Raw genomic sequence first — 72,089 nt, forward strand, 5'->3', positions numbered from 1 at the left:
CATTACAGCTTCGGCGGCAGCAAACTAAGTCGGTCTGAAATAAGCACAGGTAAGGCGGGAAATAAGAGGTCCTCTCGGTCCACTCCTAACAGATAGCATCTCTCGATCTCGCTATAGGTCCCTAATGTCACTAATACTGACTCTCGTCCTGAAAAGCGACTAATGGTCTAAACTATACCTATCTTTCGATCTTAGCACAGTTTAGTCGAATTAATTGACGGTCACATAACCTACCCTACCTTTCGGCCTAATGGGTCAGTCACAAAAGAGGTATCTAACTGGTCGCATGCATTCGATTCGTTAAATACAAGTTTAAAAACAATTAAAACGAAGGTAACCTTACAAGGTCAGTCGATCGACCAACTATGTCAGTCGATCGACTGACACGCGGGTTCAGTCCGTATCCAATCTAATGCCGCCTAGCCATAAATCGCCTACATCCTAGCACAAGCTATTTAGCTACTCATGGTGAATGTAAAAACAACAATAAAATTAATGACTATTACGGAATTCATATTTAAGATAAATAACAACAATGATGAAGCGATAATTGGCTTGGGAATGCTAACTATCAATTCTATACTAACAGTAGAAGCGAAGCAATAAAAATGGAATTAGGGCAGAACAATTACCAAGATTCAAAGGAAAGATTAAGAGCAAAGGCAGAAATCCAATGTTTGAATCGATAACCCAAAACCCTAACTCGTAATAAACTAGAACTAAAAGCACTGTATTGTGATCGAAACTTAGATAAAAACTTGATATAAAATCTCTCCTCCCAAGCTAGATATGTTTATGTCACGTTATATAGGAATATCAACGCAACAACTTATTCCAAAACCTAAAACTTCACGGGCTTTCTAAATCTCGTCTGGAATCGAAGTCTGGTCGATCGACTACTCAGACTGGTCGATCGACTGCTCCTCAGCAACAGTAGCTTCTGGGATCCGATAGGTGGTCGATCGACTGATGATACTAGTCGATCGACCGGATTAGCTGCTACTTGACTTCTCTAAACTCGTGGATTCGTCTTTCGGGCCTTGGATTGCGCACCAAGCTTTTTCCTTAAGCGGTTCCTTTACGTCATTTGCAATGCAGCTTACTCGGGGACGGATTCGGCTTGATTTCCCGCTAAATTCTCCACATTTCTGCAATAAAGTACAAAAGCACGAAAGTAGAGGAAAATAGAGAAATATGGGCATATATAGCACAGTTGAGCTCTGAAATGCGTGTAAAAAGGGATGCAAAACATCATATAAATGACACGCATCAAATCTCCCCAAACCAAACCTTGCTTGTCCCCAAGCAAGAACTAGACTCGATCTATTGACCTAATGGAACGAGTTCAAACTCAGAGCGAAATGCAAACTGTAAGGCCTAAACCAATTTAATGCAACAACCAACAATCAATTAGCGTATGAATCATGCAAACGAATTATAAAGTCGCCAAAAACTGCTGAACCGTCAACTGTACAGACTCATCAAACTGGACTCTCACGGGTCGCTCAAATCACTCAATTAAGCACAGGTGATATATTTGTAAGATAGAAAGAATTAATATTGTAGTGACTCTCACCTAACTACGACCTATGAAAACATGCCAGCAATAAATTATGAAGACGACCTCTATGACCGTACATACGCATTCCCACCAAACAGATGACCATTGACACATGCCGAGGTATAATTATGGAAATGTGAGGTATGGGTAAGAAGAGGCAAAACATTTTATGGTAAAGTGGAGGTACAGGTGATCAAGCTAGTACCAAAACGGAACCAAAGGACAACATCCAACTTCTTTCTCATAATCAAACGAAACGGTGCTATAGCAAGCACAAAACTCACAATCTCCAAATTATAAATCAATAAACTCCCCATAAGAAAAAAATGAATCATGGGAGCAAAAATCGCCAAAAGATAAGGATTAAATCATGCGAATTGATTTCTTTTCTTTCACGAATCTCAGTCGATCGACTAAAAGTGGCAGTCGATCGACCCATTTGAACAGTACAGGACCTCTTTTTTTTCATTTTCGAATCTTTTTTCATTTTTTTCTTTCTTTTTTTCTTTTTCTTTCTCCCTTTATTTCATTCTCCCAACGATATCTCAAACATGAGCATGTACCACCAAAAATGAGTAACAATCCCAAGGACACAGGCTACTAGCTTGACAAAGGACAGGCTAAATGTAGGATGTAGTAAAAAGGACAAAAAGGATATTTTTGGCAGATGTGGAGCTTATGGGTAAAATGAGAAAAGGAAACCTCTACCACATGTGTCAACTAACCACAACCCGAATGCATACAGGTATTAAGTAGATCAAATTCATAATTATGCAAATTAAGGAAACATGCCTCATAAGGAGTACTACTCACATTCCTAGATGAACTGGTCATGAATGACACCAGTTATAAGCTCTAAAAACTCAGAATATATGATGTAGCTTGCCAATTATTAAAGTCAAGTCTCAGGCTCAGCAAATAAATTAACGAAAACTCGTAGATATGCACTTATGATTCTACTAATAACATGTAAGTCAAGCAAGGCTCAGGCAAAACAGATGCAAATGCAAAATCATCATAGAAATACTACCGTTCCGACTCGACCTATATGCTAAAATAAACATGCATTTTATGGAAATTTTTGAAATTTTTCAATGTTTTTTGATTTTTCTGTATATATATGAATAAATAAACAACAATGCAAAACAAAATTTAAACGTGAATGCAAACAAATGAATGAAGTGCGACGCAAAACCCTTCCCCAAACCAAATCGCACAATGTCCCCATTGTGCAAAATCATGTAATGAAGAGAAATGGAAAACGGGAATTTGCGAGAAAAAGGGAAATAAAAACAAAGACGTAAAGTAAAGACTTGGGAACTCACAGGACTTTAAGCGCAGCAAAGGAAACCTCCCCAAACCAGCGTGGGCTAGGAGGTTTCAGTAGCCAGCAGTGCTACCGACAAGAGTGCCTGAAAAACAATCAAAACCACGCATAAGACGGAAGAAAGCAATTTTGGAACGTAAAAATTGTGCATAAATGAGACAAAAGAAGAAATAGACAATTCGATGGAAAATAAAGTGGAGTAGAAAACTCCCTTGAATCCGCATATCGACCAAACACAGCAGGGGAGAGGTCGTGAAAGAATGTAGCAGCAGCAGCAGTCGATCGACCAAAAGGGACAGTCGATCGACCAGGTGGTCGTGAACAGTAGCTCCTGTAACCCGCAACTCAGTCGTTCGACCACTGATACCAGTCGATCGACTGAAAACACTGCTGCAGTGTCTTATTTCTTCGTAATTGCTCAATGATTCGAGCTAATAAGCTCTAAATACCTGCAAATGCACAATAGTACGCGCCCAAAATTGCGCAAAACCCAGAACGAAGTCTAAAGTACTTAAAAATCCTAAGCAAACAAAATAAAAGCGAAGTTTTCGCGCGCACAAAAGCAAAAGAAAATAGTTCGAAAGCAATAAAATGAAGTTTATAACGAAATTGATCAACTAATAGTTGATCAAAAAGGACCAAGGGATGGCCCACTTCGTCGGCTTCTGGCTACTAGAGGTAGCCTCGATGGTGCTCATCTTCCCAGCTGCACCTTTCTCAGCTTCAACAGTTGGAGAGCTCAATGGATCAGCTTCGTCATCTCCCCAATCAAGGACTTCCTCGGAATCGTCGGACTCCAAATCTGCCCATCTCACTTTGACGGGCTCATCTTCCACTTCCTCGTCAGTCCCATAACTTAGGCATCCAAGACCTCCTCTCGAAACGATAGGCTCTGTCGCAGCTGGAGCATCCAGCGGCTCTTCCTTCCCCAAACCAGCTCCTGCATAGTCTAAAACAACAAATTCTTCCTCCTTTTTGCTCCCATTCTGGGGCGGAGGGGTTAATACAGCAGTAGTAATAGGGACGGTCGGTTCAGGAAGCACAAAGTACGATTTCTTTTCAGAAACCGTGTTACAGGTGACAGGCCACATGGGATCCTTTTTCTTAGCCGGCTGGGCAAAAACAATGGAGTGCTTTCCCACTTTGAAAGTCAAGGTACCTTTACCGACGTCGATGATCGCACCAAAGAGCGTGTGTGCGAAATGGCCTACCCAAAATGATGGGAATATGGTCATCCTCAGGCATGTCAAGGACAACAAAGTCAACAGGGAAGAAAAACTTCCCTATTTGGACGGGTACGTCCTCTAGGACTCCTATGGGCTCGACCGCAGATCGGTCAGCCATCTGAACTGTCATCTCAGTAATCGCAAACCTGGTCAGTTTAAGCTTTCTAGCTAGGCTTAAGGGCATGACACTTATGCTAGCTCCTAAATCACATAAAGCCTTTTCGATAGAAAAGGTACCTATGCTACAAGGGACGGAAAAACTGCCCGGGTCTTCTAACTTATGGGGCGCAGTGTGAGACAAGTAAGAGCAAGACTCTTTAGTTAATGCAACAGTATGAACATGTTCAAGTGATTTTTTCTTTGACAACAACTGTTTCATAAACTTAGTATATGCTGGCACTTGGTTAACTAACTCAAGGAAGGGTACCTGAACATTTAAGCTACGAATGACCTTCTCAAATTTACTGAAAGATACCTGTTCCTTGGTTGGCACGAGCCTCTCCGGATATGGGGCTGTAAGGAGCACCTTAGCCCTCTCCTCTAATTCGCGCGCGCCGGCGTCCTTGGACTTAGGTTGAAAGTCCGTCGCCTTCTCTTTGTTGAAGCTAGACCCTTCCTCAGACCGTCTCAAATGAGACCCATTGACCGTCATTGGATCGAACTTCGGAGCCGGGACTGACCCATCAGCACTCGGGTCTGCCCCTAAAATCTTCGGGATCGTGGTATCCCGAAACAAGTGGTCTCGTAAATTATTTGGCATTAAAGGACGAGACTCTTCAATATCAGCAGTGATAGTGGTCGATCGACCACCCCCTCGATCGATCGATGGAATGCACGATTCGAAGCTCCACGGAACCCGTGTTTGATCGATCGACTAGGTACTTCGTCGATCGATGAAATTCTGTGACGCCTTTTTCTTTGAATTGTTCGTTGAAGCTTTCTCTTTGCTTGTTTTTCGGCTTATCTTTCCCAACAAAGCATCCTCAACCATGGCAGGACCGTCAAGGGTGGACCCGCTCCTCAATGTGATGGCATTTAGGGTCTCCTTTTGTTCGGGTTGAGTAGGTAAGTGCCCGGGAGCTCGAGTGTTATTTTTACTAGCCAATTGAGCAATTTGGCTTTCTAATAGCTTCATCCCGGCCTCTCTTGCTTGGGACTCCTTCAAAGAACAGATTCTTAAGCTCGCAAACTCGAGAATTTTGTGATTGTTGTTGTTGCGGCACATAAGGAGGCTTTTGATATCTGCTTTGTTGCTTTTGATGAGGAGGCACATATGGCTGCTCTTTGTGGTGGAGGTTGAGTTGGGTTTTGAACATTCGGCTTCTCCAACTCGGGTTCGGATGTGGTGGCTCGTAATAGGTGTTTGTCCGCCTATAGTGTTGAAAGGCAAAGCACATGATTCAAAAGGACTAGGGCGTTTTTCGAGACATGGCCCTCAACTCCACACCTTTCACGAGACGAAGGGACCGTCCCGCACAAAGCATTGACTTGGTACATCCCACCTTTAGATGCTCCCCTAGCTCATATTTGTCGAATCTCGCGGTAAGAGCCTCAAGTGCAAAGCAACGAGAGGAGGATTCAGCAGACTCTCCTCGGTTCCCTCTCGAATTCCCATACTCGGCCTTGTGGGTAGCTAGATCGTCAATGATCTTCCACCCCTTGGTTGCTCCTAAATTTTCAGCAAATCTCCCATTGGCTGCAAAGATCCAAAATGGCCCTCGATCGTCGTACAACCCATTGTAGAAATGATTGCACAAACTCCACTTAGCAAACCCATGGTGCGGTATGGTTCGCACCAACTTCTTGAATCGGACCCATGCCTCATGGAAATTTTCATCTGGCCCTTGTTTAAAGCCCGTGATCTGAGCTCTAATGGCGATCGTCCTTGAAGCAGAAAAGTACTTCTTGTAGAACGCCAATGCCAATGTATTCCGGTCGGTGATCTCCAAAGCGGCTCGGTCCGGATCTCTATACCATTCCCTTGCAAAGATCGCGAAGGAGAAGATAAACATAGTCTCCTTGATCCGGTCTGGGTCACGCCGGTGGTGGGGGAATGGAGCAGCAGAGTCAATGAAGGTCTCCATATGTTTAGCCGCATCTTCGTTGCGCTCCCCGAACCGGTTTCTCTCTACCATAGTGATGTAGGCAGGCTTTGGTTCGAACTTTCGGCTTCTCCGGTAGTTCGAACCCCTTATATAAATTCGCGGCCGTCGGCTCAGAAAAACTAGCTATACTCGCTTCCTCGGCCATGACCGAAAATTCGGAGAAGTAACTGCTTTTGGTGAAGATGTAGAAACGGGTGAAGATGGTGGATTCTCCTCGAACAGCTCGTTCTCGTAAAAGCTAGAATGAGAACTCGGCCCTTCCATTTGTTGTTCTTGAAATAACCTCCTCTTAACGTGCAAAGATCTCTCAATCTCTGGATCAAACGGCAGTAATGGACCACCCCGAGACTCGCGCATAAGAGGAAACTACAACAAAATATAAGAACAGTTTAAGGAACGGATGTTCCTTAAACTAAGAAAGACTAAAAATAAAGACAACTAAAATTAGGACTATTGCCTCCCAAGAAGCAACGGCGCCAAAATTTGATACCCGTCGTCATTTGTGAGTACCAAAGATAATATTTATAAACTCCTATTAAGACTAACCTAGGCTAGTGGTAATGTGGTCGATCCACAAGGAGGCGAGTTGTAAATTCTAGTTGTTCTATGATCAGTCTAAGGTAACTATTATGGGGGTTGAATTGAATTGGTCGACGGCTAAAAACAATAAAAGAAATTAAAGTAAAAATACGAATTAAACAGATAAAAGAAGAGGTACTAGGATGATCGGGTCATTACGGCCTTCCAAGGGCAAAGCAAACTAAGTCGATCCGAAATAAGCACAGGTAAGGCGGGAAATAAGAGGTCCTCTCGGTCCACTCCTAACAGATAGCATCTCTCGATCTCGCTATAGGTCCCTAATGTCACTAATACTGACTCTCGTCCTGAAAAGCGACTAATGGTCTAAACTATACCTATCTTTCGATCTTAGCACAGTTTAGTCGAATTAATTGACGGTCACATAACCTACCCTACCTTTCGGCCTAATGGGTCAGTCACAAAAGAGGTATCTAACTGGTCGCATGCATTCGATTCGTTAAATACAAGTTTAAAAACAATTAAAACGAAGGTAACCTTACAAGGTCAGTCGATCGACCAACTATGTCAGTCGATCGACTGACACGCGGGTTCAGTCCGTATCCAATCTAATGCCGCCTAGCCATAAATCGCCTACATCCTAGCACAAGCTATTTAGCTACTCATGGTGAATGTAAAAACAACAATAAAATTAATGACTATTACGGAATTCATATTTAAGATAAATAACAACAATGATGAAGCGATAATTGGCTTGGGAATGCTAACTATCAATTCTATACTAACAGTAGAAGCGAAGCAATAAAAATGGAATTAGGGCAGAACAATTACCAAGATTCAAAGGAAAGATTAAGAGCAAAGGCAGAAATCCAATGTTTGAATCGATAACCCAAAACCCTAACTCGTAATAAACTAGAACTAAAAGCACTGTATTGTGATCGAAACTTAGATAAAAACTTGATATAAAATCTCTCCTCCCAAGCTAGATATGTTTATGTCACGTTATATAGGAATATCAACGCAACAACTTATTCCAAAACCTAAAACTTCACGGGCTTTCTAAATCTCAAATCGGAATCGAAGTCCTGGTCGATCGACTACTCAGATCGGTCGATCGATCGCTCCTCAAAGAATGTAGCTTCGGGATCCGATAGGTGGTCGATCGACTGATGATACTAGTCGATCGACCGGATTAGCTGCTACTTGACTTCTCTAAACTCGTGGATTCGTCTTTCGGGCCTTGGATTGCGCACCAAGCTTTTTCCTTAAGCGGTTCCTTTACGTCATTTGCAATGCAGCTTACTCGGGGACGGATTCGGCTTGATTTCCCGCTAAATTCTCCACATTTCTGCAATAAAGTACAAAAGCACGAAAGTAGAGGAAAATAGAGAAATATGGGCATATATAGCACAGTTGAGCTCTGAAATGCGTGTAAAAAGGGATGCAAAACATCATATAAATGACACGCATCAATCATGAAATGCGGCGATCGCTAACAAAATCCGTATGGATCTTAGCATGGCTACGGGTGCGAAGGTCTCATCATAATGGAGACCTTGGACTTGGGTAAATCCTTTTGCCACTAGCCTAGCTTTGTAGACATCATCATGTCCTTCTATGCCATTTTTGATTTTGAATATCCATTTGCATTGAAGAGGTCTTGCCTCTTTAGGCAAATCTACCAAGTCCCAAACTTGGTTTTCATGCATAGAATCCATTTCGGACTTCATGGCTTCAAGCCATAAGGAGGAATTTGGACTAGAGATTGCGGCCTTGTAGGTGGCGGGCTCGTCACTTTCTATAAGCAACACATCGAGTGTTCCATCTTCCTCGATAAGTCCCACATATCGATCGGGATGGCGAATTACTCGACCCGTCCTTCTTAGTGGAGGAGGTACAACTGCGTTAGACGACGAAGGAATATCTTCTTGCGTCTCTATCTCGGTTAGTGGCTCTTGAACTTCACAAATTCAAAATTTCTCCCACTCTGTCTCTTAGAAATAAAGTCTCTTTCTAAGAAGACAGCCTCGCAAGACACAAACACTTTGTTATCTTGAGGTTTGTAGAAGTAGTATCCTCGAGAATTCGAGGGGTAACCTACAAAGGTGCATTTTTCGGATCTTGGGGCAAGCTTATTGTCATTCTTAGTCTTGACGTAAGCATCACATCCCCAAATTTTCATGTAGGATAGATTAGGAACTCTTCCTCTCCACATCTCAAATGGAGTTTTTCCGGTGGCCTTAGTGGGACTATTATTCAAAGATATAATTGCAGTTTGGATTGCAAATCCCCAAAACGAGTTTGGTAACTCGGTTTGACTCATCATTGATCGAACCATATCAAGTAGGGTTCGATTTCTCCTTTCGGCAACACCATTGAGTTGTGGTGTTCCGGGTGGAGAAAGTTGTGATATAATACCACAACCTTTCAAGTGTGAATCGAATTCAAGGCTAAGATATTCTCCACCACGATCGGAACGTAGTGCTTTTATCTTTTTGTCCAATTGGTTCTCTACTTTGTTTTGAAATTCCTTGAATTTCTCAAACGCTTCACTCTTATGTTTCATTAAATAGACATACCCATGTCTACTCAAGTCATCGGTGAAGGTTATAAAGTAGTCATAGTTTCCACGAGCGGTGATACTCATTGGTCCACATACATCGGTGTGTATGAGTCCCAATAGTTCACTAGCTCGTGTCCTTTTACCACTAAAAGGATTACGAGTCATTTTGCCAAGTAGGCAATATTCGCATGTACCATATGACTGATAATCAAATGGTGTAATCACATTAGTCGAAATTAATCTTTTGATGCGATTCTCGTTTATGTGACCTAATCGACAATGCCAAATGAACGCTTCACTTGGGTCACTTGATTTGATTTTCTTTGATTGAATGTTATAGATATCATTAGTCGGATTTGAGGTCTCTAAAATGTAAATGCCATTTATGGAAGAAGCTTGGCCTATAACCAATTCATTCCTAGAAATAGTACAACGATTGTTCTTAAAGACAAAACAAAAACCGTCCATGTCTAGCATGGCGATTGAAATAATGTTTTTAGAGAGTGTAGGCACATAAAAACAATTATGTAAATACAACTCAAATCCGTTAGGCAAAGCTAAAACATAAGTTCCTTTGGATTCGGCCGCTACTCGAGCTCCATTTCCAAGGCGTAGATCCACATCTCCCTTGCTAAGCCTCTTCACATCTCTTAAACCCTGTAAATGATTACAAAGGTGAGAACCACAACCGGTATCTAGTACCCATGTCGTAGTGGAAGTGTAATTTATATCAATAACATAAATTTCTTTAGGAATTTTACCTTTTGGAGTGATAATTCCTTCCCTTATATTTCGCAAATATACGGGACAATTCCTAAGCCAATGTCCCATGCCATAGCAATAATGGCACTCATCATTAACTTGCTTGAAGTTTTTGATTTTCTTTCCCTTCTTCTTGAACTTTTTGCCCTTGGAAGCAAGAACTTGATTGCTTGAGCTCCCACTAGTTTTGGCATCTTTATCTTCCAGAGACAAAGACCCTATAGATTGTATGAGGTAGTCTTCCTGAGACGGGCTCACACGAGATCTAGTAGTAGTAGGTGGTTTAGAAGAAGTGATGAAGTTAAGGTTTCCATCCGAACCTATCCCAAAATGAAGTTCCCTAGTAGTGTCGAAATCATTGTTGGAGCAAACGTCGTCAAAAACATTGTGGTAAGACTCAATAGTTATCGGTGCGGTAACATTTGATGGATTCATTGTAATGAACTACAAGTATGGTGGAAAAGGAAATATTAACATTTGTCTTTTTAAATCATACTTGTAAAAAGATTAACAAGATATGAACATTTATATAGTGACCTCTACCCAACTATTATAAATGATTCCAAGACCCAAATTCATATCAACTTAGGCACGGGATAGCCGATGGAACCCTTATTAATATAACTCGGTGGATTAACGTTTAATCGATTCTACTTTTAGAACTCTTGGTCGATAAAATTACTCTAATGTTTATCTATAGCCCGGAACACATGCGACTACGGTCACGAATACTTCCGTTGAGGTCAATCCAAATTTCGAATAAATGTGTCCATGATCTAAATTCATATTAACTTGGACACGGGATGGCCGATGAAACCCTCATCAACACGAATTCGGTGGATAGACATTTATCACCCACTTCCCCTACGTAACAAGGTTTGTACCCCGGGATGGCCGAGTGCACTCCCTCGCGAAATAGGTTTTCATGGTTTCTACTATTTGGTAAGGCTATGTCTCAATTAATTGATTTAGCGAGAGGTCATGTCAATTTATTATCTATCACGTTTTAAGTGAACTAAAGCGGTGAACTACGATAATTGTAATTGACACGGTCGATAAACTCGATGAAATGATAATGCATGTTTTAGTTATGGCGATTTAGCGATGCATGCAACATATAAATAAAATGCAAAGCATAAAAATAAATCCTAGTATGGCCTTCCTAAAATAGAAAAACTATTTAACTATTACAAATTCGGAAACCAACTCCATTGGTCCCTTGAACTTTGGTTGTGGCACGCATCTCGAGGTAACACCGTCTTTATGTATCGCCATCTTGAAGAAATCCGTCTTTGGGAACTCCGAAATAAATAAAATTACATAACAAATTACATAATTTCCTATTATACATTTGTAACTAAAATAAAATAAATCTATTAAATTACAAAACGGTGATACGAGATCACAATAAATTACAACCGAATCGATATTCCCATACATTTCGGGTAATACAAATTAAAAACTAAGGCCATACTAAGTAAAAATTACATAATTAAAAAATTACATAAAATAAAATTATGACAATCATAAAGAAAATGCATCATTATAATATGTATGAACATGCCCAATTTTATGCTAAATCGCCTTTAAGTAGCCAATATCGTATATTACTCGGTTTTTACGGATTTGCGTGATTTCAACATTTTATAATCACAAAAATTACATAAATTCATATTTATGCATAAGTTAATTACCCTAACCTCTTAGGACTCAAAATTTAGTCTTCACTAATTATTTGACCATAATTAACTTATATTTCTAAAATTTGTTCATTAATGGACTTAAAATTATAATAAAAACTATAAACTTCAAATAAATCACAAAATTTCAAATAAATTCAAAATTTGAAATTTAAACTCATGAACATTTTGGATAAATACCATGACACTCATAATGTTCAAAAACTTAGGTTAAAATTTTCGAATTTTATCCGGAAAAACAATGTTGCGGTTTATCGGTTTTAACAAAATAATCATAAAAATATGAGAAAAATTATATTCATCAACTTTTCAATTTTAGATCTGAGAAAAATAATAAAATGCAACATGTGATGTTTTTCCTTAATCATAGAGTATGTTTTATTAATATTTCACTAATTAAGTCACTATTTATGCTATTTTTCTTCAAAAAATCATAAATCATGCATAAAGACTTCAATATAGCTTATTATTTTACACATATCTTGTAAAATTGCTTGTGACAACATACTAAATTTTTATGACCAGATTCGAAATTTATCTCATATTAACCTATTTTTCTTCTAAATCCGATTTTAATAATGAAAAATCCATTTTTCGAGCATAAGAAGTCCAAAAATTATGAAAATTTACAGGTCATCTCAAAATAATATATGTGACAACATATCCAAAAATCACTGGAAAATTCGAAGTTTAGCTTATTTTAGTCCGAAAATGACATTTTATTCATAAAATCATATTTTAATGTCATTATTATATAATATGAACAATAAAAATCCATAAATTAACCAAAATATCCTAAAAATATTTTAGGACCAGAAATTTTAACATGCATATGTGGGGTAATATCCGTATAAAACCCATAAATTGAAGGATTATAACGCAAATTTAATACGTGATTTATAGTCATAAACGAAAACAACAATGAAACGATAAAGATAAGAATTAACCTTCGGTCCTAGTGCAAATTGGCAATGAGAGATCAAAGTAGATCTCCTCCTAAATGATGCACCCAAGATCGTCCGAGAAATGCCCTTGTGCTAGAATGAATCCTCTAATTGCCTTGCAATATTGAGAGGATTATTTTTGTGAGTTTTTGCTTAGATGAGAGATCTAGGTTTCAGAGAAAAATAATCTCCAAAACCCTAGTTTTTTTTACAAATGAAATGCTTAGGTTAACAAAAGAGAGAGAGCCTCTCTTTTGTTCTTATGATTCGGCCAAACCGAGTCCAAGGGGAGGAAATGGGCTTTCATTTCCTCTTCATCTTAACTCGTAGTCCGACATGTAATTCGCTAAGTGTATATGACGCGGTTTCATTATAAACTGTCATCGGTTATCGGTAATTAAAGCATCAACTAATAATACGGGTTAGTTGAATTATTAATACATGTCCGACAAAGACAATATTGTATAATTATATTCAATATACATTTAATTAAATATAAAACGCTTATATTCAATTTATGAATTAACTGCTTAATTCACCTTAGCCATTATTATTTAATCCGTATTAAATAAAATATCTCAACATCACATTTTGACTAATTATTAGTCAAATGACTCGTTTAACCGGTTAGTCAATTTTTGGCATCTACATGACTGTATTTCCATACCGTCACATCTCTCAAACGTATCCTATAGGTGTGACTTTTAGGGACCAGTTGATCACCGCCATCTGTATTACAATAACGTCAAACTTATCTAGCAAGCCAACCGTTATTGATAAACGTGGACCAACTGATTATGATACAAAAGTATACCCTTTGATCCTTTTAGAGATTTATAAGTCCTTGCACTAACTGTAAAGGACACCAGCCCCAACAAGCTCCCACTTGTCCGTACAAGTGTATGTGCAATGACGTTATCCGCACTAACTGGAGGACACAGCTCCAACAGCATAATGATTTTCGTGATATATCATAATAACACAAAATAAACAAGTTTTATATGTTAATCGTATAACTCGGAAAAACTTTTAACCGATTTGCATGCGAACAACCAAGGCTCTTGATACCGATTGAAGGAAAAGTAGATCTATATACTGACATATTCATATATGTTCTATGTTAATTTAATCATAAAATTAATTGGTGAACTTATGCATGCAAACTATAATCAAAATAAAGAAGAAATCTTTGTCTTACATTGGTATTTTCGGATCTTAAGGGCACAAGAGAGTTCTCCTACTCTCTTGTTCTTGAGCTCTCCTTAAATGGATGAACAAAGGACTCAAATGTAGAATCCCTCCCAAGGAATAATACCCAAGATATACTCTTAATAAAATTAATATTATCAATACTAGAATAACATTAATTTTAATAAAAAGACCCAAAAGATTTTTGGTCCTCTTGGATTTCGGTCAAGAGGAGGATGAAGAAGGAAGAAAATATTTTTATCTCTCTAAAAATATTATTGTGATGTTAGAATGAATTGTTATTACACTAGATATTGCATGTAGTGTATATTGGATAAAATAAGAGAAAACCCTTGGCTCCTCTTTTGTCCAAAACCGGGTAGGGTGGGGAAGAGTGGCCAATGCATGCACAATGTGGTCTTTACAAGATTGTGTAGGTATGCATGGCTAGTATTAGGCTAGCATCATTATGCATTCCATTAACTTAATCAACATAATATATATGTTAATTCCTCCCAATATTTCGGTCCAAATTGAGATAAAATGGATTTCATTTTATCTTTGTCAATTTGTCACATGTTACTTGTCATGTAAAAATGTTATGTATTTTTAACATATTAAAAATCAACGTATTAATAAAAATACGTCATATACAAAATTGACTTAGTAATTCACAATTACTTGTACCAAGATAATTTACCAATTTATAAATCACAACATCTTGTATTTATAATAATTCATTCAATTTCAATTGTTTTCTTAAACAATAATTTCATCCAAGTAATAAAATAATTCGATCACTTAGACCGCATCTTATTTAATCAGATTATAATAAGATACGTAAATTTTACTTCCAAAATCGTCCGTCAATTTTCAAGTAATTTAAATAATTCGTAACGTTATACGATCAATTAAATGATCAATTAAGAGTAATATCCTTTAGGTATGACCTAGGGGATCAACTGATCACCACCGTCGCACGACAGTAATGTCAAACTCTAGTCAGCCAATCATTACCGATATGTGTGGACCAGTTGACAGTAAAATATACTTCCCAATTGTATTCTTTTAAAATGAGACTTAAACATGTGATCATCATGATCAACAGTTGTGATCGCATTATTGTCGGAGGACACATATTCCAACAGTTATATGCTAAGCTGTCCAAGTGTGAGTTCTGGTTAGAGAAAGTTGCTTTTCTGGGGCATGTGATCTCTAAGGAGGGAGTAGCTGTGGATCCGGCGAAGATTGAGGCAGTGACAAAGTGGGAAGCACCAAAGAACGTTCTTTGAGATTAGGAGTTTCTTGGGTTTATTTGGATATTACTGACGGTTCGTGAAAGATTTCTCCAAGATAGCTAGACCTATGACACATTTGATGAGGAAAGAGAACAGGTTTCGTTGGGATGAGAGTTGTGAGAAGGCGTTCCAAACATTAAAGGAGCGTTTGACCACGGCTCCTATCCTAGCATTACTGAGGGGATCGAGAACTTTGAGGTTTATACAGATGCCTCAAAGAATGGGTTAGGATGTGTGTTGATGCAGAACGGTAAGGTGATTGCCTATGCTTCTAGGCAATTGAAGCCGTATGAGGAGAATTACCCTACACATGATCTAGAGTTAGGTGCAGTGGTGTTTGCTCTCAAGATTTGGCGACATTACCTTTATGGGGCGACCTTTAAGGTATTTTCGGATCACAAGAGTCTCAAGTACATCTTCACTCAAAAGGAGTCGAACATGAGATAGAGGAGGTGGATGAAGCTGATTGGCGATTATGACATGGATATTATCTACCATGAAGGGAAAGCCAATGTTGTTGCAGATGCTTTGAGTAGGAAGAGTGTACATTCCTTGTGTACAACTCTATCTTTGATGAGGTTGAGAGATGAGGTGGGGAAGTTTGGGATACATATGATGCAGAGAGGGGATGCTGTGGGAGATTTGACAGTGCAGCCTGATCTTTATGATGATATTCGAGGTAAGTAGGCTTTGGATCCTAAGATGGCTGAGTGGAGAGCTGGAGTAGAGAAAGGGACAATGTCTCGATTCTCTATTCATACAGATGGTAGTTTGAGGTTCGATGGTAGGTGGTGTGTCCCTAATGATGAGGAGCTGAAAAAGACAATCATGACAAAGGCACATTGTACACCGTATTCAGTACATCCAGGTGGTGACAAGCTATACAAGGATTTGAAGAACACGTTTTGGTGGCCTTGGATGAAGAAAGAAACAGCTGAGTTTGTGGCCCGTTGTTTGACATGCCAGAGAGTTAAAGGGGAACAGCGACGACCACAAGGTAAGATTCAGTCTTTAGAGGTACCTGAGTGGAAGTGGGAATCCATTTCTATGGATTTTATCGTGGGTTTGCCAAAGAGTCAACAGGGTAACAACATGATATGGGCAATAGTGGATCGACTGACCAAGTCAGCTCACTTTGTGCCAATGAAAGATACGTGGACTAAAGCACAATTGGCTATGGCTTATCGGAAGAATGTGCTTAAGTTACATGGAGTCCCTAAGGACATAGTGTCTAACAGAGATGCGAGATTTATCTCAAGGTTTTCGAAAGAGTTGCAGGAATCTTTGGGCACAACATTGAAGATGAGTATAGCTTTTCATCCTGCGACAGACGGTCAGACTGAGAGAACAATCAAAACTCTTGAGGATATGTTACGGGCTTGTGTGATGGACTTTGGTGGTAGCTGGGAACAGAGGTTGGATTTGATAGAGTTTTCTTACAACAACAGCTATCACACTAGTATTGGCATGGCACCGTTTGAGGCTTTATATGGGAGGAGATGCAGGAGTCCGATATGTTGGGACGACAGTGCTGAGGCGGTGGTTCTAGGACCAGAGATGGTACATGAGATGGTTGAGCAGATTAAGATGATCAGGGAACGGATGAGAGCAGCTCAGGATAGGCAAAAGAGTTATGCAGATCTACATCGTCGGGATATAGAGTTTCAGGTTGGGGATAAGGTTCTTCTGAAAGTGTCTCCTATGCGTGGGGTTATGAGATTTGGGAAGAAGGGCAAGCTGAGTCATAAGTTCATCGGGCCTTATGAGATCTTAGAGCGAGTTGGGGAGGTTGCTTATCGTCTGGCTTTACCGGCTGCGTTAGAGAGAGTGCATAATGTGTTTCATGTATCGCAGCTGCGGAAGTATGTGAGTGACCCATTGATGTGACCATAATTAGCGCATATTTAGCCCCCGAATTAGCCTTGTTCCCATGCTTTTAGGGCATATTTGGGTCATTTATTATCTTTTGTTCTTTGTTTTGCATATTCTTTGAGATTTTGATCCCTTGGTAGGAAAGGAGTAAGAATCTTGCATTTTCATGGCAAAACGAGACTAAATTGATCGAATCCAATGACCAAGCACCAAGGAGAGACAAGATTAGAAGGCCTTTGTACATATTATAGTAGATGAGCAATGTTGAGAAAGGATCCTTGAGTCCCCGAGGAAATCCCCAAGGAATTTATGAAGAAAAGGGAAGAAAAGAAGAAGAAATGTTGCTGAGGTACAATCCGTGCGGTTTCTCCACAATCCGCCCGTCCTCCACAAGCACAATCCGTGCGTTTTCCTCCCAAGACGCCCGGGTTAGCAGCCACCAGAATCCGCCCGGATTCTCTTGAATCCGCCCGTCTTCCCCCGCCAGAATCCGCCCGTCCCGACTCCAAAACGCACGGATTCTAGTACAGCGCAATTTCGTCTTCTCCAAGCTACAAAGAAAGAAGCCCTTCCTTCGAAAAATACCGGCTCCTCCCTGCTCAATCTAAAAAGTGTAATTACTAGTTTAGCCCTTAGTTAACCCTAATGCATCCCCTTAATTTCCACTATAAATACCCCATTAGTCTAATTAGAAGAGCATGTTCTTCTTATCAGTTCTTAGAGTAGTTAATATCAATCAAATGTCTCTTTAGTTTTGTAATCAACAATTAATCAAGTTTTAATACAAGTTTTATTCCTTAATCTCTCTTTTGTTCATCCTTTATTTTGGGTAATTGAAGATTATTTGGGTTATTATTGGGAGATTGACAACCTCTAAATCAAGCATCAAGTACTTCTTTTATCTTTGCTTTATTATTGGAATCATTAGTAGGTATAATCCTCTTAATCCCTTTTTAATTATTGTTAATTACTTTCATTTGTTCATCATGTTTCATTTTGTTGGTATGATTGACAACTTTGCTAGCATGATCAACATGATAATGAGTGAGTAGTCACTTAGCTAGGGTTAATGGGTAATTAGGGGAAACCAACATGGGGAATGATTCATGCTTAAATTAATATGCTTTCATGATTTATTTGCTTGCTTGTTTTGATCTCAACTCATGCACATGTTATGTTTGATGAAATGCGAGCCTATGAATCCTTGCATTTTTTACCCATCACCTATCTTTTCAATGAGACTTGTAAGACATAAACCAACTCGAGTCTCATTAGACCATGCATGTTTTTGAGTAGGGAAGACTAAGTCGACTTGTAGGTGTTGTACAATCAAATCGATTCGGCTCCGGGACCGAAACTTTCCTAGGATTGTAAGATATAACCCAACTCAATCCATCACAACAATAATTGCTTGCTTATAATTTGAGAACATGTTTGTATGATCAATTCCCATGATTCCCCTATGACCCCATGACACCCTAGTGCTTTTTTATCAATTGTTTACAACCCTTTTAATTCATCTTGCTTGTTTATTTCCATTGCTATTTAGTTTAGTGACCTTCTACATCAACCCAAATTGTGACACCCCTAAGACACCACTAGTTTCAATAGAAATCTCATCTCAATTCCCGTCCCTTGAGATCCGACCTTTACTTGCCTCTTTACTAATTGTAGAGTTGTTTGTGAAGTTATAAATTGTGTTTTGATTCAGACGTGACCCAACGACAACATCTATTCAATTGTGAACACGAAACGGACCGATCACCCATCACATGTGTTAGAGGCAGAGAGCTTAGAGCTGGATGCGTCTTTATCATATCTTGAGGTACCTAAGCAGATTCTTGACCGGAAGGTTAGGAAGACTAGGAGCGGTGAGACAGTGTTGCTTAAGATCCTTTGGTCTAACCACGAGACTGAGGAAGCTACATGGGAGGCAGAGGATGCCATGAGAGAGCGTTACCTTTTCCTTTTTTATCAGGTATGTGTGGTTACGGGGACGTAACCTTGTTTCTTTTAGGGGGGTAGGAGATGATCGCAAAGAGTTTTTATGAGTTTTTATACCCTTCTTATGTTGTGTCGGTATGGTTGTTGTCGTTAAGTTTGGGTTAGTAACTTGTTTTATGTTGAGTTTTGTTTTGGTTGTTGAGTCGGGAGTGCGTAGTGTGAGTCTTTGTTTTGTTGTGGTTTGAACTTCGGGGACGAAGTTCTTTTTAAGGAGGGAAGACTGTAATACTACGTATTTATGAGTCTTGGGGTACTCTATCGAGTAGGCCTTACTCTGTCGAGTAAGGGCGAGTTGCGGATTAAAATAGTTTCTGACCTGTTGGGTACTCGATCGAGTAACGTGGGTACTCGATCGAGTAAGGGGGCACTCGATCGAGTACCTTAGCTTCTCGATCGAGTAGCCGGTTTACGGGGGCTGTTTTCTCGGATTTTGTTAATAATGCGATTAGAGTATATAATACTTCCGTCATTGTTCTTAAATCACTTTTCAAAACCTAATTACTGTGAGAAGAGAAATCAAACTACGTCATTCGCTTTAATCGCATTGTTGGCAAATCCCGGAGCTTGGAAGGTCGGATTTCACTCTTCTTTATACCGTTGTGATCCTTGCGTCGAGGGTAAGACCTATATACCTTTTTTATGATGTTTCTTTAAAGTTGGTTAAACCCTAGTTTGGGGATTTGGGGGTTTTGTTGTTTGTATGATTGGTAGTGATTATGTGTTTGTATATTAGGAGGAGGATTCGTAGAGGAAGCTTTTGATATCAATTTGTGAGATCGTCGATTGTTGTGCTTTCCGGTAGGGTTTCCCTACTCGTATTATTTACATGATGTGTGGTGATTGTCTTTGTAGTTAGTGATTGTTGATTGATTCGGACGGTTGTTCTTTGTTGTATTGTGATTGTGATTGTTTGTCTCTGGTTCTCGAGATGCGTTCTCGGCTGAGTGGAGTCACTTGCAGGAGTGGCTTCACGCCCTAGTTTCGCCCTTCGTGGAACCCGCCACGGAAGGGGATGTGCACATTAATGGGACAGGGTTATAGCTCGGTATGATGAGCGGGGATTTGGTGGGTACGGCTGCGGTCCCCCACTGGCCGGGCTGGTCCAGTGGACAGTCGGTGACGGAGATGGAGTGGAGTGGATGATTGTGTATGATTGTTTGAGCTGTATTGGTTACTGTATTGTTGGTTATATAAATTATGTAAATAGTACTGACCCCGTTTATTGTTTTAAACCCTGCGGTGATCCATTCGGGGATGGTGAGCAGAGATATTGAGCAGTATGAGTTGAGTCTTTGGGGACATTTGGGATGTGCCACGGTCGATGATAGAAGTCTTCATTTGTAGCTTAGTAGTTTTCATAAACATTTCACTTGAATCAGTAGACAGTCAGTTTGAGAACATGTATTCGTACTTTTGGTTTTGGTTTTGAGATTGTAACCTTTCACTAAAGTATTTCTATTTAAACGTTGTTTCATTATTATTATTTGATTATCATTGCCTCGGGTAACCGAGATGGTAATATCCTTATACCTGGGTGGTCCTGGTAAGGCACTTGGAGTATGGGGGTGTTACAACTGCACCCATCTCTAAGTTATGAGTAGGATAGTTCTCGTCATAAGACTTCAGTTGCCTCGAAGCATAGCTAATGACTTTCCCTTTCTGTATCAAAACGCACCCAAAACCATTCTTCAAAGAATTTGTATACACCTCGAAGTTCTCACTCCCCTCTGGCAAAGCAAAGATGGGATTTGTAGTCAAACGTTCCTTTAAGGTTTGGAACGCCGTCCCACAACTCTCATCCCAGCTAAATTTGGTCTCTTTCCTCATCAATGCCATCATCGGCCTATAAATCTTGGAAAATTCCTTAACTAACCGTCTGTAATACCCAACCAAACCCAAGAAACCCCGAATTTCAGCCACATTCTTTGGCGCATCCCAGTTTGACACCGCGTCAATCTTACTCGGATCCAAATATACACCATCTTTAGAGATCACATGGCCCAGAATAGCCACATTCTCAAGCCTGAACTCACTATGACACCCCCACATACCAAGGTGCCTTACCAGGACCACCCTAACATAAGAGACCGTCATTATCTCGGTTGCCTGAGGTTAGTATATCAAAGTTACTATTCCAAAACAACATTTATTGAAGTATAAATAGTTAATGATTACATGTTCCAAAACCAAATCCAAAACCAAAATAAAGAGTACTAATGTTCGACAACTGAAACTGAAAGATAAATCTCATGACAGCGGAAGCTAGACTCGAGTGATGACTCCCTATCTCGTTCCCGAAGCTAAGACCATCACCACGTGTCACAATCTGCTCACCATCCCTGAATGGATCACCACAGATTTTACAAAACAACAACGAGGTCAGTTTACTGCATAATCAAAATAAGACAAGTACGATAAGATAAACAGCTGATCATCATCCACCTCTAACTCCCGATCACATCAAATAACCGACTACAACTAAAGTGTGTAGCCCTGCCAGTGGGGGACCGCAGCCGTACCCACATAAGCCCCACTCATCAACGATCGATAACCCTGTCCATTAATGTGCACATCCCCTCCTGTGGCGGGTTTCACAGAGGGCGAAACTAGGAAGTGAACCCACTCCCGCAAGTGACTCTACTCAGCCGAGGACGCACCTCGCGAACATCACCATCAACCATCATAACTCCAACACCCAACTCCAATCCAAAAACACCAGATAATCATAATATTTATCGTACAACAATCACAATACAATCTTAAATCAATTAACAGTTAACCGAGCAGGGAAACCCTACCTTTTCGCAATCCCAGCACACACAAACAATCAATAGCAATTATTCATGACACCGTCACCTACACACAATAATCACATAATCCCAACGACCACATGCTAAAACCCCTTTCCCCAAATCACAAATTAGAGAAAAACCCTAAAAGACAAATTAATGAAACTTATGAAATCAGAGGCTTACCGACACAATCGACGCAAGGAAAGATGAACTAGACTCACGAACTATCTGTTGGAGTATGTGTCCTCAACAATAGTGCGATCACATTATTGAAACTGATGATAAGATTACGTAAAGGGATGATTCATTTATATATGTCAACTGATCAACATTAATCGGTAATGATTGGCTGACTAGAGTTTGACATTATTGTCGTTTGACGGTGGTGATCGGTTGATCCCTTAAGGTCACACCTAAAGGACGATTCCCTTAATAGATAAATTAATTAATTGTATATTAATACAGATTTATTAAGTCCTTAAAATTGAAAAATTTACGTCTATGAGTGAGAATATATATCTTATTGTAATTCGATTAAATAAAATTCGTTTTAGTAATTAAAATGTTATATTACTAAAATTTGTTTATGAAACAATTAAGAGAGAATGGTTAATCTTAATTACAAAGTGTTGTAGATTATATTAACATGATCCATTTTATAATATGTAATTGTGAATTACCTTTTAATTAGTTAAAATTTATTTGTTCATTTTGTAAATAACATTTAATTTGTTAAATGTAAGTTAGTGAGACTAGTAACATGTGAATTGTCATATGTCACACAACATTACAAAATCACAATTGACAAAAATAAAATGGGTGTTCACATTGTGATATGGACCGAAATTATGGGTGGTTTATGGTTATCGTACCGTAAAATGTTTTTAAATTGTTTAAAAGACATAATCATAACCTAACCTTCTATAGCCCATACCCTACATATTTTAATAAGAGAAAAAGCAAAAGTTAAGGCCATGCATTGGCCTTGTGTGAGACACCCCATCCGGCCCTCTCCCTTAAGAGGGACTTTTGTTTTTCCAATTATACACTTAACAACTCTCTTAATTCACATGCATTCTTACACTTCTCTCTAAAATAATTTTTGACTTGTTTTTGTTCATATATCTAATACCCTAATTAGATTACTAAAGTAGTAATATTTTAGTAATATTAGATTAATTTTAAGGTGTCTAATAATCATATCTAGTCAATATATTATTAGATTTAAGGGATAGTTTTGGTGCAATCAAGAGGAGAATCTCTACTTTGGGATTTTGGAAGATCATCCATATACATTGTAGCTCAAGAACAAGTGGAGGAAGGAGTCCTCACTTGTGCCCTCTTTGTGCCATACCTACAATGTAAGGAACCTTATTCTGCTTCTTCCTGATTTCATTTTAAGTTATGCATGCAACTAGATCTAGCCTAATCTAAATCAATGAGTAATTTAGATCTATAACTAAATGATTTTAATTAGAGGGTTTGGAATCCTTTCAATTTATTAGTGATTTTGATCACATTACATTTAAGTGTATTCGGGTTTGTTATGTCAAATTGGTTTGAGCTCGTAATGGATATAATGTGAGTTGGGAATACCAAGTGTATGCTCATATATTCTAAGTGTATACGATGTATATTATGTCCCCTATCAGGGTTAGATACTCGGGGATATGTTATAAGGTACTTAGAATAATTTGTATGCATTAGCAACAAAAATAGCTACGTCCCCGAACGGAGTTGGCGCCCCCGATCGGGGTTGTCATCCTCTTCATACGTGTTTGCTTTCATACGTACATATGGGTGGCATGTGATATATATGATTGGCAGTTATTTGTTTGATACGTAACAAACAATGCCTTTGTTATCCATTTTGTAACAATCTTATATTATATAAATTCTATATATATAAGGGGTTGTCGGTTAATTCAAAGACACATTTTTTGCATTTTGTTTTTGACAAATACAAAGTAAAACCAAACTCTTTTATTGTTCTTTGTTCTTTGTTCTTTGCTCTTTGCCTTAAGACAAAGGAATCGTTTTATCGTACATAGATTTCATGATACCCAAAGGCTATAGGGTCGAAATACTCTAAGGAAAGTGTGTTCAACACGATTCGATTAGGTGTAATAAACTGTCTTATATTGTTTTCATTTCTGTTTTAGTCCCCTTGTTTGTATAAGTTACTTATTTGTAATCTTTGTAATATAAAAACTACAACATTCTTAGAGTATTTTCTGCATTTGGAAATGGATTCAATCAAGGACATGATTACGAAGTTTGGAAAGTTGGAGAAATTCGAGGGTGTCATTTCCGTCGTCGGCAAACGAAGATGCACTTCCTTCTCACCGCTTTGAAGGTTGTGTATGTGTTGAGTACTCCTATGCTGGAGATTTTGGGGGATGAAACTCTTGCGGAAATTCAACGAAAGAGAAGCAAGTGGGAGAATGATGAATATATTTGTCGTGGTCACATCTTGAATGGTATGTCTGACTCTCTTTTTGACATTTATCAAAATGTTGAGTCCGCTAAAGATTCATGGGATCAACTTGGGTCTAAATATATGGATGAGGCTGCTTCTAGTTAGAAGTTCCTTGTTGGAAATTTCATGAATTATAAAATGGTTGATTCTAGACCGGTAATGGAATAATATAATGAATTGCTTCGTATTTTGGGATAATTTGCACAACATAAAATGGAGATGAATGAATCTATCTCGGTGTCTAGTATCATAAACAAGTTGCCTCCTTTATGGAAGGATTTTAAACATATGCTTAAACATAAAAAGGAAGAGTTGACTCTTGTTCAACTCGGTAGCCATTTACGCATAGAGGAATCTTTAAGGGTGCAAGATAGTGGCAAGGGTAAAGGTTAAGATGTTATGGGATCCTCTTCCGTCAATATGATGGAAAAGGGAGAGGATTTCAAGAACAAATTTAAGGGGAAGAAACGCCCTTTTAACAACACCAATGACGAGTCTAACAACCGAAAGGTGCTTGTTGGATTTGTGGAAAGACCGGGCATTTGAAAGCAAATTGCAAGGTTGGAAAGTACAAAAAGAAAATGGGTGCAAGTACTAGCCACGGAGGACAAGGGTCTAATGACCAAGGTCCACCCACTAATCAAGGTCAGATTTTAGACATTGGTTCTAATTCGGTTGTGAATTATGTACCATTAATTTCTAAGGCATTTTATGTGTAGGATGATGTAGTGGCATGGTGGATTGACTCGGGTGCAACCAATCGTGTTTTCAAGGATCGACATTGGTTCAAGGATTATGAACTAGTGAATGATGGATCCGTTCTATTTATGGGCAACGAGTCTACCGCTCCTATCGTTGGTCGTGGCATGGTGGTGTTGGAATTTAGTTCTGGAAATGTTGTAAAATTAAATAATGTATTACATGTACCCGGAATTAGAAAGAACCTTGTCTCCGGTAGTTGTTTAAGTAAACTTGGTTATAAACAAGGGTATGAATCTAATAAGTATGTTTTATCTAAACATGGTGTATTTATTGGATTTGGTTATTACTGTAATGGCATGTTTATGTTGAATGTTGTTCCAAATGAAACTTCCATATTTATTGCTTCCTCTATGAATGATACTTCATATCTTTGGCATGTGAGATTAGGACACGTACATTATAAAAGATTGGAAACTATGTCTAAAGATGGTTTAATTCCATCATTTAACTTGGACATTAATAAGTGTAATACTTGTATGTTGACAAAAATCACAAGGCAATCATTTGGTAATGTGTCTAGGATCTCACATGTGCTTGAACTTATTCATAGTGATTTATATGATTTTCGCAATTATCCATCTTTAAATGGTAAAAAAATATGTAGTGACTTTTATTGATGATTTTAGTCGGTTTTGTTACATATATTTACTTCACACTAAAGATGAGGCAATTGATAAGTTTAAGGTCTTTAAAAATGAAGTGGAATTTCAAAAATCGGTTTTGATTAAAAGGTTGCGTTCCGATAGAGGTGGTGAATATTAAGATCCATTGTATTTTGAGTCAAGTGGTATCGTTCATGAAGAATCTCCTCCCTTTACACCACAACTAAATGGTGTAGCGGAAAAGAAAATTAGAGTCCTAAAAGAAATGGTTAATTCCATGTTATCTTACTCGGGTTTGAGTGACGGATTTTGGGGTAAACCCATGTTGACGGCTTGCTATTTATTAAATAGGATTCCTAACAAAAGGAATAAAGACACTCCATATGAACTGATGTGACTCATATTTGAGCATATTTAGTCCCCGAATTAGCCTCGTTCCTATGCTTTTTAGTACATAATTGGGTCATTTACTATCTTTAGTTTCCCGTTTTGCATATTCTTTGAGGTTTTGTTCCCTTGGTAGGAAAAGAGTGCAAACCTTGCAATTTCATGACAAAATGGAGCTAAATTGATCGAATTCAATGACCAAGCATCAAAGGGAAGACGATACTAGAAGGTCTATATAGATAATAAAGTAGATTGGTGATGTGACCATAATTAGCGCATATTTAGCCCCCGAATTAGCCTTGTTCCCATGCTTTTTAGTGCATATTTGGGTCATTTCTTATCTTTAGTTCTTTGTTTTGCATATTCTTTGAGATTTTGATCCCTTGGTAGGAAAGGAGTAAGAATCTTGCATTTTCATGGCAAAACGAGACTACATTGATCGAATTCAATGACCAAGCATCAAGGAGAGACAAGATTAAAAGGCCTTTTTACATATTATAGTAGAAGAGCAATGTTGAGAAAGGATCCTTGAGTCCCCAAGGAAATCCCCAAGGAATTTATGAAGAAAAGGGAAGAAAAGAAGAAGATGTGTTGTTGAGTGACAATCCGTGCGGATTGTCACCAATCCGTCCGTCCCGCAGCTGCAGAATCCGTGCGGCTTTGCACCAATCCGCTCGGATTCCACCTCCACAATCCGACCGGATTCCCTTGAATCCGCTCGGATTCCAACGCCAGATTCCGCCCGTCCCGACCTTATTCCGCCCGGATTCCAGCACAGCACGATTTCCTCTTCTCCAAGCTACAAAGAAAGAAGCCCTTCTCTCGAAAAATACTGGCTCCTCCTTGCTCAATCTAAAAAGTGTAATTACTAGTTTAGCCCTTAGTTAACCCTAATGCATCCTCCCTAATTTCCACTATAAATACCCCATTAGTCTAATTAGAGGAGCATGTTCTTCTTATCAATAATTAGAGTAGTTAATATCAATCAAATCTCTCTTTAGTTTTGTAATCAACAATTAATCAAGTTCTAATACAAGTTTTATTTCCTTAATCTCTCTTTTGTTCATCCTTTATTTTGGGTAATTGAAGATTATTTGGGTTATTATTGGGAGATTGACAACCTCTCAATCAAGCATTCAAGTACTTCTTTTATCTTTGCTTTATTATTGGAATCATTAGTAGGTATAATCTCTTAATCCTTTTTTAATTATTGTTAATTACTTTCATTTATTCATCATGTTTCATATTGTTGGTATGATTGACAACCTTGCTAGCATGATCAACATGATAATGAGTGAGTAGTCTCTTAGCTAGGGTTAAATGGGTGATTAGGGGAAACCAACATGGGGAATGATTCATGCTTAAATTAATATGCTTTCATGTTTTATTTGCTTGCTTGTTTTGATCTCAACTTATGCACATGTTATATTTGATGAAATGCTAAGCCTAGGAATCCTTGCATTTACTATCATCTTCTATCTTTTCAATGAGACTTGTAAGACATAACCCAACTCGAGTCTCATTAGACCATGCATGTTGTTGAGTAGAGAAGATTAAGTCGACTTGTAGGTGTTGTACAATCTAATCGATTCGGCTCCGGGACCCAAACTTTCCTAGGATTGTAAGATATAACCCAACTCAATCCATCACAACAATAATTGCTTGCTTATAATTTGAGAACATGTTTGTATGATCATGTCCCATGATTCCCCTATGATCCCATGACACCCTAGTGCTTTTAATCATTTGTTTACACCCCTTTTTAATTCATCTTGCTAGTTTATTTTCATTGCTATTTTAGTTTAGTGACCTTCTACATCAACCCAATTTGTGACACCCCTTAGACACCACTAGTTGCAATAGAAATCTCATTTCAACTCCCGTCCCTTGGGATCCGACCTTTACTTGCCTCTTTACTAATTGTAGAGTTGTTTGTGAAGTTATAAATTGTGTTTTGATTCGACCGTGACCCAACGACCACATCTTTAATTGTGAACACGAAACGGACCCGCATCAAAAATGGCGCCGTTGCCGGGGACGGTGTTTGTTTGATTTAGATTTCCTTTTTATTGTTATTAGTTGTGTCTTTCTTCGCCTTGGGGAAGTAAAACTCCTCAAGGTTTGCTCTAATCGTTTTCAAGTTGTTTGATATTTTGCGAGATGGATTTCATAGATTGTTTTGTAGAGGACCACTTGAGTATCCCTTACTTCAAGGATCCCATGCAAGCATTGGAAGCCTTGGAAGCAAGTGAGGGTAAGAGCATGTATTGGGAGTTGGAGGTGGATCTCTTTGAGGCCGCTCTAGCTAACAAGGAACTTACTCGTGCACAATCCGAATTAGTGCATAATATTCTAGTGGAAGCATGTCAACCCATAGAGGATGAGCAATCCATCCTAGAGGATATTTTACAAGCTCAAGAGCAAGAGGAATCCATCATGGGATTTGAATATGATGAGGTTGATGAAAGTGAAGTTGAGTATGCTATGAGAATGGAATGTCTAATGGAGATGGAGCAAATTCTCAATGAAACTCCAAAGGAGGAAAGTAAGGTACAAACTCCTACTTTGAAACCCCTTCCCCCAAATTTGAAATATGCTTACCTTGATGAATCAAAGACCAAACCCGTGATAGTTAATGATAGACTTGATGATGATCAATTGGGAAAGTTGCTTGATGTGTTGAAACAACATGAGAAGGCTATAGGTTATAGTCTAGATGACCTTAAGGGGATAAGTCCCAACTTTTGCATGCATAGAATTCATCTAGAGGAAGACCATAGACCTACCATTCAACCCCAAAGAAGATTGAACCCCCACATGCAAGAAGTTGTCAAAGGAGAAGTCATGAAATTACTTGATGCGGGAATCATATATCCCATATCGGATTCTTTGTGGGTTAGCCCCGTCCAAGTGGTACCTAAGAAAGGAGGTACTACGGTAGTGACAAATGAAAAGAATGAATTAATACCCACAAGAATGATTACCGGTTAGCGTATGTGCATTGACTATCGGAAATTAAACTCCGCAACAAGAAAAGATCACTTCCCCTTACCATTCATTGACCAAATGCTTGAGAGGTTAGCGTCCAACAAATTCTTTTGTTACCTTTACGGGTATTCGGGATTCTTCCAAATCCCTATACACCCGGATGACCAACATAAGACCACCTTCACATGCCCTTATGGCACTTTTACATATAGGAGGATGCCTTTTGGCTTATGTAATGCCCCCGCCACTTTCCAAAGATGCATGATGAGTGTCTTCTCCGATTACTTAGAGACCATAATGGAAGTTTTTATGGATGATTTTAGTGTTTATGGAAAGGACTTTGACTCATGTTTGCATAATCTTTCCCTTGTGTTGCAAAAGTGTGAAGATGTTAGTCTTGTTTTAAATTGGGAAAAGTGTCACTTCATGGTCAATGAAGGAATTGTTTTGGGTCATTTGATTTCGGAAAAGGGCATCGAGGTCGATAAAGCTAAAGTTGAGGTGATAGAGAAACTCCCACCTCCCGTGAATGTTAGAGGGGTGAGAAGTTTTCTCGGTCACGCGGGTTTTTATCGTCGTTTCATAAAGGATTTTTCGAAAATAGCAAAACCCCTCACTCAACTTTTGCTTAAAGATGCCCAATTCCAATTTACTGACGAGTGTGTTGAAGCTTTTAATAGAATCAAAGAAGCATTAATCTCGGCACCAATTATTCAACCCCCGAATTGGGAGTTACCTTTCGAGATTATGTGTGACGCTAGCAACTACGCCGTTGGAGCGGTTCTTGGCCAACGGGTAGGAAGAGCTCTTCACGCCATCTATTACATAAGCAAGACCCTCGACCCCTCCCAAGTGAATTATGATACAACCAAAAAGGAGCTTCTTGCCATTATTTATGCTTTGGATAAATTCCGTTCCTACTTGCTTGGATCCAAGGTGATTGTATTTTCGGATCATCGTGCTCTCCGACATCTCTTGATAAAGAAGGAGGCAAAACCAAGATTGTTGAGATGGATTTTGCTTCTTCAAGAATTTGACTTGGAAATAAGAGACAAGAAAGGAGCCGGGAATGTAGTGGCGGATCACTTGTCAAGGATCCGGTTTCATGATGAAAATGGAGAAACCCCGATCAATGACTCATTTCCTGACGATATTTTGATGGCCATTCAAACACAACTTGAAAGGCACATCACCCCATGGTTTGCCGATTATGCTAACTATATTGTTGGAAAAGTGCTCTCTCCAAATTTGAACCACAACCAAAGGAAGAGATTCCTATTCGAAGTGAAGAGGTATTTTTGGGATGACCCAAACCTCTACAAGGAGTGTAGTGATGGGCTCTACCGGAGATGCATCCCTCAATGGGAAATCCAAGGAATCTTGGAAGGATGTCATTCATCACCCTACGGTGGGCACCATGGAGCAAGGAGAACCGTCGCAAAAATTCTCCAATCGGGCTTCTATTGGCCTATAATGTTCCAAGATACAAGAGAATTCATCATTCATTGCGATGCTTGTCAAAGAATGGGGAATATATCTTGGAGAAACGAAATGCCACAAAGGGGCATCCTAGAGGTAGAGATTTTCGATGTTTGGGGAATCGACTACCAAGGGCCCTTTGTGACATCTAATGGGAATAAGTACATCCTTGTGGCCTTATATTATGTCTCAAAGTGGGTGGAGGCAATTGCCACCCCAAATGTTGATGCAAAAACGGTCACCAAGCTTTTCAAGAAGATAATTTTCCCAAGATTTGGAGTTCCTAGAGCAATCATTAGTGATGGAGGAACGCATTTCCATGAGAAGAAGCTTGCATCCCTTTTGACCAAATATGGTGTTCAACATCGAACCGGCTTGGGATATCATCCTCAAACAAGCGGTCAAGTGGAAATTTCAAATCGAGAGATCAAGCAAATCCTTGAAAAAGTTGTGAACAAGACTCGGAAAGATTGGAGCACAAAGCTTGATGATGCTCTTTGGGCTTATAGGACGGCCTATAAGACTCCCATAGGAGCCTCCCCCTACAAGCTTGTCTATGGAAAAGCATGTCATTTGCCAATCGAATTGGAGTACAAAGCTTATTGGGCAATCCGAGCACTTAATCTTGATCTCAAATTGAGCGGTCAAAGGAGGATGATTCAAATCCAAGAGTTGGAGGAATTCCGACTACAATCCTATGAGAATGCGAAGATTTACAAAGAAAGAACGAAATTGCTTCATGATAAGAGAATTAGACAAAAGGCCTTGCACAAGGGAGACAAAGTCTTTCTATTCAATTCCCGCTACCGACTCTTTCCGGGAAAATTGAACTCTAGATGGATGGGTCCCTATGTGATAACCGAAATTGGAAAATATGGAGATTTCTAACTCAAGGTGGAAGATGGAAGCAAGTTCAAGGTAAATGGTCAAAGGTTGAAGCCATACTATGAAGGAGCGTTTGTTGGAGAGGTCGAGGCTACCTACCTCGGGCCTCCTCCCCCTTAATAGGACCATCTAAGGGAGAGTTTGGTGGAGTCCTCCCTAAACCACCACTTGTAAATATACTAACCCTCTAACTTGTATTTATTGCATTTGTTTTAAATAAAAAGCATGAACTCTTTTCATGAGCGTAAGTGAGGGAGGGTTACTAATAAATTTTGAATGAAGGAAGGAACGAATTCTCAAGTGTGTGGACGCATCTAAGAGAGGAGAAGAAGTCAAAACTCGCAGCCTGAATCCGTGCGGATTCCCTGGAATCCGGCCGTCTTGCTGGAATCCGGGCGTTCAGAGGAGAAACCGTCCGTCCAGCTACGCTGAAAATTTGAAGATTTTTGGACTGAGGTTGCATCCGAGCGTCCAACGAGGAAAAACGCCCGTCTTATAGAATCCGGCCGGATTTGAAGAAAGACGCCCGTCTTTCTACCTGTGCATTTCAAAGAAAATCTCTGTAGCAGAATCCGTCCGTCTTCACAAGAAGACACCCGTCCCATCATAAAAGAATCCGAGCGTCTCATGCTCGGGACGCCCGTCTTTGAGGCGTTAAATTTTGGAAATTCTCGCTGTGGCAGAATCCGGGCGTTGATCGGAGCCATTTGGTGTTCACAATTAAGCATATGTGGTCGTTGGTCAATGATCGATACAAAACACAATTTATACTTCACAAACAACTCTACAATTAGTAAAGAGGCAAGTAAAGGTCGGATCCCAAGGGACGGGTATTGAAATGAAGATTCTATTGTAACTAGCGGTGTCTAGGGGTGTCACAAATTGGGTTGATGTAGAAGGTTACTAAACTAAAATAGCAATGAAAATAAACTATCAAGGTAAATGAAATAAGGGTGTAAACAATTGATTAAAAGCACTAGGGTGTCATGGGTTCATAGGGGAATCATGGGATATGATCATACAAACATGTTCTCAAATTATAAGCAAGCAATTATTGTTGTGATGGATTGAGTTGGGTTATATCTTACAATCCTAGGAAAGTTTGGGTCCCGGAGCCGAATCTCTTGGATTGTACAACACCTACAAGTCGACTTAATCTTCCCTACTTAACACATGCATGGTCTAACAAGACTCGAGTTGGGTTATGTCTTACAAGTCAAGTTGAAAGGATAGAAGATGGTAGTAAATGCAAGGATTCATAGGCTTAGCATTTCATCAAATATAACATGTGCATGCATTAAGATCAAAACAAGCAAGCAAATAAGATATGAAAGCATATTAATTTAAGCATGAATCATTCCCCATGTTGGTTTCCCTAATCACCCATTAAACCCTAGCTAAGAGACTACTCACTCATTATCATATTGATCATGCTAGAAAGGTTGTCAATCATACTAACATAATGAAACATGATGAATAAATGAAAGTAATTAGCAATAATTAAAAAGGGATTAAGAGATTATACCTACTAATGATTCCAATAATAAAGCAAGAATAATAGAAGTACTTGAATCCTAGATTGAGAGGTTGTCAATCTCCCAATAATAACCCAAATAATCTTCAATTACCCAAAATAAAGTAAGAACAAGAGAGAGATTAAGGAACTAAAACTTGGATTAAAACTTGATTAATATTTGATTACAATATTGAAGAGAGATTTGATTGATATTAACTACACTAATTATTGATAAGAAGAACATGCTCCTCTAATTAGACTAATGGGGTATTTATAGTGAGAATTAGGGAGGATGCATTAGGGTTAACTAAGGGCTAAACTAGTAATTACACTTTTTAAGTTGAGCAAGGAGCCTCCGGGATTGTCCGAGAGAAGGGCTTCTTCATTTCGTAGCTTGAAGAACGAAAGCTGTTTGTCTTTGTGATCCGTGCGGGCCGGGAGTCGGGACGGCCGGATCTGGGATGGACAATCCGAGCGGATCAAGGAACAAGACGCACGGACTGGGCATGGGCAATCCGAGCGGATTCCTGGTGAGGACGCTCGGATCGGGCGAGGACGGACGGATTCTCTACAATCCGTTCGGATTGTAGCTCAGCAGCTTTCCTTCTTCTTTTTCTTCCCTTTTCTTCATGAATTCCTTGGGGATTTCCTTGGGGACTCAAGGATCCTTTTCTCAACAATGCTCTTCTACTATGCTATGTACAAAGGCCTTCTAGTCTTGTCTCTCCTTGATGCTTGGTCATTGAATATGATCAATTTAGCCTTGTTTTGCCATGAAAATGCAAGATTCTTACTCCTTTCCTACCAAGGGATCAAAATCTCAAAGAATATGCAAAACAAAGATCTAAAGATAAGAAATGACCCAAATAGGCACTAAAAAGCATAGAAACAATGGTAATTCGGGGGCTAAATATGCGCCAATTATGGTCGCATCAAATATCCCCAAACCGAACCTTTGCTCGTCCCGAGTAAAGAGGTGACAAAGACTAGGACCAATACTAACCTAACCTAATAATAATAGCCGATATGAGACAATTAGCGGGTCTCACTCCGCCCCTTCAACTCACAACAAGACAACCATGAGGTAGGATGCCTTCTTGCAAGGCAAGGTGGGTCTTGCCAAAATGGCGACACATCCAAACATTAAGCACACAAAATCACATAATGGATGCATCTACAAAAATAATAGCCACTTTCCTCATCTAAGTGGCGGAAATTATCTACAAGGGAAGCAATTCAAGGGTGCACAATCCTTCATAGATGCAATTTGTTCAAACTACTAAGCCTAGAAGGATACCAATAAATCACCTCCAAGTTGTGTCAAGCTAGGGTACCTTTGTCCTCAATCGTTAAATGCTTTTGTCAAGAATAGACTCCCTATGGTGTTAGAAACACTGGAGGATCGCGGAATTCCCCCTCTTGCCTAGACAAGAAGAAGGGTCGTCCCCTCTCTACCATGCACAAAAATGGATACGATGGATAAAGGGATTGATAGACGTTTGAGTTTCATTTTGGGAGTTTGCTTTTGTTTTTGTTTTCCCCCCAAATTTCTTTGGCATTTGACTTTTTTGAGAACACTTTCTTGCCATTTCTTTTTGATTTTTGGCATTTCAATACTTGACAACTTTTTGCATTTCTTTTTGAACATTTTCAAAGTCACCCCAATTAGTAACGAGGGTGCCTTGTTTTTGAAGTTTTAGGAGTTCTATTTTTGCTCCTCTTTTCTTTTGATGCATTTTTGCAAACTTTCTTTCACTTTTCATTTCTTTGAACTCAAATCAATTTCTTTTTGTTGTGCCCATTCCCTTTGATGACAAAAATGTATGGTAGAATATGGATGAATGATAGAAGTATGCATGGTTTCAAGGGTCACCTTGGAATAAACGGTAGCCAAGGAGTTATCACACCACAAGGTACTCTTGACTAGGCCTTAAACCATGGGTCAAAGGATACTAGCATGACACATCCTAGGGTGTTTTACAAGCATTCTAACAAGCAAAGTCTTAAGAATAAAAAGCATCTACTAGGGCCTATATACACTTGTCAAGCTTCCCAAGTAGACGGTTTCGCAAAATTTTTCTAACATGCAAACTACATGCCATGATGTAACTAACATATAAACATCCTAATGCAAATGATTCTACCAACTAATATGACATATAAACTAAATGCAAGTCCTAAGTTCACATTGTTTTACCGCATCAATCAAAATAAAGCCACATAGTCATTAACATAAAGAGGAAAAAGGAGATTGGAAAGATCATACCATGCGGTCTTCAATATCCTCATGTCTCGGATGTGGCGTAGTCAATCAAAGTGAACAAGGATGAAACAAACATAATATATACAAGACAATATATACAAAGGAAATGAACTTGTTTTTGGTTTTTTTCAATTTTTCAAATTTTTATGGTTTTTGAAATTTTTCAATTTTTATGGTTTTTGAATAAAAGTTAAGAGTTAGAATTCCCATCCCCACACTAACATGGGCATTGTCCTCAATGGCCAAAATGATGGAAATTATGCAAAGAATGATGCATGATTTCTATGCTAAATGCAATTCTACACTAAGCTATACTACATGATGCATGGTTTTTGTTATGACGGAGAGGATAATTTAAATTACCTCCCGTTGCGTATGCATTAACTTCCCCAAACCAAGCAAGACACTATTGCTAATGTCAAAGCATGGGGGAGTTCATGCACATGCAATGCTATGCATGAGACTAGATTGTCATTTTGGATTTTACAAAAGTGGGAACAATAAAGAACACCTCAAAGGAACCGAGGTGTGAGTCCTTTGATGTTGCTAGGACTAAACCGACAATGATCAAAATGAAAATAAAATACAAAGAGATATAGACAAACCGTGGGAGAGTAGGAATCTCCAAGGCTAGTCTTCCATCATGCTACTATCATCATCACTTCCCTCATGAGAAGTGGTCACATTGCCACTTTCCTTGGCACTTTCTTCTTTGCTTTCTTCATCATCATCTTCCTCAGTTGATTTTGATGAGCTTTGCAAGCTCTCCTTGTCACAATTCACTTGCTCTTTGAATGGAGCATCTTCAACTTTCTTCCTCCATTGGAGTTCCGATCTCTTCTTCTCATCTTTCCGGCTATAATGATCAATCATGAAACATGGCTCATGCAAACGAGGAGCTCTCATGGTCTTGTCAAGATTAAAAGTTATGCTTTCATCTCCCACTTCTAGAGTGAGCTCTCCATGCTTCACATCAATCACCGCACCCGCGGTGTGTAGGAAAGGTCTTCCTAAGATGATTGGAATGTTGGAATCTTCCTCCATATCAACAATGACAAAGTCCACCGGGATGAAAAACTTCCCAATTCGCACGGGGACATCTTCCCATATTCCTAGCGGTGTCTTCGTCGATCTATCGGCCATTTGAAGAGTGATATTGGTACATTTAAGCTCTCCCATTCCCAACCTTTTACTTACCGAGTATGGCATGACACTCACACTAGCCCCTAGATCACATAAGGCTTTGTTGATCGTTGTGTCGCCAATGGTACACGGTATTGAGAAGCTTCCCGGATCCTTTAACTTTGGAGGTGAACTCCCTTGAAGTATGGCACTACTCACTTTAGTGAAGGCGATAGTCTCAAGTTTCCGGATCGACTTCTTCTTTGTGAGGATATCTTTCATGTACTTTGCATAGATAGGAACGTGATTGATTAATTCCGTGAAAGGAATTGAGACTTCTAAGTTCTTCACAATTTCCATGAACTTTCCAAGTTGATCATCAAATTTAGGCTTGGCTTGACGACTTGGAAAAGGAAGTCTAATCACAATGGGCTCCTTTTCTTTGGCTTTATCTTCATTTTTCTTTGAACTTTCTTCTTTTGATGATTCCCCTTCTTTGGGACTTTGCACCACAACTTCATTCTCACTAGCTCTCACAACTTCATCCTCAACTTGCTCCTTCGGTGCTTCATACCTTGTACCACTTCTCAAGTGAATGGCACTAACCGTTTCATGTCTAGGGGATTACCTTGAGGTGGTAATTGCCCCTTTTGTCTTTGTGAGCTCGAAGATGCTAGTTGGGTCAATTGTGTTTCCAACATCTTGGTGTGAGCTAGAATGTTGTTGATGGTGGTGTCTTTTGCTTGGCTATCTTTTTGCATTTGGGTGAAAAATTCTTGTTGATTCTTTTGCATTTGAAGGACCGCTTTTTGGACATCAAAACTTTGGTCATTGTGGTGATTGTATGGATTTTGATTTTGGTAACCTTGGTTTTGATTGAAAAAGGGTCTTTGGTTTTGATTTCTCATGGGTGGTGGAGTGTATGTTGTTTGAGGGTTTTGGACATTTTGGCTTTTGTATGAGAGATTTGGATGGAATTTGGTATTTTCATTGTAAAAATTTGAATAAGGGGTACCGCTTTTGTAAGCTTGGAAAGCATTGACTTGCTCGGTTGTTCCCCTACATTCACTTGAGTCATGACCTAAGGTTCCACAATTCTCACATATCCCGCTTGGGATTGATGAGGATGCCGTCATGGCATTGACATGGTGCTTTGATAATTTTGAGCTTTCCTCAAGTCTAGCCATAGCTTGTTCAAACTTCAAGTTGATTGTGTCAATGTGAGCACTAAGTTGAGCACCCAATTGAGTAACGGTGTCCACTTCATACTTTCCTCTAGTAGCCTTGCGAGGCCTACTATATTGCGAATTATGGACCGCCATTTCCTCAATCTTGTTCCATGTTTGATTGTCATCAACTTCGGTGAACATTCCATTTGATCCCATATTGAGAATGTTCCTTGAATCTTCATATAAACCATTCCAAAATTGTTGCACTAAAAACCATTCGCTAAGTCCATGGTGAGGACATGAGCGACAAATACCTTTGAACCGCTCCCAAGCTTCATACAAAGATTCTTCATCCCTTTGCTTAAAACCCGTAATTTGAGCTCTTAGCATATTGGTCTTTTCCGGTGGGTAGAATTTTTGGTAGAAAGCTGGAGCTAGCTTCTTCCAAGAATCTATTCCAAGGGTGGCCTTATCAAGGCCCTTCAACCATTGCTTTGCGGTGCCGATTAACGAAAAAGGAAATAAGACCCATCTTATTTGGTCTTGAGTCACGCCCGTTTGAGAGATAGCTTCACAATAATCACAAAATGTTTCCATATGAGAATGAGGGTCCTCACTAGGCATTCCCCCGAATTGGCTCCTCTCAACTAGTTGGATGAAGGCGGACTTGGCAATAAAGTTTCCGGTAAGATGTTGTGGGGTAGGAGTACCGTTTGGTAGATCCTCCTCGGTGGGTATAGAGTGGGACGAGAATTTAGGCATTGTAGGTGGATTTTGTGTGGTATTGTTTAATGGGTTCTCTTCTCCTTCTATTGCGAAAGGATTGACAAACTCACTAGTGGGTTGAACAACTTCACCAACACCTCCCAAATTCCTCCTAACAAGTCTCCTATTATTCGTCAAGGTTCTTTCGATTTCACGGTCAAAAGGTAACAAATCTCTTTGTATCCTTCTAGACATGCAAAATATCAAACAACTCAAAAACAATTAGGACAAACCTTGAGGAGTTTTACTTCCCCAAGGTGGAAAAAGACACAACTAAAAACAATAAAAGAAATCTTAAATCAATTAAACACCGTCCCCGGCAACGGCGCCATTTTTGATCGGAGCCATTTGGTGTTCACAATTAAGCATATGTGGTCGTTGGTCAATGGTCGATACAAAACACAATTTATACTTCACAAACAACTCTACAATTAGTAAAGAGGCAAGTAAAGGTCGGATCCCAAGGGACGGGTATTGAAATGAAGATTCTATTGTAACTAGCGGTGTCTAGGGGTGTCACAAATTGGGTTGATGTAGAAGGTTACTAAACTAAAATAGCAATGAAAATAAAATATCAAGGTAAATGAAATAAGGGTGTAAACAATTGATTAAAAGCACTAGGGTGTCATGGGTTCATAGGGGAATCATGGGATATGATCATACAAACATGTTCTCAAATTATAAGCAAGCAATTATTGTTGTGATGGATTGAGTTGGGTTATATCTTACAATCCTAGGAAAGTTTGGGTCCGGAGCCGAATCTCTTGGATTGTACAACACCTACAAGTCGACTTAATCTTCCCTACTTAACACATGCATGGTCTAACAAGACTCGAGTTGGGTTATGTCTTACAAGTCAAGTTGAAAGGATAGAAGATGGTAGTAAATGCAAGGATTCATAGGCTTAGCATTTCATCAAATATAACATGTGCATGCATTAAGATCAAAACAAGCAAGCAAATAAGATATGAAAGCATATTAATTTAAGCATGAATCATTCCCCATGTTGGTTTCCCCTAATCACCCATTAAACCCTAGCTAAGAGACTACTCACTCATTATCATATTGATCATGCTAGAAAGGTTGTCAATCATACTAACATAATGAAACATGATGAATAAATGAAAGTAATTAGCAATAATTAAAAAGGGATTAAGAGATTATACCTACTAATGATTCCAATAATAAAGCAAGAATAATAGAAGTACTTGAATCCTAGATTGAGAGGTTGTCAATCTCCCAATAATAACCCAAATAATCTTCAATTACCCAAAATAAAATAAGAACAAGAGAGAGATTAAGGAACTAAAACTTGGATTAAAACTTGATTAATATTTGATTACAATATTGAAGAGAGATTTGATTGATATTAACTACACTAATTATTGATAAGAAGAACATGCTCCTCTAATTAGACTAATGGGGTATTTATAGTGAGAATTAGGGAGGATGCATTAGGGTTAACTAAGGGCTAAACTAGTAATTACACTTTTTAAGTTGAGCAAGGAGCCTCCGGGATTGTCCGAGAGAAGGGCTTCTTCATTTCGTAGCTTGAAGAACGAAATGCTGTCTTTGTGATCCGTGCGGTGGGAGTCGGGACGGCCGGATCTGGGATGGACAATCCGAGCGGATCAAGGAACAAGACGCACGGACTGGGCATGGGCAATCCGAGCGGATTCCTGGTGAGGACGCTCGGACTGGGCGAGGACGGACGGATTCTCTACAATCCGTTCGGATTGTAGCTCAGCAGCTTTCCTTCTTCTTTTTCTTCCCTTTTCTTCATGAATTCCTTGGGGATTTCCTTGGGGACTCAAGGATCCTTTTCTCAACAATGCTCTTCTACTATGCTATGTACAAAGGCCTTCTAGTCTTGTCTCTCCTTGATGCTTGGTCATTAAATATGATCAATTTAGCCTTGTTTTGCCATGAAAATGCAAGATTCTTACTCCTTTCCTACCAAGGGATCAAAATCTCAAAGAATATGCAAAACAAAGATCTAAAGATAAGAAATGACCCAAATAGGCACTAAAAAGCATAGAAACAATGGTAATTCGGGGGCTAAATATGCGCCAATTATGGTCGCATCAGGCGTATTGCCCAGAATCCGCCCGTCCCGAGGAGCACGAATCCGAGCGTCTTCAGCTCGAATCCGCTCGTCTTCTCACGGTGTTTTGACCCGACTTCTCCCTAATTAAAATACACCCCACCACACACACAGTGACACATCACTACTCCTTCCAATTGCACTATAAAACCCACCTCCTTATGACTCCCATACATATCCAAATCACTCTCTTTACCCACAAAATCAAAAAGCCCCAATTTTCTAGGGTTTCCAACACTCAATCAACAAGGAACATCCTTACCCTTTCACAAATCAAAAGAACCCAACAAAAAAATCAAGAATGGCACCAAGGAGATCCTCTTTTAGGAGTACAAGAAGACCAAGGATGATGGGAAGTTCTTCTACCTCCCATCTCAACACCATTAAAAGGGAACATGAAGAGATTGTAGATCTCACAAGGCTTAATGATTTCTCAAATGTGGAATTCCTCAATGATGTGCAGAGATTAGTCTTCTACCGGCTTCTAAGTAAGAATATTCTTCCCACTAAATTTTTATGTCATGCTACCTTGAGAAAACTTGGGATTTTTCACCAAGTGGAAGCTCTCTTTGAGGTTTTTGGCCTTTCAACCCTTTTTCGCATGTATGAACCAACCTATCGGTCCCTTGTGCTTGAGTTCTTGAGCTTTTTGAAGATTACAACCTTGAACAAAGTGATATGCATAGAGTTTAGGTTGGAGAATGTTTCTAGGATGATGACCCTTGTAGAATTCGCAAATGTGTTTGGACTTGATGTTTCGCCTACCCGAACATCGAAACCCAAAAAGTATAGTGTTGCACCTTTGTGGAGGGCCATGACGGGCCGGGATTTCATTCTTACCAAGGAATGTCTTGCTTTTCATATCCAAACCCGATCTTGAGGCTTACATATCGATTTCTTTCGGGTACTCTCTTTGCCCGCCGAGATCCGGCCATCGTGAACCAATTAGACCTTGTGTTTATGGAATCATACCTCAACATTCAAGGGAGAGATGGGTATCACTTCAATGCACCTCTAGTTTTGCTAGAGAAATGGGCAAAGTTTAGAAATGGGGACGATGATGGAATGAAGCACATAGTGAATGGAGGACTCATAACTAGACTTGCAAAGCACTTCAACCCAAGGTTCAATGAGAACAATGAGTACACTCCACTTACGGGGAGCACGAGAATTAATGAAGACCTCCTTCTCGTCCAACACCATTGGATAACCCTTGAGGGGGTCGATAAGCGGATAAAGTGGTTGACAAAAGGAAGCGATCCGATTTATCTCCCAATGACCGACCTACCACGGATCTCCCCAAGAAGAGGAAACTTGTCCCCAATGCCCTCTTACCTCATCCCAAATCAAACAAAGCAAGCACCACCACCCCAAAATCCACCACCACAACAACAAGAACAACAAACCCAAAATGAGAAGATAAAAGTGCCTCCCTACCCCTTTCCCTACCAACCGTATAACCATCCAAATCCCTTCATCCTCCCCCGTGACGACTTTGTCACGGGAATTTTGCAAGATTTACACTACCGTCAATACGAGACCTCCGTGGACACTTACTATGCTCTTTACCCCCAATACCATGAGATGGTTCGAAAAGGACGGATTAGTGAGTAAGGAGCTTTCCCCTCATGGGCTCAAATGGATTTGCTCTTCCCCAACTCGGAGAAGGCTAATGAAGGGGCGAACGGTCGCCAAGAGGAGGAGAGTGGCAATTCTTGTGGAGGTGACACGGTGAAGCTTGAGAGTGAGGAAGACGAATTCATGGACCCAAGTTTGAGTGATGCTTCAAAGGATATTTGGGATAGCGATATAGAGGGAGATGATGCCGATGTCTAGAAGACTACTTCATCACTAGGTGGAGCGGGCAAGAGGCACCCACCTAAGTTCAAGTGAAGTTTTCTTATCCCTCCTCTTTATTTTTCAAGGTTTCATGAAAAGAAGTTTGTGTCTTGTTACCTTGTATTTTCATTAATTTTGATCATTGTTGGAGTAGTCCTAGCACCATAGAGGACTCACACCTCGGTACCATTGAGGTGTTCTCATTTTATTGTTCCCATTTTCAAAATCCAAAATGACAAATTAGTTTCATGCATTGCATAGTGTGTGCATGAACTACACCCATCCTTGGACATTAGCAATAGTGTCTCACTCGGTTTGGGGAAGTTAATGCATACACAACGGGAGGTAATCTAAATTATCCTCTCCGTCATAACAAAAACCATGCATCATGTAGTGTAACTTAGTGTAGATTGCATTTAGTGTAGAAATCATGCATCATCTTTGCATAATTTCCATCATTTTGGCCATTGAGGACAATGCCCATATTAGTGTGGGGATGGGAATTCTAACATTTAACTCTTATCCAAAAATCCAAAAAAATTGAAAAATTTCAAAAATCATAAAAATTTGAAAATTGAAAACCCAAAAACATGTTTATTTCCTTTTGTAGTCTTGTATATATTGTCTTGTATATATTGTGTTTGTTCTATCCTTGTTCACATTGATTGACTACGCCATATCCGAGACTTGAGGATCATGAAGACCGCATGGTATGATCTTTCCAATCTCCTTTTTCCTCTTTATGTTGATGACTATGTGGCTTTATTTTGATTGATGCGGTATAACAATGTGAACTTAGGACTTGCATTTAGTTTATATGTCATATTAGTTGATAGAATCACTTGCATTAGGATGTTTATATTAGTTGCATCATGGCATGTAGTTGCATGATAGAAATGTTTTGAAAAATGCCTAATTAGGAACTTTGACAAGAGCAACTAAGCCATTACAAATACTTGTTCAACTTAAGACTTTGCCTACTAGAATGGTTGTAAAACACCCTAGATAGTGTCATACTAGTGTCTTTTGACCCATGACCCAAAGCCTAGTCAAGGGTTTGCATGTGAGTCACCTATCCAACCCCGTGATGCGATGTGGACTTGGTTAACTTGTCTAGGTGACCTTGTTTGACCTTGTGGTAAGGCAACCCAAAAATATTTTTTATCAATAAGCTTGAAGTGCTCATTTCAAAGAAATTTTGTCATGTGGAAGTAATGTAATGCCAAGGAAACCTCAAATGTTATGAATTGTTGAAAGTTGAGAAATTTAAGTTGTTTTGATGGAGGCGTACCACTTCGATGTGCTTTGGTGCGGGATCCATTGAATTGGGCCCCCATACGGTTGTGAATTCGGCCGCCCAGAGACAGAGTGACTATCACCCCGAAAAGCTATTGTCTAGAGGTTAACCGGTTGCCTAATAAGCGATTGGCGAAAGCAAAGGACACTAGACCGGAAGGGACAAACCCCATCTTAAATTTTTGAAATGTGAAAGTGAAATGAGGACAATTTTGAATACTAGTCATATCCACCCGTTGTGAATAAAGATTTGAGCATTTCATTCCCAAAAAGCCTTTTTGTCAAGCCACTTGGTCGAGCTTGGGACGATCCATGACCTTTACTTTTGTAGAGAATTCGAGACTTGTCATGTCATATGCTACTAGCATCATAGGGATCATCATTCCACCACCATCTGATCGCTCTTGACGAAAGCATTTGGAAATTGAGGACGAAAGTAGTCTAGTTTAACACCATTTGGAGGTGATTTGGTGCCATCCTCTTAGCCTTAGTAATTTGTTGAACTAGTATTTGTGAAGGATTACATGCTCTTAAATTTGTTCCTCTTTAGTGCGTCCGCCACTTGATGAGGAAGTGGCTATTCATTTTGTAGGTGCATCCATTATTTGATTTTGTGTGCTTTAATGATTGGATGTGTCGCCATTTTGGCAAGACTTACCTTGCCTTGCAAGAAGGCATCCTACCTCATGGTTGTCTTGTTGTGAGTTGAAGGGGCGGAGTGAGACCCGCTAATTGTCTCATATCGGCTATGTTATTAGGTTAGTTAAAATAATGGTCCTAGTCTTTGTCACCTCTTTACTCGGGACGAGCAAAGGTTCGGTTTGGGGATATTTGATGTGACCATAATTAGCGCATATTTAGCCCCCGAATTAGCCTTGTTCCCATGCTTTTTAGTGCATATTTGGGTCATTTCTTATCTTTAGTTCTTTGTTTTGCATATTCTTTGAGATTTTGATCCCTTGGTAGGAAAGGAGTAAGAATCTTGCATTTTCATGGCAAAACGAGACTAAATTGATCGAATTCAATGACCAAGCATCAAGGAGAGACAAGATTAGAAGGCCTTTGTACATATTATAGTAGAAGAGCAATGTTGAGAAAGGATCCTTGAGTCCCCAAGGAAATCCCCAAGGAATTTATGAAGAAAAGGGAAGAAAAGAAGAAGATGTGTTCTTTGAGTGACAATCCGTGCGGATTGTCACCAATCCGTCCGTCCGCAGCTGCGAGAATCCGTGCGGCTTTGCACCAATCCGCTCGGATTCCACCTCCACAATCCGACCGGATTCCCTTGAATCCGCTCGGATTCCAACGCCGATTCCGCCCGTCCCGACCTTATTCCGCCCCGGATTCCAAAGACAAAGACGATTTCCTCTTCTCCAAGCTACAAGGAAAGAAGCTCTTCTCTCGAAAAATACCGGCTCCTCCTTGCTCAATCTAAAAAGTGTAATTACTAGTTTAGCCCTTAGTTAACCCTAATGCATCCTCCCTAATTTCCACTATAAATACCCCATTAGTCTAATTAGAGGAGCATGTTCTTCTTATCAATAATTAGAGTAGTTAATATCAATCAAATCTCTCTTTAGTTTTGTAATCAACAATTAATCAAGTTCTAATACAAGTTTTATTTCCTTAATCTCTCTTTTGTTCATCCTTTATTTTGGGTAATTGAATATTATTTGGGTTATTATTGGGAGATTGACAACCTCTCAATCAAGCATTCAAGTACTCCTTTTATCTTTGCTTTATTATTGGAATCATTAGTAGGTATAATCTCTTAATCCTTTTTTAATTATTGTTAATTACTTTCATTTATTCATCATGTTTCATATTGTTGGTATGATTGACAACCTTGCTAGCATGATCAACATGATAATGAGTGAGTAGTCTCTTAGCTAGGGTTAAATGGGTGATTAGGGGAAACCAACATGGGGAATGATTCATGCTTAAATTAATATGCTTTCATGTTTTATTTGCTTGCTTGTTTTGATCTCAACTCATGCACATGTTATATTTGATGAAATGCTAAGCCTATGAATCCTTGCATTTACTATCATCTTCTATCTTTTCAATGAGACTTGTAAGACATAACCCAACTCGAGTCTCATTAGACCATGCATGTTGTTGAGTAGGGAAGATTAAGTCGACTTGTAGGTGTTGTACAATCTAATCGATTCGGCTCCGGGACCCAAACTTTCCTAGGATTTTAAGATATAACCCAACTCAATCCATCACAACAATAATTGCTTGCTTATAATTTGAGAACATGTTTGTATGATCATGTCCCATGATTCCCCTATGATCCCATGACACCCTAGTGCTTTTAATCATTTGTTTACACCCCTTTTTAATTCATCTTGCTAGTTTATTTTCATTGCTATTTTAGTTTAGTGACCTTCTACATCAACCCAATTTGTGACACCCCTTAGACACCACTAGTTGCAATAGAAATCTCATTTCAACTCCCGTCCCTTGGGATCCGACCTTTACTTGCCTCTTTACTAATTGTAGAGTTGTTTGTGAAGTTATAAATTGTGTTTTGATTCGACCGTGACCCAACGACCACATCTTTAATTGTGAACACGAAACGGACCCGCATCAATTGGGCAATGATGAAAGGATCCTTGCATCCCCAACAAGATCGCCGAGGATTGTTGAGGAAAGAAGAAAAGAGAAGTGCTGACCCAGGATCCGAGCGTCTCCCTGCCGAAGACGAGCGTCTCCCTGCCCAGAATCTGAGCGTCCCGATGCCAAGACGCTCGTCTTGAGGCCAACCAATCCGAGCGTCTCTCCCCTGATCCGCTCGGATTCCCTTGCAGAATCCACCGTCCTTGCTGCCTAGACGCTAGGGACGAGCGTATTTCCTAGAGACTACCAAAATGGAGATGAGCATCTCCTTGGAGAGGAGCACTTCCTCGACTTTTCTTAAGGGTCTTAATATTCATTTAAGCCCTTAGTAACACTAATCTTTGTACCTAATCTCTAGTATAAATACCCCTTTGTACTACCTAGATTAGCATGTCATCTTAATCTTATCTTAATCAAATCTTAATACTCTCTTAATCTTGTAATCAACTCTTAATTTAGCATTAATACAAATCTCATTTCTTAATCTTTCCTTAATTTCTCTATTGTTCATCATTTATTTTGTGTAATTACAAGATTATTTGGGTTTATCTGGAGGATTGACAACCTTCCATCAACCATCAAGTACTTCTATTATTCTTTGCTTTATTATTTGGAATCATCTTTATAAGTATAATTCTCTCTTAATCCTTTTTAATTATTGTTAACCATCTTCATTTGTTCATCATGTTTTGCCTTGCTAGTATGATTGACAACCTTGTTAGCATGTTAAACTTGATAATGAGTGAGTAGTTACCTTAACTAGGGTTAATGGAAAATTAGGAGAAACTAACATGGGGATTGATTCATGCTTAATCTAATATGTTTTCATAATTAATTTGCTTACTTGTTGTGATTCCAACTTATGCACATGTTATGTTTGATGAAATGCGAGCCTATGAATCCTTGCATTTTTTACCCATAACTTATCTTTTCAATGAGACTTGTAAGACATAAACCAACTCGAGTCTCATTAGACCATGCATATAGTTGGATAGGAAGGATTAAGTCGACTTGTAGGTGTTGTACAATCTAATCGATTCGGCTCCGGGACCAAACCTTCTTAGAGATTGTAAGATATACAATAACTATATCCCATCACAACAATAAGTGCTTGCATCTAGTAGGAGACATGTTTGTATGATCAAATCCCATGAATCCTCTATGAACCCATGACACACTAGTGCTTTTAATCAATTGTTTACATCTCATTTTAATCATCTTGCTTGTTTTCATTACTTTATTTACATTGTTGTTTAGTTTAGTTGATCTCCTACCTCAACCCAAATTGTGACACCCTTATATAAAACCATTTGCAATCGAAAATCCTACATCAATACCCGTCCCTTGGGATCCGACCTTTACTTACCTCTTTACTAAGAGTAGAGTAGTTTGTGAAGTTATAAATATTGTTTTGGTCAAGGTAACTTTTGACGACAAGTACAAAACCAATTGGACCATGAACTTTGGTACAAAAAGAAACCAACCTTGAATTATCTTCGAGTTTGGGGTTGTCGGGCTGTTGAAGACTACCCGATCCCAAGATTAAAACCTTGGGGGAAAGGGGCATCGATTGCATATTCATTGGATATGCTACGCATTCAAAGGCTTATAGGTTCTATGTAATTGAACCTAATGATTTTGTTTCGGTTCACACTGTAATTGAGTCAAGGGATGCGATATTTGATGAGAGTCGTTTCTCATCAATGATGAAGCCAAAGGATCTAGTACCTAGTTCTAGTGGAGCTATTGAGGGAAGTGAGAAGTCACAACTCAAGAAGCAACACCTGAAATTCGTAGGAGTAAGAGAAAAAGGATCGCTAAATCTTTTGCTCCCGATTTTCATACCTATTTGGTTGAAGGTTCAAGGGATGGATGTGAAAACTATTATCCATATTTTTTTCACATTGATGACGACCCCAAGACATTTGATGAGGCAATGAGGTCTCATGACTCTTCTTTTTGGAAAGAGGCGGTGAATGATGAAATGGATTCCATAATGAGCAATAATACTTGGGTGCTTGCGGATTTATCTCATGGTTGTAAATCGTTGGGTTACAAGTGGATCTTCAAAAAGAAGATGAAAGTTGATGGTTCTATCGACAAGTTTAAAGCTATGTTGGTTATCCAAGGCTTTAGACAAAAGGAAGGGATTGATTATTTTGATACCTATGCTCCTGTAGCTCGCATTACTACTATTAGGTTGTTGATTGCACTTGCTTCAAATAATAATCTAGTGATCCATCAAATGGATGTCAAGACGGCGTTCTTGAATGGTGAGCTTAAAGAGGAGGTGTATATGACACAACTGGAAGGATTTATTATGCCCGGTAATGAGCATAGGTTTTGTAAATTAATTAAATCATTGTATGGACTTAAACAAGCTACTAAACAATGGCATCACAAGTTTGATGAGGTTGTTATATCTAATGGGTATAGACTAAATCAATCGGATAAATGTGTGTATAGCAAATTTGATGACAACGGTAATGAAGTCATTATTTGTCTATATGTTGATGACATGTTGATCTTTGGTACCGACCAAAGTCAAGTAGACCTTACTAAGGCCTTTTTATCATCAAGTTTTGCCATGAAAGACATGAGTGAGGCGGATATGATACTTGGTATAAAGATCAAACGTGAGAACAAGAGATTCTCTTTGACACAATCTCATTATATTGAGAAAGTGTTACAGAAATTCAATCATGGAAATCGTTCTCCATTTAACACTCCAATGGATCCTAGTGTTAAGCTTATGCCTACTAAAGGTGAATCTATTTCACAACTTGAGTACTCTCAAGTGATTGGGTGTTTGATGTATTCTATGACAAGCACAAGACCCGACATCGCCTTTGCCGTTGGCAAGTTGAGTAGATACACAAGTAATCATAGCCTTGAACATTGGGTTGCGGTGAAACGTGTATTAAGGTACTTGAAGCAAACCATGGATTATGGTTTGAACTATGTCGGATTTCCTTCGGTTTTAGAAGGGTATTCCGATGCTAGTTGGATCACCAACATGGAGGATCATTCATCTACTAGTGGATGGGCATTATTTCTTGGTGAGGAGCTATCTCTTGGGCTTCGAAGAAGAAAACTTGTATAACAAGTTCGAGTATGGAGTCGGAATTCATTGCTTTAGCTGCGGCCGGTAAAGAGGCAAAATGGTTAAGGAATTTGGTTTATAAAATTCCGGTTTGGCTAAGACCTATTCCTCCTATCTCTATCCATTGTGATAGTTCGCGACTTTGCCTAAGGCTTATAGTGAAGTTTATAACGGAAAGTCTAGACACCTTGGTGTTAGACATAGCGCGGTTCGTGATTGATCACTCAATGAGTTATTTCCGTTGATTTCATGAGGATACATCATAATTTGGCTGATCACTTGATGAAGGGATTAGCTAAGGACTTGGTTTTAAAGTCGATAATCGGGATGGGTTTAAAGTCTGTATAGATCTTTATGATAAGATACCCATCTTCCCTCTAACAAATTTTAGAGGCTAAGTTCATTGTGGAAGACTTATTGTGGAAGATTGAGGCACATGTTATAATCCCGAAAGGTATGTGCATGACCTGTATGACAAGAGGTTGAAGTTTAATACTTCTTAATGAAATCTTTGACAAAGTGCATTTTACAGGTGCACGATGAAAGATTCACCTATATGAGTGTGAAGTGTAGCCACTTCAAGAGGCTTGGACTTGGCTTCCTATACTCTCATGAAAGGATATGGACATAAGGCGATCAATAGTGCCAAGTTTATAACTTTAAGAGTTTATTGAGTCTATGTGTATGTTATATTCATGTATTCAATATGGGTTGAAAGGTTCAATTTGTGGGACACCTTGATTCTCGAATATTTGAAATGTGTAATATACTAATGTGAAAGTTCAATCCTTGGGACACTTTCATTTATGCCTAGACTTGTTTGCTTTGTTGTTTTATTTTGAAACAAGGGATACACTTAAATGGGGGAGGAATGTTAGTGATTTTGATCACATTACATTTAAGTGTATTCGGGTTTCTTATGTCAAATTGGTTTGAGTTCGTAATGGATATAATGTGAGTCAGGAATACGGAGTATATGCTCATATAATCGTATATCGAGTTCAAGAGTTAAATGGATATTGTTGGGCCCAGAATTACTCTACCTGACCTGACAGAGGCCAGACAAATGATCAAAACCAAGACTCAAGCAAAGGATACCTGAATCCAGGGATTAACAGAATATGGACAGGCACCAAGCAGGAGAAAATACAAGACAGGCAATAACTAACCCTAGCCTGAAAGGAGATCACGTCAGACACAAGAAAAACGTTGCACAAGCTAACCAGGCAACAACCAGGCCGTTTAATATATATCCCTACAAACAAGGAAGACTAATTCAGAAGGAAAAGATAGAGGCAAGAGTCAAAACACAACGGCTATTATGCTATCAACTACCTCCGGGTAAATAGGGCACAAGCCCTATTTACCAGGAAACCCTAAACGGAAGAAGAGGAGGACTTTGGAAGTTAGTATAAATTGAAGAGAAGAAAAAAAACAGAGGGGACATTGAACACACTCTCATTCTCACTTCTACTCTTGTATTCTTAAGCAATATTCTTGCCTGTCACGCCTGATACATAAATACTCTGTCAGGCTATCTAAAATCATAGTAACAATTACTCCTGGCTTGGTGCCCGTGGTTTTTTCCCTTATTCCCATGGTTTTTCCACGTAAAAAATCTTTGTGTCTTTATTTATCATTTATTTATTTACTTAGTAACGTTAGTCAGGCAAGTTATTTGAGTTAGATCACCCCTCCTTAAATCCCCTGGCAGGGCGTTCTCATTTAGTAAAATCCCTGCCAAAACAATTGGCGCCCACCGTGGGGCATCTAGCTCAAAAATAATCAAAACCCATAACCAAATAACACAAAAACTTGAGAAATGGCAGAAGATAGCATTGAGCAACAACTGGCTGCCGCCCAACAACAATTGTTGGAAATGGAACAACTGAAACAGAAAATAGCCCAGGCTGAAGCAGAAGTTGCAAAATTAAAGGAATCAGAATCTAGCCTGAAACTAAAGCTAGGAGAAAAAGCTTCAGGATCAAAGTTGAAAGTTCAGCCTGGTACGCCATTCTCTTCAATCATCAGGAATATTGATTTCTCCAACTTTGGCACTCCTACCCCACCAAAGTCCAAAGCAGGAGAAAAAACAGACTCGGAATAATTCCAGAATGAAGAAACCTCACCAGATCAAACCAACACAGCAATCATGATGGCTATGCTCCAGGAAATCCAAAAACTCCATGAAAGATTTGAGAAGATTCCTGGAGTCCCTACCCCAATTGAGGAAGCAAATCCAGAAAGTTATGCTGATTCACCCTTTGTGGATGAAATAGCAAGAATAGACCTGCCAAAGAAATTTGTGGTTCCCTCAATGAGAATCTATGATAGGACCACAGATCCACAAAATCATGTAGCCTATTACAAGCAGAGGATGTTGGCAGCATCTATTCCCCGTGAACTACGACAAGTCTGCATGTGCAAGGGGTTTGGGACAACCCTGAATGGGCCTGCCCTACCATGGTACATAAACCTGCCAAACGGAAGCATCAAATCTTTTGCTGACCTGGTCAACTCCTTCAACCATCAGTTTGCCAGCAGCAGGGAACTAGAGAAGAGATCCAGTGACTTATACAGGATCAAGCAAAAGCCTGGAGAATCAATTAGGTCTTACTTAACAAGATTCAACAAGGAAAAGGTATCAATCCCCGGATGTGATGTTGGAACAGCCGTGGAAGCTTTCAGACAAGGGCTACCCCTGGATAGTGACTTCTACGATGCAATGACCATGAAGCCCTGTCATACCTTTGAAGATGTCCAGGCATTAGCCATAGGCTATATCCGGCTGGAAGAAGACAAAGGCTACAAGACAGACAACACTGACAACAATTCACGATATGACAAAGTCAACAGAAAAAGTTCCAACCTCAGAGGGAGTAGTTCTAGGCCATCCCCATACACAAGACCTGACAGATCAGAAGTCAATTACACACATGAACAATGAGGTAACTCCTATACTTATCCCCCTATCCAAGAATATAACTTCTCTGTTGACATTGTAGGACTAATCAAGAGACTTGACAATATGGGAGACATTGTCAAGTGGCCAAAGAAGTCAGACAACCCCAACTCAAGGAAGGATACTACAAGATGGTGTGAATTCCACATGGATATAGGGCATACAATAGAAGAATGCCTGCGATTGCGCAGGCAAGTGGCCTATCTGCTAAAGAAAGGATATCTGAAAGACCTGATGCCTACAAAGAACAAGGAAGATGATGGAATAAGAAAGAACCCAGAAAGGCAACAACGTGACCTACCCCCACCACCACCCATCTATGAGGTCAAATTTATCAATGGAGGATCTGAGATTTGTGGCCTCACCAGTTCAGCTGCAAAGAAAATTGCCAGGGAGTCAAAAATGAAATCTCCTTGTAAACCTAGAAATTTATCTCAAATTACTTTTGACGAAACTGATATGCAGGGCATTCCTGATCTGCACCATGATAGCCTGGTTATCACCATGCAAATAGGAACTGCAAGAGTCATGAAAATCCTGGTAGATGGAGGCAGCTCGGTGAACCTGATCATACTTGATGTCCTCAAAGCAATGAAGATTGATGAAAGTCAGATCATAAAAAAGTCCAATGTCCTGGTAGGATTCAGTGGAGAGACAAGGAATAAACTGGGAGAAATACACCTGCCCACATATGTGGAAGGAGTCTCCTCATACGAAAGATTTGGGAGTCCTGGACTGCCTGTCATCCTACAATGCCATCCTAGGAAGACCTTGGATCCACAATGTGAGGGCCATACCCTCCACCTACCACCAATGCATCAAGATACCAACAGAATGGGGAGTAGCAACCATAAAAGGTGAACAAAAATCTGCTCAGGAATGTTACACTGAGTCATTGAAACCCTCCAAGGCAGGTAAGTCTCTCGCTTAGCAATTATAGTACCCTGTCAGGACAACTTACGTGGCAGAAACCAAAATGGAGACAGATCAAGTAATTTTAGACCCTGAGTATCCTGACAGGCATGTACTGATAGGATCTGATGTCCCTGACAACATCAGACCTGGATTAGAAAGCATTCTCAAAAGTAAATCTTCATGTTTCGCCTGGTCTCACTTTGATATGACTGGTATAGATGCAAATATCATTACACATAAACTAAATATTGACAAATCTTATAAGCCTGTGCAACAGAAAAGAAGAAAGTTTGCCTCTGAACGAAATGCTATTATTAATGAAGAAGTGGATAAACTATTGGATATGCGGATGATAAGAGAAGTCATGTACCCTGACTGGCTAGCCAATGTGGTAGTAGTACAGAAAAAGAATGATAAATGGAGAGTTTGTGTAGACTACACAGACCTCAATAAAGCCTGCCCAAAAGATCCATTTCCACTCCCTCATATAGACGCAATGGTAGATGCTACAACAGGACATGAACTTCTAACATTTATGGACGCCTCAAGTGGATTCAACCAGATTAAGATGCACCCATCTGACCAGGAACACACTGCATTCATCACGGAAAGAGGCATATACTGCTACACAGCAATGCCCTTTGGCCTGAAGAATGCAGGGGCAACATACCAACGTCTGGTCAATATGATGTTCAAGGACCAAATAGGGGATACAATAGAAGTTTATATTGATGATATGATGGTCAAATCAAAAAAGGTTGAAGACCATGTCAGGGATTTGGAAACAGCTTTCAAGATCCTGCAAGAGTTCAACATGAAGCTTAATCCTTCTAAATGCCACTTTGGAGTTTCTTCAGGCAAATTCCTAGGTTACATGGTGACCAAAAGAGGAATAGAAGCCAGCCCAGAACAAATAAAGGCTATACTGGAATTAGAATCTCCCAAGTCAGTCAAAGACATTATAAAGGCTATACATGAAGCTTAATCCTTCTAAATGCCACTTTGACTGAATCTCCCAAGTCAGTCAAAGACATTCAAATTAGAATCCTCTGCCTGATACTGGTAGTAAGGATCGTCAACCATAAAAGCCTGGGCCTGGATTTGTTCCTTAGCAAACTGAACCTCATCCAACTGAGCCCTAACCCCCCTGACCTCATGAACCCCTCCTGATGATTCATCTACTCTTTTCCTCTTCTCAGCACGACCACCCTCACCCACAACCTTCTCAGGGGACACCAACTGGAGTTCCTGCACAGGCTCCTGAATCTGTACAGCAATGTCACTCCATGTGGCCTCGCTGCTCTTAGACTTCTCCCTTGTGAATTGGGAAACCCCTACCTTCACCAAGGACAAACCAAAACTAGCAATCCTAGTAGAAGCCCTGGTGGCTGCACGACGAGGCTCTAAATAAGCAATATAAACACATGTCCAAAGCAGGAATCAATAAAACAAAAGAAAGCAAAACTTACTCCCTGACGAAGAAGCCCCTGACGCTTTAGCACTTTTCACTGGCTTATAAGTACTCAATTTGGCCTTCTTGAAACGAGCCATAGGTGTTTTCCCCAGACAGGTAGGCCATGCCCTCTCCTCTTCAGGAAACACCATAAAAGCTGCAATCCGGTCAGCCGACCCTTCAGCATCAGGATTATCCACCCAGTCATTTACTACAAGAAACAAAAACAAGTAAGTAGATTTCCCAATATATATCATTGTCAAGTCAAAATACAATAGGAAAGAAAGTTACCTCCTTCAACAGCCGGATAATTGAGATAATCCAGGTCCAGGGCAATTGAATCAGCCTTGATAAACATATAAGTTTGAGCCCATCCCTTATCATCTCCTGAATCAAAATTAGTAATCAGGTGAGTCATCTTTGACCTGACTCGAAGGTTGAACCGTCCACTAGAATGACTCTTCAAGTGGTAGATATTCTTGAAGTCGTCCAGGGTGATAACCAACTTATGTTTAGAATACAACTGCTCAACTAAATGAACAATCTTCCAAACCATTGGCATGAGTTGAAATGGAGGAACCCTGCTAGCCCTGATCACCTCAGCCATAAGAGAAGAAAGAGGAAGCTGACATCCACCCCTGAATGCCCATTCAAAATTACAGAACCAGCCTGGACTACCCCAATTAGCCCTGACTGGACCACTCTCAGGAATCCAAACCTCAGCCTTATTAGGAATGAGGCCCCTACCCTTCAAATAATGCTCAAAAGTTGGTTTCAACTGATTGGCTTCGTGGAAAGAAGCTGCCAAAGCCTTAACAGGAGTATATTCAACCCCTTTATATGACATGGATAAAACCTCTGGGGCAGCAACCACCTCCACCACTTCATCCTCAGGGATGACATCTGGAACCTTCTCAACTTCAGCAGGAACCTTCTCAACCTCAACAGGAGCCTTGGAAGCAGCCGTCTTTCTTCTACCACCAGCCATATTTTATTTCTTACTGAAGATTGATTTTTTGCAAAGAGAGAATTCTAGAAAGAGAAAGAAGAAATTTTGAGATTGGAATATGAAAACAAGATGGGGCAAGGCAAAGTATTTATAACCGCAAAATAAAAACGGCTAGGAAAACAAGTGGTTGAGGCTAATCATGACTCTCCTAGGGTTTTGTGAATCTACCCTATTTATGGCAAAAGAGCCGTTACAAGAAGCTGAATCAAACACAACTTCTAATCCATTAAGAGATTCCTACACAGTTCTTTGCCTGGCCCAAATTTTTATCTCCTTATTCCTAGCCAGACCCAATAATGAAATAAGCAGATAAGGGGCAATTGTTGGGCCCAGAATTACCCTGTCTGACCTGACAGAGGCCAGGCAAATGATCAAAACCAAGACTCAAGCAAAGGATACCTGAATCCAGGGATTAACAGAATATGAACAGGCACCAAACAGGAGAAAATACAAGACAGGCAATAACTAACCCTAGCTTGAAAGGAGATCACGTCAGGCACAAGAAAAACGTTGCACAAGCTAAGCAGGCAACAACCAGTCCGTTTAATATATATCCCTACAAACAACGAAGACTAATTCAGAAGGAAAAGATAGAGGCAAGAGTCAAACACAACGGCTATTATGCTGTCAACTACCTCCGGGTAAATAGGGCACAAGCCCTATTTACCAGGAAACCCTAAACGGAAGAAGAGGAGGACTTTGGAAGTTAGTATAAATTGAAGAGAAGAAAAAAACAGAGGGGACATTGAACACACTCTCATTCTCACTTCTACTCTTGTATTCTTAAGCAATATTCTTGCCTGTAACGCCTGATACATAAATACTCTACCAGGCTATCTAAAATCATAGTGACAATTACTCCTGGCTTGGTGCCCGTGGTTTTTTCCCTTATTCCCAGGGTTTTTCCACGTATAAAATCTTTGTGTCTTTATTTATCATTTATTTATTTGCTTAGTAACGTTAGTCAGACAAGTTATTTGAGTTAGATCACCCCTCCTTAAATCCCCTGGCAGGGCGTTCTCATTTAGTAAAATCCCTGCCAAAACAGATATGTTTATGATAATGTAATTTTTCATGTATGTAAAACGTAATTCTAAGTGTATACGATTTATATTATGTCCCCTATCGGGGTTAGATACTCGGGGACATGTTATAAGGTACTTAGAATAATTCGTATGCATTAGCAACGAAAATAGCTACGTCCCCGAACGGGGTTGGCGCCTCCAATCGGGGTTGTCATCCTTTTCATACGTGTTTGCTTTCATACGTACATGTGGGTGGCATGTGATATATATGATTGACAGTTATTTGTTTGATACGTAACAAACAAAGCTTTTCTTATCCATTTTGTAACAATCTTATCTTATCTATATTAATACAAAAAACAATACTCAATCCTCAGCGCGCCACGTCATTAATGCATTTTTTTTTTGGAAATTCATGTTATGGTGGGACTCGTGAGTGTGCAATGTATTTATTTCTTCAGATTTGCGTCTTTTCAAACATGCAATAAATTCCGTCTTACAACAAATTCTATGAAATAATATTATGAAAAAATTCTATGAATTAATATTATGAAATAATTTTATACATTCCGTGTAAATAAAATTAATAACATATACGCAGAATGAATTACAAATGCGAGTAAATGAAATTGAATTACATAATTTTTAAAACAAAATTACATAATAATAAAATTACATATTTTTAAGAAGGAATAACATTTATATACGAGATCGAACATAAAACGCAAATGAATTACATACATATGTTAAAGTTGATTATATTAGATTATATTTATTTTATCCGGATGTAAAGTTTTTTATGTATGCAATTTTCATTTACAAGAGTAGATTACGTTATTTCCTTATAAACCAGTGTATGTGAACACGTGTTTGTAACAAATTTAAACATAAATTATGTAGATCGTAGATTTAGACCAACTAGATAAGTACAACAGAAATGCAAAAACAAATATACATCTAAAAACATTAATACTGGCCCAAATACATACCCGTGCAATTTTGCACGGGTTTAAAACTAGTATTATATAAATTCTAAATATATAAGGGGTTGTCGGTTAATTCAAAGACACATCTTTTGCATTTCGTTTTTGACAAATACAAAGTAAAACCAACCTCTCTTATTGTTCTTTGTTCTTTGCTCTTTACCTTAAGACAAAGGAATCGTCTTATCCTACAGAGATTTCGTGATACCCAAAGGCTATAGGGTCGAAATACTCTAAGGAAAGTGTGTTCAACACGATTCAATTGGGTGTAATAAACCGTCTTATATTATTTTTATTTCTGTTTTAGTGCCTTTATTTGTATAAGTTACTTGTTTGTAATACAAAAACTACAACACAATTGGTATCAGAGCATATGATGTTACATGCATAATCGATTTATAGTTTTTTCGAGTTATAGTAACTTAAATAAAACTAAAAATTTGTGATTTATTAGATAATGTCACAAAATCATTTTGCATGTTATATATTCCGGTCCTAAAATGTATTTTGGTCATTTTTATGATTTATGGTATTTTATTGCTCATTTTAATGATTTTTAGTGATTTTATTACGTTTTAATGATTAAAATGGTATTTAAAATGCTAAAAATAATTAGACTTAGTTTCTAACCTTGAAATTTTTATATGACCTCACATGCATATTTTACTTATTGTATGTAAAATGTCATATAAATTTGATTTATTTTTCATGATTTATGATTTTATAAGATAAAAATGGAATAAATGGAGGTAAAATGGTGAAAAATAGTTAAACTTCGAAACAGGCTATGAAAATTTAATATATTTTCACATGCACATTTTAATCACTATGTTTAAAATTTGAGATGAACACGATTTATTTTGCATCATTTATGAATTTTTAGTGTAAAGATGACATAAATAGTGACTATTTTAGCTAAAAAAGCTAAAACGAATTACATGGCATGAGAAAATTATGTTAGGTTGAATTTATATCCCACATATCAGATCTAAAGTTGGAACATTGATTAGATTAATCTTCATATGCTTTAGATGTTTTATTTGATAAAACCGATAAATCGCAACTATATTTTTCTCGAAATAAATTCGAAAATATTAACCTTGATTTTTTACATTATGAGTGTCATGGAAATATTCTAGAATGTTAAAAAATTTAAAATTCAAATTTCGAAATTATTGTAATTTAATTTGGATTTATTTCTTAAAAGTTCTAATTTTAAGGTTAATTATCAGCATAAATGTTAAATCAAGTTGAATTATTGTCAAAAATTAAGTGATGACTAATTTTTAAGTCTTAACAGGTTTGGGTAATTAACTTGCACTAAAATTTGATTTTAGTATTATTTTGCGATTTTAATAAGTTAAAGATCGCGAATATCCATAAAACAAGATTATATTTACGATATAAGTTTAAATAGAGCGATTTGACACATAACTTGACATGTTAGATACACATTATAATGCTTCATATTTCATTGATGAATGTCATATTTCATTTATATAATTTTGAATTATGTAATTTTATCTTAGTATGACCTTAGTTTTAATCGATATTACCCGTAATGTAAGGGAATATCGGTTTGGTTGTAATTAATTGTGATCTCGCATCACCGTTTTGTAATTCAATAGATTTAATTTTTATTACATATGTATAATAGGATTTGCTATGTTTTTTATTATTTAAATATTAGTAATTCCGGCGGTTCCAAAAGATGGTGCCATTCGGAAAGAAATTCCGATCAAGACGGTGTTTATCCTTGGGAGGCTATTATATGAAGATTCAAGGGACCAAAGGAGTTGGTTTCCGAATTTGTAATAGAATATAAGATTTTCTATTTTAGGAATGACCATACTAGGAAATTTACTTTCCTTTATTTGCTTGTTTTTTATGTTTGCATGCATTGCCAAATCGCCATAACTTCACATGCATATTTTATTGTCTTATCGACTATTGTCAATTATAATTATCAAGTATTCATCAACTTAGTTCACTTAAATATGATATACAATAAATCGACAAAACCTCTCACTTTTTTTTAAAAAAAAAATTGATATTAGCCTTACCAAATAGTAGGACTCACAAATCCCTTTGACATTTGGGGTAGATTCGGTTTCCCGGGGTACTTTCATTTTTCATTGGGTAAATGGGGTAATAAAACGTTATTACACGCGAAACTTGGTTGGACTCAATGGGATATAAAGAATAGTCTTATGTTCCGGGACTAGAGATGGGTTTTATGAAAAATATCGACCGAGAATTCTAAAGTAGAATCAATTAAAGAGTTAATTCACCAAATTTACATAAGTGTGGGATGTATCGATTTCCCCGTGCCCATATTTGTATAAAGATGGATCTCAGAATCATTTATTATAGTTGGGTAGAGGTCACTATATAAATGCTTAACTTGTTCAAAATGTTTGCAAGATTACTTAATACGATAAATGTTAATTATTTTCTTCATCTCCGTTTTGTAGTTATTTTGATATAACGCTATGGACACATCTAGTTCTTAACACCGATCACCATTGATTCATGTCACAAATCCTTCGACGAAATATGCTCACTATACAACCTTGATACGACTAGAGAATTTCATTTTGGCATTGGTTCCGATGGAAGCCTTAACTTTATTATCAATTCCTTACCTCCTATCAAACCTAGAAACTTAGTGGATAAGTCTTGTGAAGACAACCTCACTAAAACCATGAGATCCTTGTCTTTGGAAGCAAGGAGATATGGTGAAGCTAGTGGGAGTTGTAGCAAAAAGCTTGCGATAAAGAAGAGAAAGTTCAAAAAGAGGAAGAAAAGTAAGAGGTCAAATTCGAACCATAGGGATAAAATGGCTAGTGGGACTACCAATAATATATGCCTTTATTGTCATGGCATGGGCCATTGGGTGCGGAATCGCCCCATATTTTTGGGAGATATCAATGATGGACTTGACATTCCCCTTGGTAATATTTCTTCTGAAATCTTTGTTATCGATATAAATTTTACTTCCACCTCAAAATGGGTATTGGATACTGGTTGTGGTTCTCACCTTTGTAATCATTTACACAGGCTTAGAAACGTGGAAAACCCAAACAAGGGTGGTGTGGATCTCCAACTAGGAAATGGAGCTAGGGTAGCCGCCATTTCAAGAGGGACTTATGTACTTGTTTTAGCTAATGGCTTTGAGTTGTAATTACATAATTGTTATTTTGTACCTTCTTTATCTAAGAACATCATTTCCGTTGCCATGTTAGACATGGAAGGTTTTTCTTTTGCTATTAAGAACAATTGTTGTGTAATTTCTAGAAATGACTTGGCCATAGGCCAAGGCACTTCAATTAATGACATTTATGTTCTTGAAACTTCTAACTCAAGCAAAGATATCTATAACATACAATAAAAAAGACTCAAAACTAGTGACCCAAATGAATCGTACATTTGGCATTATCGATTAGGTCACATAAATGAAAAGCGCATTAAAAGACTAGTGTCGACTGGTGTAATTAAATCATTTGATTTTCAATCATTTGGTATATGCGAATCAGGTCTTCTAGGGAAAATGACTCGTAATCCTTTTAGTGGTAAAGGAACACGAGCAAGTGATTTGTTGGGTCTAATACATACCAATGTATGTGGACTGATGACTATCACCGCTAGAGGAAATTATGACTACTTCATCACTTTTACCGATGACTTAAGTACATATGGGTATGTCTACTTAATCAAGTATAAAAGTGAGGTTTTTGATAAATTCAAGTAATTTCAAAACGAAGTAGAGAACCAATTGAACAAGAAGATTAAAGCACTACGATCCGATCGTGGTGGTGAATATCTTAGTAATAAATTTAATTCACACTTAAAAGATTGTGGCATTGTGTCACAACTCACTCCACCTGGTACGCCACAATTAAATGGTTTTACCGAGAGGATAAATCGAACCTTACTTGATATGGTTCGATCAATGATGAGTCAATCTGATTTACCAGACTCTTTTGGGGGATTTGCTCTTCAATCGGCCGTTCACTCACTCAATCGTAGCCCGACTAAAGCAACCGAGAAGACTCCATATGAGATGTGGAAAGGGAAGGTCCCTAATTTATCTTACCATAAGATTTGGGGTTGTGATGCTCATGTCAAGGTTAAGACCGACAATAAGCTAGCCCCAAGATTCATAGGTGTATATTTGTAGATTATCCAAAGGAAACATATGGCATTTACTTCTACATCCGTCACGAGAACAAAGTGTTTGTGGCTCGTGAGGCTGTCTTCTTAGAAAATGAGGTTATTTCTAGAAGACAGAGTGGGAGAAAGTTTGAACTTGATGAAGTTCAAGAGCCACAAACTGAAGAGATTATGCAAGAAGATGTTCCTTCCTCGTCTAACACAGAAGTTATTCCTTCCGAACCTAGGAGGTCAGGTAGAGTCAGTCGCCAACCTGATAGATACATAGGTATTATCGAGGGAGATGGCAACTTAGACGTGTTACTTTTAGAAGTGACGAACCTGCGATCTAAAAAGCCGCAATAGTCCAAATTCACCTTTATGGCAAGAAGCCATGCAATCCGAAATAGATTCTATGCATGAATATCAAGTTTGGGACTTGGTTGATTTGCCTGAAGATGTAAGACCTCTTCAATGAAAATGGATCTTTAAGGTAAAGAATGGCATGGAAGGGCATGATGATGTCTACAAATCAAGGTTAGTGGCAAAAGGTTTCACCCAAATTCATGGTTTACACTATGATGAAACTTTTGCCCCCGTGGCTATGCTTAGATCTATTCGGACTATCTTAGCGATTGCCGTATTTTATGATTATGAAATATGGCAAATGGATGTCAAAACCGCCTTCCTAAATAGGTATTTAGAGGAGGAAGTGTACATGACACAACCTGAAGGTTTTGTGGATCCGAAAATCCTAACATGGTATGTGAACTTAAGAGATCCATTTATGGTCTTAAGAAAGCATCAAGAAGTTGGAATCATCGTTTCAATCATGTATAAAAGAGAATGGTTTCACTCGAAGTGTCGAGGAACCTTGCTTATACATGAAATTCAGTGGAAGCAATTTTGTCTTCCTTAACTTGTATGTAGATGACATACTACTCATTGGAAATGATGTGCCAATGCTTACCTCTGTCAAGGGGTGGTTGGGAAATCATTTCCAGATGAAGGATTTAGGAGAAGTACAACGCATATTAGTTATCGGGGTCTATAGAGATAGATCTAAAAGAATATTGGCATTAAGTCAAGAATCTTATGTTGATAAGATTCTTCGATGTTTCAACATAGAAAACTCCAAAAGGGGTTTTATTCCAATGGGCAGTGGAATTACTTCGAGCAAGTCTCAGTCACCCACTAAACCTGAAGATGTTGAACGCATGAAATTGATCCCTTATGCTTCCGCTGTTGGATCAATCATGTATGCCATAATATGCACTCGTCCCGATGTTTCGTATGCTTTAAGCATGATGAGTAGATATCAAGCCAATCTAGGTGAAAGTCACTGGGTAGGCGTCAAGAATATCCTTAAGTACATGAGAAGGACTAAGGATTCATTCTTGGTATTTAGAGGTGATACCGAGCTGAGTTTGAAGGGTTACACCAACTTAAGCTTCCAAACTGATAGGGATGACTTGATGTCCCAGGCTGGCTTCATTTTCATGATCAATGGTGGTGTCGTTAGCTGGAGAAGCTTCAAAGAGCCAGTCGTTGCGGATTCAAAAACGGAGGCTGAGTACATTGCAGCATCTGAAGCTGCCAAAGAAGCTGTATGGATAAGGCAATTCTTAGAAGGACTAACGGTATTCCCTTCCGTCAAAGATCCTATCACACTTTATTATGATAACAGAGCGGCCATCTTTCAAGCTAAAGAACCCAAGTCTAGCAACAAGTCTAGACATGTACCCAAAAAATTTCATATGATTAGGGATTACATTGTAAGGAAGGAAATAGCGATTTGTAAGGTTGGGACAGATGATAATATTGCTGATCCTCTAACCAAGACTCTATCGCAGGCTACGCATGACCAACATGTAGTTTCCATGGGTCTTAAGCGCATGCCTAATTTGTATTAGATTATGATATATGAAGTAATAATATTGTATTGATTATTCATATATGATAATCGCATTTATCGTTTGAGTTTTATTTTAAACTCTTTTATTTATTACTTTGTTTTATAAAAATAGGTTGTTGAGACAATATTGAACCCTATTAAAGTGAACTGGATTAACATAGTAATTGCCCCTAGTTACTTATATGAGGTGACATCTCTAAGTGACTAGAGTGTGAGTCGATTGATGGCAAGTTCGAGGGTCATAGGGTCATAAGAGATGACTAGTCGATCACATAGGCAGACTGTAAGGGACACTCTGTTGGACAGTGACCGCTTATAGAGTTCTGATCATTTATATAGCCTGGTCGTGGTGAGAGCTACTATGGTATTCTTTTGAGTCAAATCTTTGAGTAGAGACTATTCGCCTAAGTTGACACAGTTTCTGAGTGACTTTAAGTTATTCTCTATGACTTTCGTAAATGAGGTCAAATGGGCATCTTTTGGGTCATGATGAGCTGTGGCTATACCAAGGGAATAGTGCGATAGGAATTTTCCATCCCTTTGTTAGGGTTATTTAAAAATCTCAGGGCCACTCGAGGAGCAGTGAACTGAAAAATGCGTGGCCACGCTCGGAAGGTATCAACGGTAGATAATTCCGGTCAGACAGTTACTCTCCATATCGAGGAAACCACTCTTGATGTGATCACATGCAAGTACGACTTGCAAGACACCTTGCATTGAGTGGGAGATTCTAATAGGACAAGAGAATTGGTGACGCACACTTGTCTCGGACAAGTGGGAGATTGTTGGAGTATGTGTCCTCAACAATAGTGCGATCACATTATTGAAACTCATGATCAGAATACGTAAAGGGTGATTCATTTATATATGTCAACTGAACAACATTAATCGGTAATGATTGGCTGACTAGAGTTTGACATTACTGTCCTTTGACAGTGGTGATCGGTTGATCCCTTAAGGTCACACCTAAAGGACGATTCCCTTAATAGATAATTTAATTAATTGTATATTGATACAGATTAATTAATTCCTTAAAATTGAACAATTTACGTCTATGAGTGAGAATATATATCTTATTGTAATTCCATTAAATAAGATTCGTTTTAGTAATTAAAATGTTATATTATTAAAAAAAATTTATGAAACAATTAAGAGAGAATGGTTAAATCTTAATTACAAAATGTTGTAGATTATATTAACATGATCCATTTTATAATATGTAATTGTGAATTAGCTTTTAATTGGTTAAAATTGATTTGGTCATTTTGTAAATGGACTTTTGTTTTTCCAATTATACACTTAACAACTCTCTTAATTGACATGCATTCTTACACTTCTCTCTAAAATAGTTTTAGACTTGTTTTTGTTCATATATCTAATACCCTAATTAGATTAATAAAGTAGTAATATTTAGTAATATTAGATTAATTTTAAGGTGTCTAATAATTATATCTAGTCAATATATTATTAGATTTAAGGGATATTTTTGGTGCAATCAAGAGAGAATCTCTACTTTGGGATTTTGGAATATTATCCATATATATTGTAGCTCAAGAACAAGTGGAGGAAGGAGTCCTCACTTGTGCCCTTTTCGTGTCATACCTACAATGTAAGGAACCTTATTCTTCTCCTTCCTTATTTCATTTTAGGTTATGCATGCAACTAGATCTAGCCTAATCTAAATCAATGAGTAATTTAGATCTATAATTAAATGAGTTTAATTAGAGGGTTTAGAATCCTTTCACTATCCATGCAATTGAGAGAGAGATTTGGAGAGGATTAGAGTTACGTTCTACTGCTTAGATTTTCTCAAAATGATTAAGAACTGTAAATCCCGTTTTTATAACTCTAATCCTTTCTAACTCCAACCACGAAAATAAACCTCGTCAGACCGGATACTCGATCGAGTATAGAGTATACTCAGCCGAGTATCCTCTACTCGGTCGGGTATTCTCATACTCGGCCGAGTATTCCTGGGCAGTAAACTGTCCAGAAACACACGACTCACTTACTCGGCCGAGAAAGCCATATTCGGCCGAGTAAACAACTTAGAAAACCGTAGTATTACAGTCTTCCCTCCTTAAAAAAGAACTTCATCCCCGAAGTTCCAACCTAACCTATAAAACATGGACACCTAACACTAACTCCACCAACCACGCTTACTTCCTCAACATGGCTCACGATATCGTCTCAACTACAGCATAGTCTCCCAATACTAACTCCATAGTACTATCGAATACCCACAGCATAAGTGTTTCCAACTCTGTCTAACTTCCATAACGCTCCCTAGCAAACTAAATACCAAGACAATCCATCAAACAAGGTCAACACTAAAACGGAATGTTACATTCTACCACCCTTAAAACGAACTTCGTCCTCGAAGTTTACTCATACACATAAGCATCATAACCCAATCCATCAACACTATCAAAGTTTACTCACCTTCATAAACATCATACTACTACAAGCACTGCCATTACCAGTAATAAAATTAACCACAACACAAATCCATCCTTATTCTACACCAACACTCAAACTTCCAATTGCAACCTGTATGACCATCAGACTCTCTTGTCGCATCCTACTCCTCTTAAGATAAATGTTACGTCCTCGTAACTCACTAATACTAGGTCATTTGCTATACGTCCCATAATCCTCATTACCACCTGATGCCCGTCGTTGTGTGCACCAAAGATAAATTTATAAACCGAACTAAAACTATAGATAGTGATAGTAGGGGTCGAACCACAGAGAGGCGGATGCAATTATTAGCTGTCTTAATTTTAGTCTAGAAGTAACAATTGTGGGGGTTTGTTTGAATTGGTCTATAACTAATAACAAACGAATTAAAAGTAAACTAAGGAAATGTATGAAAACAGATATTAAAAGAGGTGCTAGGATGGTCGGTTCACTGTAGTTTCGGCGGCAGCAAGCTAAGTAGGTCTAAAACATTCACGTGAGCCGGGAAAATAAGAGGTCCTCTCGGTCCACTCTCACAGGTAGCATCTTTCGATCTAGCTACAGGTCCCTAATAGCACTAATACTAACTCTTGTCCTGAAAAGTGACTAAAAACCTAAACTTTACCTATCTTTCGATCTTAGCATAGTTTAGTCGTCTTAATTAGGTAGTCTATTTTCCTCCCCCATCTTTCGATCTTATTGGGTCGGTCTCATACTGAACATTTAACTAGTCGCATGCATTCGATTCGTCAAATATAACAATTAAATTAATTAAAACGAAGAACATCTCACGTGGCCAGTCGATCGACTGGGTATGTCAGTCGATCGACCGTGGCGCGATTTAGGGCTTCCTAATTCTAATGCCGCCTAACCTACAGTTCCCCTACATCCTAGCACAAGGTATTTAGCTACTCATGACTACGATAAGAACAACAATAAAATTGACTAATAAAACAGAAGAGTTCATGATTAAAACGACGAAATAAACAATTAACATCAACCGATAAATTGGCTTTCGGGAGACTATTCTAGCAATTCCTATACTACGAATGAAATAAACAACGAAACTGAACAGAAGAATACCGAAAACGAATCGCAGCGAAAGATCCAGAACCGAAAGCGAAAGAAACTTTATTGAAGAAAGAGCAATCTAAAACTAATGACTATTGTATCGTATATTGAGAACTTTATAAAACTGATAAAACTAGGTAAAACTGGATGATTATTCTCAAACCTAAAGCTACGTTATATAGGAATATAACGTCGACTTATTCCAAAACCTAAGAATACATTGGGCTTCTTAATTCTCGATCCTTTAATTCACGTCTGAATTAGCGGCTTGGTCGATCGACCAATGTGACCGGTCGATCGACTGGACTGCGGTGTACAGTAGCTTCTATAAGTCGTATGTTGGTCGATCGACCATGAAGGCCAGTCGATCGACTGCTTCAGCTGATAGTCCGCTTGTACTTCATCATAAAATTATCTTTCGGGCCTCGAAATGCGCACCAGGCTCGTTCTTTGAGTAAATACTTCACATCAAATGTAATGCAGGGTACTCGGGGACGGATTCGGCTTGATTTCTACTCATTTCCGCATAAATCTGCAATATTACATAAAAATATGAAAGTAGACGAAATGGGGCAAATAGTAGCATAAAACTACACAAATGAGCTCTGAAATGCGTGTAAAATGAGGTGGAAAACATCATATAAAAGACACGCATCAAACTTCCCCAAACCAAACCCTTGCTTGTCTCCAAGCAAGAACTAGACTCGATCCTAAAACTTAATGGAACAAGTTCAGTCTCAGAGCGAATTGCAAACCGAATAGCCTAAACCAATTTAATGCAACAACTAACAATCAACTAGCAATATGAATCATGCAAACGAGTTATGTAGTCGTTAAAAACTGCTGAACCGTCAACTATAGAGACTTATCAATTCGGACTCTCACGGGTCGCTCATATCACACATAGGCACAGGTGAATAATGTATAGATAGAAAGAATTCATTTTGTATTGACACTCACCTAACTACGACCTATAAGAACATGCCTGCAGTCTAATATGAAAATAATCTCTACAACCGTACATACGCATTCCAACCAAACAGATGACCATGACACATGCCGAGGTAAATATGGATATGTGAGGTAACTGGTAAGAAGAAGGCAAAACATTTATGGGAATGTGGAGGTATAGGTGATCAAGCTAGTGCCTAAACAAAACCATATGACAATATCCAACTTCTTGCTCAAGATTTCAACAATAAACTCGGTGCTAATTATCAAGCACAAATCTCGCATTCTCCATAATAATCAATCAACTCCCCATAAGATATAATTGCAACATGGGAGCAAAAATCGCCATAAAATAAAGACTTTAAATCATGCGAATTGATTTTTTTTCCTTTTCTTCTCGGGCTGCAGTCGATCGACCAAGATGGGCAGTCGATCGACCGCCCTCTACAGTACAGCACACATTTCTTTTCTTCCTTTTTCGAATCATTTTTCTTCTCTTCTTTTTTTTCCTTTATTATTTTTTCATCTTCCCAACATCATCTCAAAATGAGCATTAGCTACCAAAAACAAAGTAACAATCCCAAGAACATAAACTACTAGCTTGACGAGGACAGGCTACATGTAGGATGTGGTTAACGGGACAAAAAGGCTATTTTTGGCAGTGTGGAGCTTTATGGGCAAAAATGGAATAAGGGGGACCTCTACCACATGTGTCAACAAACCACAAACCGAATGCATACAGGTATTAAGCAGATTAAGTTCATATTTATGCAAATTAATGTAACATGTCTCATAAAGAGTACTACTCACATCCTAGATAAAATGGTCATGGATGTCACCAGTTATGGGCTCTAATTCTCAGAAAATGATGTAGCTTGCCAAAAATCTAAGTCAAGTCTCAAATTCAGCAAGAAATTTAACGAAAACTCGTAGATTATGCATATATGATTCTACTAATAACATGTCAATTAGCAAGGCTTAGGCAAAAACAGATGAAAATGCAATGTCATCATTGAAATACTACCGTTCCGACTCAACCTATATGCTAAAATAAACGTGAAATTTTTTGAATTTTTTTGCAATTTTTCAATTTTTTTGGATTTTCTGTATATATAAGGGAAGATAAACAACAATGCAAGACAAAATGTAGACGTGAATGCAAGCAAATGAAATGCAACGCAAAACCCTTCCCCAAACCAAATCGCACAATGTCCCCATTGTGCAAAATCATATAATGAAATAAAAGGAAAAACGGGAATTTGCGAAAATTAACTACATAAGACATGAAATAAGAACTTGGAAACTCACAAGACTTTAAGCGCAGCAAAAGGAAACCTCCCCAAACCAGCGTGAGCTAGGAGGTTTCAGTAGCCAGCAGTGCTACCAATAAGTACCTGAAAAGACAAACAATACCACGCGTAAAACCGAGAAAACAATTTATTAAACGCAACATTATGTGTAAAATAAAGAACGGAAGAAAACAGAAATTAGTCGGAGAATAAAGTGGAGAAAAGACTCCCTCAATTCCGCAAATCGACCAAACACATCAGGGGAATGATCGAAAATAGGTACAGCAGCGGGCAACGGTCGATCGACCACCTCACCCAGTCGATCGACCAGGATGTCGAGAAGAAGCTCCGGCGTGCAGCCGGTCGATCGACCATACAGACCAGTTGATCGACTGGAATAGCTGCTGTAACTTTCTGATTTCTTCGAATTAGCTCAATAACTTGAGCTAATATGGTCTATATACCTGTAAAAGCACATAATAAGGTGCCCAAAATTGCGCAAAGCCCAAATGTAAAGTCTATAGTACATAAAATCCTAAACAAACTGAATAAAATGCGAAGTCTCGCGCACACGAAAAACGGTAAAAAAAGTCTTAAAAAGCAATAAAATGTTTGTAAAGCATGTGATCAACTAATAGTTGATCAAGAATGGCCACGGAATGGCCCACTTGGTCGGCTTCTGGCAACGGCGCCAAAATTTGATGCCCGTCGTTGTGTGCACCAAAGATAAATTTATAAACCGAACTAAAACTATAGATAGTGATAGTAGGGGTCGAACCACAAAGAGGCGGATGCAATTAATAGCTGTCTTAATTTTAGTCTAGAAGTAACAATTGTGGGGGTTTGTTTGAATTGGTCTATAACTAATAACAAACGAATTAAAAGTAAACTAAGGAAATGTATGAAAACAGATATTAAAAGAGGTGCTAGGATGGTCGGTTCACTGTAGTTTCGGCGGCAGCAAGCTAAGTAGGTCTAAAACATTCACGTGAGCCGGGAAAATAAGAGGTCCTCTCGGTCCACTCTCACAGGTAGCATCTTTCGATCTAGCTACAGGTCCCTAATAGCACTAATACTAACTCTCGTCCTGAAAAGTGACTAAAAACCTAAACTTTACCTATCTTTCGATCTTAGCATAGTTTAGTCGTCTTAATTAGGTAGTCTATTTTCCTCCCCCATCTTTCGATCTTATTGAGTCGGTCTCATACTGAACATTTAACTAGTCGCATGCATTCGATTCGTCAAATATAACAACTAAATTAATTAAAACGAAGAACATCTCACGTGGCCAGTCGATCGACTGGGTATGTCAGTCGATCGACCGTGGCGCGATTTAGGGCTTCCTAATTCTAATGTCGCCTAACCTACAGTTCCCCTACATCCTAGCACAAGGTATTTAGCTACTCATGACTACGATAAGAACAACAATAAAATTGACTAATAAAACAGAAGAGTTCATGATTAAAACGACGAAATAAACAATTAACATCAACCGATAAATTGGCTTTCGGGAGACTATTCTAGCAATTCCTATACTACGAATGAAATAAACAACGAAACTGAACAGAAAAGTACCGAAAAGGAATCGCAGCGAAAGATCCAGAACCGAAAGCGAAAGAAACTTTATTGAAGAAAGAGCAATCTAAAACTAATGACTATTGTATCGTATATTGAGAACTTTATAAAACTGATAAAACTAGGTAAAACTGGATGATTATTCTCAAACCTAAAGCTACGTTATATAGGAATATAACGTCGACTTATTCCAAAACCTAAGAATACATTGGGCTTCTTAATTCTCGATCCTTTAATTCACGTCTGAATTAGCGGCTTGGTCGATCGACCAATGTGACCGGTCGATCGACTGGACTGCGGTGTACAGTATCTTCTATAAGTCGTATGTTGGTCGATCGACCATGAAGGCTAGTCGATCGACTGCTTCAGCTGATAGTCCGCTTGTACTTCATCATAAAATTATCTTTCAGGCCTCAAAATGCGCACCAGGCTCGTTCTTTGAGTAAATACTTCACGTCAAATGCAATGCAGGGTACTCGGGGACGGATTCGGCTTGATTTCTACTCATTTCCGCATAAATCAGCAATATTACATAAAAATACGAAAGTAGACGAAATGGGGCAAATAGTAGCATAAAACTACACAAATGAGCTCTGAAATGCGTGTAAAATGAGGTGGAAAACATCATATAAAAGACACGCATCACCACCGTATGTCAACGATAACCGACTATAACCTCACACCTACAACCATTCTTATATCCAGAGTCTCTTTCTTTAATTGTTCTCGTGCCTCCAATTATTCTGCACTCCATCTAACCTATATCATAAAATCCTCAGTATAACCACTACTCTATCTCTTCAACATTACCGCCAAATGACATACTTCTTTATACATCCACTTATTTCCACAATCATAACTCACTATCCCCGATTGTTATACACACTCATATTAATAAAAAAAATAACACTCTATATGCCCAGACCGACACTGACAGCAGACAGCAGTAAACAAACAACAATCTATATAACTGATATATACCTTCGAAAGTTCGCCTCATCAGTAAATAAACAAAAATATATATAACCGTGCCCGGATCGCCACTCGAGGGACAACAACCATATCGATA

General features: G+C 38.7%; 2 non-coding genes across 2 annotated transcripts; both read left to right on the forward strand.

The window, feature by feature from the left end:
- Positions 1 to 5,884: 5,884 nt before the first annotated feature.
- On the forward strand, positions 5,885 to 5,991 carry LOC141650217 (small nucleolar RNA R71). Its single transcript, XR_012546264.1, has one exon. It is a non-coding gene; the product is annotated as a small nucleolar RNA R71 (small nucleolar RNA).
- A 31,823-nt stretch (positions 5,992 to 37,814) lies between these two features.
- Positions 37,815 to 37,921, forward strand: LOC141650563 (small nucleolar RNA R71). The gene has a single exon (XR_012546588.1). It is a non-coding gene; the product is annotated as a small nucleolar RNA R71 (small nucleolar RNA).
- The last annotated feature ends 34,168 nt before the right edge of the window (positions 37,922 to 72,089 follow it).

Source organism: Silene latifolia, chromosome 3 (assembly GCF_048544455.1).
Source record: "Silene latifolia isolate original U9 population chromosome 3, ASM4854445v1, whole genome shotgun sequence".
Taxonomy (NCBI): Eukaryota; Viridiplantae; Streptophyta; class Magnoliopsida; order Caryophyllales; family Caryophyllaceae; genus Silene; species Silene latifolia.